Genomic DNA, 72,089 nt, shown 5'->3' on the forward strand with positions numbered 1-72,089 from the left:
AGCATTGATTGTGCCAATGTTTTGTCCTCTTCCAAGTTCAGTCTAGTTCTTCCCTCCCACATAGCCCTCTATTTTTCTTTCATTCTTGCCCATCAAAGAGTCTCTTAAATATCTGTAATGTATCTGCCTCCACCACAACCCCTCATAATTTTAAACACCTTAGTCAGATGTCCTCTCAGTCTCTGATGTTCTAAGAACTACCCAAGCATGTTCAAAATTTCCTTGTAACTCTTATCCTCAAATCCGGGCAGAGCCCTGGTATACATCTTCTGCACCCTCTCCACAGTCTCCACATCCTTCCTATAACAGGGGTGACCAGAAACGCACACAAAAAGTGCAGTCTGACTAAAACCTTATATAGCTACAGGATGACTTCCTCACACTTATATGCAACACGCTTAGCAACAATGAAGACGGGAATGCCACATGCCTTCTTTACCACCTGATCCACTTATGTGGCCAGTTTCTGTGAACTATAGACCGGCACCCCAAGATCCCTCTGTACCTCAATGCAATTACAGGACCATACACTCAAAAAACTTTGCAGATGGTGGAAATCTAGAGTAACATGTACAAAATGCAGGAGGAATTCAGCAGTTCAGGCAGCATATATGGAAAGGAATAAACAGTCGATGATTAAGACTGAGACCTTTCATTAGGTCTGTCAGACCCTTTGTCATATTTTGGCCCAAAATATCGACTGTTTGTTCCTTTCCATTGACCTACGAAGTTCCTCCAGCATTTTGTATATGTTATTATGGTACCATTAACTGTATACATGGAGTTCTATGGGGAAACAAAGTTATTCCCTTTCTCATTGCCCATATTAGCCTTTCCCATCTCACAGTTGCCCTGGAAACAAGCATGGAGTAACAGAGGAATGAGCATTACATGGGCTGTTCTTTGCATGATCATCCAGCATGTGGTGAAGCATCCAGTTCCACAAGGTATAGATGTTGATCATGCCAAAAAATGCACTATTCTTCTAAAAACTAATCACAATAAAACAAATCAATTGCTGGAGAATCTTCGTCCATTGGGATTATGGCCCCGACTCCCTCACTGTCTCCCCCAGTTGTTCCACCACTGACTGCTTTGATGAGTCTTTTCCTGCTTTAGTTTGTTCTCTGCTGTTAAATGGCAGGCAGTAATGGTGATCCAGAGCCCAGACGTCACACTCAGTTCTGTCAAGTTCCTGGATGAAGCAAGGTGAGATCTATCCTATGCCTGCCAAACTCACAGCCTGGGTGCTGCCAAATTCAGGGATCTGTTTGCAGGTTTTTCAATGTTTAGCAGCTCACAACTCTCCCTACTGTCAACAGAGCCCAGAGTTAGTAACCCCCAGAGCCTACCCAACACAACAGGTTAACACAGGACAATGAACAGCAGTAAACCCCATCCTTGCAACAACACGAAGTATCTGGATACAACATTTTGTAAACCATCTCATCTTAGGATGCATACTATCACACGCAAATAGACAGACACGCGGGCAGTCATGAGCTGGGGCAAATATGTGCGAAAGCTTAGGTTACATACACACACTCAGTGGCCACTTTATTGCATATACCTGTACATTATTATTTAACCAATATTTAACCAATTTCCCCCAGGATCAATAAAGTATGACTATGACTATTAATGCAAATGTTGAATCAGCTAATCATGTGGCAGGAACTCAATGCATAAAAGCATATAGATACGGTTAAAAGATTCAGTTGTTGTTCAAACCAAACATCGGAATGGGGAAGAAATGTGATCTAAGTGACTTTGACCGTGGAATGATTGTTGGTGCCAGATGGGGTGGTTTGAGTATCTCAGAAGCTGTTGATCCCCTAGGGTTTTCACACACAACAGTCTCTAGAGTTTACAGCAAATGGTGCAAGGAGCAGAAAAGAAATAATTATCCACTGAGCAGCAGTTCAGTGGGTGCAAACACCTTATTAATGAGAGAGGTCAGACGAGCATGGCCAGACTAGTTCAAGCTGACAGACAGTAGGCAGCCCTCGATCCCAGGGGATCATTGGTTTGTGCCGCTGGTGGACTGTGCCCTCTCCAGAGCCCAAGCCTGGGCGGGAAGGTTTGAAGAACCAGCTGTTGCCCATCAGCAGGTTCCCCCTCTCCACGTCACCGATGTAGTCCAAGGGAAGGGCAAGCACCGATAGAGCTTGACACCAGTGTCGTCGCAGAGGCTGCCAGAGTGAAGTTGTAAACAACATCAAACTGCCTCAGGGAATCCGGCTCCGGATTTCTTCCTCGGGGTTTACTCCTGAAGCCTTTCTCATGGGTGGGTATGGCCGCCGTGGAGCGAAGGTTTAAAATCAGAGTTTTCCTTCTCCTAGGCGGGCTGCCGTCCAAGGCTGACGAGCCCCACCTGCCCGAAGCGACTGGTTTTGAGGCTCCAGTGGTCCGCCTTTGCCCCTTCTCTTGTCAGTAGAAACAGCTCCACCGGGTCTGACAGAAGCCAACAGAAAGGCGACAGTAATTCAAATAACCACACATTACAACAGTGGTGTGCAGAAGAGCATCTCCTAATGCTCAAAACAGCAAACCTTGAAGTCTTATGCTGTAATTGGATGGGTTACAGTAGCAGAAGACCATGAACATACACTCAGTGGCCACTTTATCAGGTACATGAGGTACCTAATAAAGTGGCCACCGGCTGTATCTGCACATATGGACAGACATAGACACACATACTCAGGCAGAGTCACAGTCACATTCACAAATGTGCACACTCACAGGAACTCTCACAGACACGTATTCACACGTGCTTATCCCAGCTAAGACACGATTGAATATACTCAAATATTCAAACACTTGCACACTTACACACACACACACACTCGCATGTGCACCCACACATACACATAAATAAATATGAAAAGCAAAGGCATAGTAATAATGTTTGTGTTCATAATATCCCCAGCAGCAGAAAAACTCCCAGATTACCATCCAATAAAAACAGACTTTATTTTGCTCTGCCTTTGATTGATGGTCTTAATTTTTTTTTTATGAAACACTTACTGTTATAAATAGTAAATCCTCTTTACTCATCACACACACTACCTTAGATCATTTGCTGTTGAGCAACATATAGGAGAAATTTTGCCTTTGGTCACTAAAAATAACCCCAGACCAGGGCTTTGTTCCTCATTTGTGCTCATATCCTACCAAGGAAATAAATGGAGCTGAACGCCCAAAGGTGAGTTCAACAGTGACTGATTCCTCACTCAGGCTCAGCACAGACAAGTTCCACTCCTACTTTTATGTTTTATGAACAATGGGATGCAGTTGATTAGCACTTTCTACCTTGTGACTGGAATGAAGCAGCGTGACTCATTCCACCAGCATTAGCAAATGCCTTAGTCCCTGCAACCTCTTTGATAACCACATCAGAGCAAACCCTGTCTTCAGAAAAGACACTTAAAAACACAAACATGAGGAAATCTGCAGATGCTGGAATTTCAAGCAACACACGTAAAAGTTGCTGGTGAACGCAGCAGGCCAGGCAGCATCCCTAGGACGTTTTGGGCCGAGACCCTTCGTCAGGACTAACTGAAAGAAGAGCTAGTAAGAGATTTGAAAGTAGGAGGGGGAGGGGGAGATCCAAAATGATACGAGAAGACAGGAGGGGGAGGGATGGGCTTCTTCTATCATTTCGGATCTTTCCCTCCCCCTCCCACTTACAAATCTCTTATTAGCTCTTCTTTCAGTTAGTCCTGACGAAGGGTCTCGGCCAGAAACGTCGACTGTACCTCTTCCTAGAGATGCTGCCTGGCCTGCTGCGTTCACCAGCAACTTCAGAAAAGACATTCCAGTTTGTCAGAGTAATCTGCCTTCCACATACATCAAACAATCTTGTTGAGGAATTCAGTAGATGAGCAGCATCTTTTGGTGGGGGGGGGGCACTACATCAACAATTCATTTCTCCAGCACCTCCTCCCCTAGATACAGGGTGGCACGATAGAGTAGTGGTTAGCACAACGCTTTACAGTACAGGTGAACCGGGTTCAATTCCCGCTGCTGCCTGTAAGGTGTCCTCAAGACTGCATGGGTTTCCTCCGGGTGCTCCGGTTTCCTCCCACTTTCCGACAGCACATCGGTTAGTAAGTTACTAGGTCATTGTAAAATGTCCTGTGATTAGGCTTGGATTAAAACTGGGGGATTGCTGGGTAACGTGGCTCGAAGGGCTGGTATGGCCTATTCCACACTGGATCTCAATAAATAGATAGATAATAATTAAATACATAAAATACCTCCAGCAGATTGCCTCTTGCTCCAGATTTCAACAGCTGCGGTCTTTTGTGCACCTACACTATAGAGAGTTCAAATCTGCCCATTGCACAAACAGGATTGAAAAATATTTCTTAGAGTTTTGTCTCCACTTTTATTTATTCTTTATCTGGTGCCTGAAATCCATTTAAAAGCTTCATCTTCGTCCACAGCTCTCTGCTTTTCAATACAAAATTAATTGGGCATGTTCGTCTGCCTAAAAACCTTTGCTAATTACCCTGTAGCTCATCATCATTAGTTCTCAGCTGGTTTCTAGTCAGTAACACAAGAGGAGTGGACAAAAAACAAACTTCTCAGTCAATTCAATTCTGCCTCCTCACAAAATCTGGAATGGTGGCAGTCCGTACAAGCAGATTTTATAAGTCAAAGAAAAAGATACAAAGGATTAGACAGTGAAATATTAAGAGCAAAAAGTTATTGTCAAAGGACTGGATGCCTGGAGCTAGAAGGATTTCTAGAGCTGATCAAACAGACATTTTTGTTTCAAACTGAGCTAGAACGATTTCTAGGGCTGATCAAACAGACATTTTGGTTACAAGCTGCTCATCAAAGCTGCATAATTCACATTCCAACCTAAATTCCATTAAGCTAAACAAAATATTTTCAAGCCGGTGATATGAGGTACTTTACCACAAAGGTCCGCTGCTCCCAAACAGTGAGCAGTTCCCCTTCCACCTTTTGCATTAGTGACCAACCTACTTACTGAGTGAACAACACTCACACACACAATAGGTGGTGTTTCAGTCTGAGACCTTTCATCAAGAACTTTCATAAGTCTTGATGAAGTATCTCAGCCTGAAAATGTTCCTCCATCAATGCTGCCTGACCTGCTGATTTCCTCCAGATCCTCCAGCACTTTGTGGCTGTGTTGCTAAAGATTTCTGGCATTTGCAGAATATCTTGTGTCTCTGAATTAATGGATGAAGTTGCCACCAAGGCCACAGCGTGAACGATATTGGTTCCTATTCATGGTGAGCTGACAATCAGCATCAATTTATAGTTTCTACTTGTTTTTTTTTCTTTCTTTATTGTTCATTTCTACTCATTGCAACGTTGGAAACCGGAAATGGGAGAAGAACATTTGGCCCCTTGTGTATGTGCTGCCATTCAACACAGGAGGCTCAACAGTCTCATATCCATCTGCCTGCTTTGACATGAAAAACCTAATCTCCATTTGACATTTTTGCTTGACGCCTTCATCACCCCAGCTCGGTCGCAACAGTCTTTTGAAGGAACTGTTATGGATCTCTGTGAACCTTTGTGTGAAGGGGTGCTTCCCAACATCACCCTTCAAGTGGCTTCTTATTGATAAACTTCTATTTGATCAATCAACCCAAGGAAATATCTAGAAATCCATCTGTAAAGCTACTGTTCAGTATGCCATGTAGTAGCTTTTATAAATTGTACACTGTTCCCAGAAGCTCATTTTATTAAAGTTAATTAGCCAATATTTGGAGGCAGAAAATGAGGCCCCTGGCACTATAGATTGCATCAATCACACTTTATACTCATAACGGCAAGGCCAAGTTGATTATGGACTACAGGTGGAAGAAACTGGAGGTCCATGAGCCAGTCTACTTAGGGAATCAGAGCTGGAGAGAGACAATATCTTTAAATTCCTGCGCTGTATCATGTCAGAGGATCTATCCAGGAGCCCAAGCGTAAGTGTTGTCTCTACTTTTTTTTTAAAGAGGTTTGCACAGATTTGGCATGTCATCTAAAAATCTGATAAACTTCTATAGAAGCACAGTGGAGAGCATCCTGACTGGTTATATCATGGCCTGGTCTGGAAATGCCAATGCCCAGGAAAGGAAAAGTCTATAAAAAGTGATACATATTGCACAGTCCATCACTGGAAAAGCCCTTCCCAACATTGAACATGTTTATAAGGACCTCTGCCACAAGAAAGCAGCATCCATGTTCAAGGAACCTCATCATTCAGGCTCTCTCCTTTCTGCTACCACCAGGAAGGAGATATAGGAGCCTGACGACCCGCATAACTAGGTTCAGGGACAGTTATTACCCTTCAACCATCAGGCTCTTGACCCTACATGGATAACTTCACTCACCGCCATGCAGAACTGATTCCACAACCCATGGACTCATTTTCAAGGATTCTACCAACTGTGTTCTCGCATGATTTATTTATTTATTGTATTTGGGCAGTTTGTCTTCTTTTGCACATTGGTTACTTGTCAGTCTTTGTTTGTGTATAGTTTTTCATTGATTCAATGGTGTTTCTTTGTTCTACTGTGAAAGCCTACAAGAAAATGAATCATAGAGAAGTATATATGGTAATGTTAACATACGTTGTTAATAAATTTACTTCAAACTTTGAACTTCAAGTGATCCTCAGCCGTCTATAACTGAGGAAAATTTACACAACTCCCATTGTAATTTAACTCTTGTCCTATATCCTTTTTGAGGTCAAATCCATCTTTCTGTGGGCATGGTGCCCAGAATGGAATACAGTGTTCCAATTGGACTCCAATCAAAGCTGTACAGAGTTGGAGCACCCCCTTGAACTCAGCTCCCTCTTGAGAGTGCTCAGCAGTCTGTTAGTCTTTACATTTTTTTCTCCATCTCGAAGTACTTTAGTAGTCTTCTTATCTTCTGTGATAGTCATACTTATGCTCAGGCCATCTGGTTTATACTTTATATGGAGAAGGGTTATAGGACACGACTTGGCCAAATGAGAGCATGAGATGGATATCCTAGAAGATGATAGAACAAATTCAATGGGCTGAATGGCCTAATCCTGCTCCTGCGTCTCATAATCTTTAGACTGGAGCATTCTATACCTTCTATGGTCACTTTATATCCATTGTTCACTCAGTCTAAACAGCAGGCTACCTGCAATCCAATTCTCTTTCCTTAATGTTGCTGTCAGTGGTCTAAAGACAATCTATTACCTTTGGTTATTTGATTATTTAATTTGATTTCCATTCCCACCTCCAGCTGCTCCCAGGTTCAGATTTCAGATTAATTTATTTATCAGATAGTGAAAGGCATTATTTTTGTTGATAACCAATACAACCTATGCATGTGCTGGGGGCAGCCCAGAAGTGTCATCACACATTTCGGTGCCAACGTAGCATACCCACAATGTCAGTAGAACAACACAAGCAACCACAACAACAACAGCAGAATAACAGCAACAAATTAACAACAGCAAAACAAGCCTCTTCCCTCTATCCCACCCACTTACCCACTCATACACACAGACAGGCCAAACTCTGGGCCTCCAGCCTGAAGTGGACTTATGGTCTCGCAGACATTAGGACTCTGACTTCCCTAGAGGGCTTGCAGACTCACAGCCCCAGGGATTCAGCCATCGATCCCTGACTTCTGGATTCGCCGACGTTGGTCTTTAACCTTCGGACTTTGATCTTCATTATCGATCCCAGGACACACCAGTGATCAGATTCCAAACTCCAGGCTTTGAACGCCAGACAACAACTTGATGATATAGGAGGTGGGGTGGTGTCACTGGCCCCAGTACTTCCTGCTCACATGGACCCGCTGACCTGGAGAGGGTCACCAGCTCTCACCCTCACTGTTCTTTAACTACAGTGTTTGCTAGAGTGACATCCTCCCATGGGGATCATTAACCTTTGACCCAAGGAGTGCTCCGACTTGGACTCTCACCCGACCTCTAAACTGCCCCCCTACACCCCGTCCATAAATTGACCATTGAATTTCCCTGTTACTTATCCCTACGGTAATTCCAGTTTTATCTTAGCAATGATGCTCCCCTCCCTGCAGTCTTCGTTTGTCTCCTTTTCAGTTCTGACAGTGTTTCTGACTAGAAGCATTCACTCTGCTTCTCATCCCACCAATGTGGCCTGACCTGCTAAGTATTTCTAGCACTTTCTTTGCGGCTACTAGTTCTGTTCCCATGAGTCTTTCTTACCAGTGGGTGGGGGGGGGGGGTCAGTAACCATGACAACTGGTTGAGAGTTGGTCTAGCGAAAGGTGAATGAGTGATACCTGAGTCCAGTAACGCTGGAGACAGGCAGCCAAGGTTAGGCTTAAAGTGAGAGGGAAAGATTTAAAAGGGATCTGAGCAGCAATTTTTCACAAAGGTGGTGGTGATATATGGACTGTCCTACCAGGGGAAATGGCTGAGGTAGGTACAATAACAGCACTTAAAGGCTTTTGGGTAAGTACACATGGATAGGAAAAGTTCAAAATGATATGGGCCAAACACTGGCAAATGGAACTAAGTTGGTGGGCAACCATGATCAGCATGGACCAGTTGGATTGAAGGCATTGTTTCCATGTTTATTACTCAATGATTCTAGGACTAAGTAACTCCCATGGTTTGGGGAAGGACCAGGAACTTCTCAGGATTTCACCAAGGCTTAATATTGTACAGTCAATGGGAAGGTTGATAACTTTGGTACTCTGGGGCCTCCGTCGGTCAGTGTCGACCATGGATGTTGCGGCAGAGATGTCTAGATATGCAAGCCTGGGCAGTATGATATGGAGGGCAAGCCGTTGTACATGTAGCAAGCTCCCCCTCACCCGGCACCTGATGTACGCAAAGGAAAGGAAAAGACTGATATAGTTTGGCACCAATAGTGCCACAAGAATCAATGTTGAACTCACTAAGGACTGTCTTAGGGACTTCTACGGCATATATATTTTGGTATGTAGACATGAAAAGAAGACTTTCATAGTATCATGATGTATAGAAAGAAACAATTGGTCCATTGAACCTATAATGACTAAAAAATCATTCTGATTAGCTTAATGGCAGCTCTTCCCAGATTCCTGTTCAAATCTTCATCCAATTCATTACTGCAGAATTCCTATTCTTTTCCCAAGACTATGTAATTTCATTCACGAAAAATCCACAAAGTAAAAGCATCAAGAATTTACAAGACGGTGAACAAATTCAAATTAAGGTATGATTATTTCTGTCTGTAAAACAGTCAATTCCCTGGCGGGGGTGGGGGGGCATCGTTCCTGAAAATTCCCCCATTTTACCCATGGTGACTGCACCCCTTCTCACCAAGGACACCGGGAACAAATGTATACCCAGAAGCGGGAAGAGGGGCAGGCAGTCGGCCTGGGCAGAGCCTTCAGCTGCCTGCTGCCTGGACCAAGCCCACCAGTAAATCCCCTAAGTGATCTTCCCTCCCCCTCCCAAATACTGGGTGCCCACATGTGATGAGTGCGGGATGGAAGTGCAACCAAAACAGGCTCTGAGGAGCAGCCCCTTCAGATATTCAGATAGGGGCAGCAACCTCCATCACTCCACATAAACCTGGTACACTGACTCCTCACGTCCGCAGGATGGGCAGGTGGACGGCGAGTCAGTGAACCAACTTAAAAACCTGTTGCATGGTGTTGCCCTGTGCAACACCTTCCACCCCCAGGGGTCCAATGTTAAGGGGAAGGACCCCTGCATAAAGAGATTTCCACCGGGCAACTCCTTCACCGCTGGATGGTAAAAGAGACCGCCACAGCGGGTCTGGTCGGCAGCCAAAGGCCAGGAAGTGAAAGGTGTGCGGTAACAGCCCATTCCAGGACCGCCTCAGTGCGTCAGGGAACGGTGAGCTGAGCAACACCACAAGGACGGCTCAGGTTATGTGGGACCCTCTTCCGAGAGGAATCTTAGGCTTTGAGCCCGATGAGCAATTCCAGCTGACTGGGTGTTAGCACTGCTGGGACCCCTCCACACTTCGGAGCCTCCCCAACACCCACCTTGATAGGATGGGGACCAGTCCCCTCACAGCCAGAGCACCATCCCCTGCTGGCGTTGGAGTAGGAGCACCCTGACGGCATGTGACTAAACTTGCAAGAGCTGTTGATAAAACCGGGCAGCTCCTGGAGAGCAGTACAGCTGAAGTCTTCTGCTGGAAGCCATGTGCCTCCCTACAGGAGTGCCCCAGCGGAGAACGTGCGTCACTAGCGCATGTCATCTGGAAGGGTGCTCAGTGTTCAGGTATCCTGCAGGGTCCTGAGGTGGACAGCCACCAGCTGGGTATGTACGCACACCAGTGACTGACCTCCCTCTGCAATCGGAAGACTCGGGACTGTGGCAGAGACTCTATGCCTCCTATTGCCCCAGAAGAAATCCACCAGCCTCTGGGTATTGGAGACAAAAGCGGTGGGCAGGACCAAAGTGACCAGATCCTGAAGGCAATTAGTCGATTTATTACCAGTACCCTTCCCTGATCTGAAATTGCTTGAAATAGGCCTGACCAGCATCCCAGCCGGGCGGAGACTTCTGTCTCTAAGTTCTGCCAGTTTGCTGGCCAGGCATCCTAAGAGGAGCTCAGGTAGACCCCCAGGTAGTGGAGTGTGTGGAGCTCCACACAAAGGATCTTAACCCCTCTGGGTGGGAGTCCACCTGCCACTGGCCCACCAAGAGGCCGGCACACTTTTCCCAGTTGACCCTTGCTGAGGATGCGGCCGAGAAGATCTACTACACAGTTTCTATTGACCCAGCATTCATCCATCACCGGCAGGCAATTCCCGGGTCATTGCACAAAACAGACTCTTTCTCATCTCCCCGCTGGTTCATCTGCCAGCAATGTTGAACCTTTAGCCTTTGCTTACCCTCACTCCGACCTGTGGGGATGTTTCTCCCTATTGAGCCACTCATCATGCATTTCACAGTGAGGCCTGTGGATAATCTCCAGGCCCAATAAGGAAATGTGAAGCTTATTTTGGAACGGAAGCAAATGAAAACAAAAAGCTGAGGGCTATTTTAGAATACAGCATCATTCCAGCCCCTCTTGGCGCAAGAATCTCTCCTCAGGAATTCCTTTCAGAGCATTGATAAACTCTTTCCCACACTGCCAAATTTATACCCTAATAGAGAAATTCCTGTAAACTGACTCAAGCCTCCTGCGAGCAAATGATCATGGCTATAAAAAAAGAATTCCCTGTCAGTATGCTGAGAAATATTCCAGGGGCATCGGAGGCTGATTCACCCGGTCCTTATGTGACCCCCCCCCCACCCCCAACACTCTTCTAGTTTAATAGTAGAATGGCTGACATGAACATTGAGTTCAGGACACCCCAATGTGCTTTACCACAGAGGTTCTACTTGAATGGAAGTCACAGTTGTGGGAAGCATTGCCGCCAATCTGTGTACATGGAGATGAGGGGAAGTTCTTCCGTTGGCCCTGAATCACTGGCTGGTTTGCCGTTGGCTCCAGCCTAGTCACCATGATCTGCAGGGAGGATGGCTCTCAGCTTTTTTGTGTGGACAGAGTGTTATTGCGCCTACTTCACACTCACAAAAGCTTGAAGAACAGATAAGGCCCCACCCCTCCTGTCCACCAGTTGGCAAAGATGTCAATGTCAAGGCCGTTGAATGCTTGAGAACATCTTTAGCATCCACAATCATTCATCAGCAGTTAGGAATCTTAATAGTATTGATTCACTTTCTTCAGGTGCATGATCTTAAAGAGCACAACCACACACACTACATATAGATTAAACATCACTCGAGACAACTTCACTCCCCTCTCCCCATTTTGCTTCTTGATGTGGGAGATGATGCCCTTCCTTTTGGATTCTGACATATTGCCAGGTAAAAGCCTGGCACTGTGAAATTCCAGCTCACTCTGTCCCACCGAGCCAAGCACAACCCAACTAAAAAGCCATCCCTTCCCCGATTGTGGATATGTCCTGATCTTCTGTGGAGACCAGCTGAAGATACCTCTATCTGTGACTGCACAGGGATGCTGCTTTCGGAGTTCATGGGTCTGGGATGTCTGGACTCTGACACATCCACATCCCTTGGAGCTGAGGATCCACCTCTCCAACCACCCCCAGATCCAATTTTGCTGGCATACAGAGATTACATTGCTCCCAAGTTTTATGGAGATGGGATCAAGGAGACTCCCAGGTTCTCTGGAATTGGAAGTGTGGAGATTCCAACACTTCCACTTCCAGACTCTCTTGAGCTGTGGGGGGGGGGGGAGTGGAGATTCTGAACATCCCAATCACAAATACATCTTAAACAGGCCAGTGATATGATCACCTCCAATGGTGCAAAAACCATGAATGAAGAATTTTGTGTGTGTCAAATTATTCTGTACTGAAACACCTTCATTTGAGGTAGAGAGTTTACAATAATCTTCATGTAACAGCTGAGATTGGAATGCTCTTCCTTTGACTCTGAAACCCTTTGGTTGTTGTACTAACTGTAGTAACTTTCTGCGACTGTAGTTGGGCTATGGCCGACTGTAGCCCTTTTCCTGAATGTAGTGACTCTGTCTGTAGTTAGCCTGTGATCGGCTATAGGCTGCTCCTGACTGCAGTAAATCTGTCTGACTGTAGTTGGCCTGTGGGCGACGTAGCCCTCTCCTGACTGTAGTCCTCTCCTGACTGTAGTGACTCTGTTCTAGCTGTAGACCCTGCATGACTGCAGGAGCTCTGACACTGAGAAGTCCCACTTTTGAAGTAAGATCGCTAAGATTTCATTGTCACAACTAGAAGCCACAGAATATTCCCTCTTATCCTGCTGCTGCGCGGAAAAAACTGTAATCTCTTTCTCCTCCCCATTGTCCATTTGTTCCAACTGCTGGATGCCATTTCAATGGCTACAGTGGGGGCACTCTTGTGAGGAAATATTTTTTTAAACCGAGCTGCACCTGCTTTCTGCTGTTGAAGCAAGACCAGTAGTTGCCATGCAGAAACAAAGGACTCCCCCACCATGCCAGAAGTTCTAAACACTTCTGCAGACTAAAAACACAAGAGATTCTGCAGATACTGGATATCCAGAGTAACACACTCAAAATGCCAGAGGAACTCAGCAGTTCAGGCAGCATCCATGGAAAGGAAGAAACAATGTTTCAGGCTGAGACTCTTCATCAGGCCAAGGCTAGTCTGCAGATTAATCTCAGTCACGAAGAGCCTTTACTTCAGCTCAGTATGGGCCCTTGGCTAACTAAACAGACAAGCATACTAAACAGGTTACCTCCTTGCAGTCAGATCAGGTTTTGGTTCTGCCCCCATGTCATCTGTGTGGAGGAACAGGAGCAGTCTTCGTTCCTATCCTCCCACATTACTTCTCAATCTTCCAGTGGGACAGCTAAATGTTCCGTGATCCATTTAATCAGCTCTTCAGTCAAGGCCTTATTATACACTTCACCAGGGCCATGGTCCTCCTTTACCTTTTACTGGTTGTCTCTGTTCTTATTTTAAATGACCCAGTTAAAAACATCAGTTGCGATATTTTATCGGTGCACCACTGGAAGCATTCTGACTGGATGTATAACAGCTTGGTATAGCAACTGCTCAGCATCCAGAAAGAGGATGTGCTGGAGCTTTTGGAAAGCATCTATTTGGATAAGTCACCGGGACTGGATGAGATGTACCCAGGGCTACTGTGGGAGTCGAGGGAGGAGATTGCTGAGCCTCTGGCGATGAACTTTGCATCATCAACGGGGACGGGTGAGTTTCCGGAGGATTGGAGGGTTGGAAATGTTGTTCCTTTATTCAAGAAAGGGAGTAGAGATAGCCCAGGAAATTATAGACCAGTGAGTCTTACCTCAGTGGTTGGTAAGTTGATGGAGAAGATCCTGAGAAGCAGGATTTATGAACATTTGGAGATGTATAATATGATTAGGTATAGTCAGCATGGCTTTTTGTCAAGGGCAGGTCATGCCTTATGAGCCTGATTGAATTTTTTGAGGATGTAACTAAACACATTGATGAAGGAAGAGCAGTAGGTGTAGTGTATATGGATTTCAGCAAGGCATTTGATAAAGTACCCCTTACAAAGCTTATTGAGAAAGTAAGGAGGCATGGGATCCAAAAGCACCTTGCTTTCTGGATCCAGAATTGGCTTGCCACAGAAGGCAAAGAGTGGTTGTAGACGGGTCATGTTCTACATGGAGGTCGGTGACCAGTGGCGTGCCTCAGGGATCTGTTCTGGGACCCTTACTCTTTGTGATATTTATAAATGACCTGGATGAGGAAGTGGAGGGGTGGGTTAGTAAATTTGCTGATGACACAAAGGTTGGAGGTGTTGTGAATAGTGTGGAGGGCTGTCAGAGGTTACAGCAGGACATTGATAGGATGCAAAACTGGGCTGAGAAGTGGCAGATGGAGTTCAACCCAGGTAAGTGTGAAGTGGTTCATTTGGTAGGTCATATACGATGGCAGAATATAATATTAATGGTAAGACTCTTGGCCGTGTGGAGGATCAGAGGGATCTTGTTGTCCGAGTCCATAGGATGCTCAAAGCAGCTGCAAAGGTTGACGCTGTGGTTAAGAAGGCGTATGGTGTATTGGCCTTCATCAATTGCGGAATTGAATTTAGGAGCCGAGAGGTAATGTTGCAGCTATATAGGACCTTGGTCAGACCCCACTTGGAGTACTGTGCTCAGTTCTGGTCATCTCACTACAGGAAGGATGTGGAAGCCATAGAAAGGGTGCAGAGGAGATTTACAAGGATGTTGCCTGGATTGGGGAGCATGCCTTATGAAAACAGGTTGAGTGAACTCAGTCTTTTCTCCTTGGAGTGACAGAGGATGAGAGGTGACCTGATAGAAGTATATAAGATGATGAGAGGCATTGATCGTGTGGATAGTCAGAGGCTTTTTCCCAGGGCTAAAATGTTTGCCACAAGAGGACACAGGTTTAAGGTGCTGGGGAGTAGGTACAGAGGAGATGTCAGGGGTAAGTTTTTTACCCAGAGAGTGGTGAGTGCGTGGAATGGGCTGCCGGCAATGGTGGTGGAGGCGGATATGATAGGGTCTTTTAAGAGACTTTTGGATAGGTACCTGGAGCTTAGAAAAATACAGGGCTATGGGTAAGCCTAGTAATTTCTAAGGTAGGGACATGTTCAGCACAACTTTGTGGGCTGAAAGGCCTGTATTGTGCTTTAGGTTTTCTATGTTTCTATGAGTGCCTGGAATGCATTGGCAGGGCTGGTAGTAGAGGCTGGTAGAACAGGGATATTTAAGAAACTCTTGTATAGATACATAGATGTAAGAAAAATGGGGTTATGTGCTGTGAGGAAGGAAGATTGTGGAGTGGGGTTATACAGGTTGGCACAACATTGTGGGTCAAATGGCCTATACTGTATGTTCCCAATATGTGGCAACCAGCACCTAAGGGCACTCTACAGTTCTAGCAGACCCTGATTCGTCCTACATTTTATGCTTCAGTTAATAAGGGAATTATTCCCTGTGCTGTTAAACCATCTTAGCTATCAGTTGTTCTGTACTCTGTTTAGTTCTGTCCGCCTCAGGGTATTTATTGACCCTGTCATTTATTGGCTTTGGCTTGGTCTTGTTGCATTTCCCAAATATATTGATTCTCACTTCTCTTGATTAGCTCCCTTTTTTTTAGTCAATCGTTTTTCTGTATTTCAAGTTTGAAAAACTGAATGAGAAAGGCACTCAATCCCACACAGTTGTCCAGGGTACCAAAGAAACCCTTCCAGGCAGCCAGAGACATCCTTGTTCTTCACCCTGTCCATTCAGTGGGAGCTCAGCGGATTTGGCAATAGGTACAAGGGGCTGTGAAGCAGCACAACCTATTGGTGAAACCTGTGAACGCTAGCTTCTCCGGTTTAATTACAGAGGAAGAACTCTCTTCACATATATATATATATATATATACACATACACACACACACATATATATATATATATATATACACACACACATACACATATGCATACATACATATACACATATACATATATACACACACACACACACACACATATATATATATATATATATTTCAGAATGAATTTGTGAATACATCTCAAGCCTGGTGATCCATGGAGCAACTTAATGTTCATTTTCCTCTTAGTAATTTTATTTATTTATTTTTTTTTTAAATTTAAGTACTGAGTTTTTTATGTTTGAGTGAACGTGCCAAACAGTTCTGTTGAGAATTCATTATGTCCATTTATAACACCTGCTTTGTGAAGAACTTGTGTTCAATTCTTCTGTAGCTACATGGATACACTAAAGGTGTTCTTCAGCATCAGTCAGCTGCCCACATCATCCTGCACTACACTGCCCTTGCTTTTGATATGAGGATCTTGCGTATGATGAGGAAAGAGAAGACACATTGTCATTTTTAGTACAGGCCCTAGGAGTGTGCCAGCTCCTCTCAGGACAGGTTAAGTGTCTTTCTTTAGGCTGAATACTCTGTCATGTTAAACTTAGGAATGTCGGTAGCAATCTAGTACTATTACTTTCAGTAAGATGGTAGCACGTTCAGCCACTTCAGGCTCAATCAGATGTGTAACTGTTTGTCCCTTACATCTTTTTTATGGTCGCAAGTCACTGCTGGATAGTAAGATCATCAAGTGCTGCAAGATGATCCCATCAGCAAGTTGCTCCATAGCGATGGAGCTGGATTTCCTGTGTATCGTTGTTGTGTTGTTCCCTAGACTTGTGTACTATTGTTGTGCCGAGATGGCGTGTGATGTGAGTGATTGTCTTGGATGTCTATATTGTTTTCGCAAGGTGTTGGTAACATAGAATACTGCTAGTCCCGTTCGCTGGTTGGTTGGTGAGATTGACACCAGGGGAGGGGGGGGCACTATGTTGCCACGGCTATGGCCCTCACCGCAGGGTCGCCTGTTGCAGTTGTCCAGAGGAGGAGACAGTGTGGAGAGAGCAGAGGCTTCTCTGGGTGCACTGGAATCCATATTGGGTTGGTGACTGGCCCCTCCCTTCGGTGCTGCTCTCCAGTGATTGCTCGGTGCTGCTCTCTACTGTTCGCTCAGTGGAAGAGCAAGCTGGACCAGGATAACGCTCCATCCATCAACAGTCATGCCACTCAGAAACTTGGACTATATTTCTTTTTCTTTGTGACTGCATGCTTTTCTGCAATTGTAACCACATGTGATATTTGAGCTTTGTGCAGTGTACTGTTGGCAATGTGTTTTGAACCTTGGCCCTGGAAGAACTCTGTTTCATTTGGCTATATTCATATACAGTTGAATGATAATTAAACTTCAATTTGTACTTAGTGCCTATAAAGAGAACCAATATCTGAAGCAATGGTGTCTTGCACTGCTAACACACAAACACACCTGTAGTGAGGTAAAATAAACTAATGAGATTTCTATGGCAATGTTATCCTGTAATATTTGGCACCAATTACATATGGAATAGTTTCAGTGATGGTGGCATAATGCTATCAGATTGGTAACAACCAATCTGGTTCGTTAATCCCTTTCAGAAATGGAAGTTTACCATCTATATCTCAGTTGGCCTGTAGGTAACTACAGATCACACAGCAAAGTGGTTGTTTCTTAACTGTCCTCTGACATGGTCTAATAAATGTCTCAACTTATCAAACTGGTCTATTGGTCCACAGCCAATAGTGCTGTGGGGATACAATACCTTCACTACAACCGGAGATGTTCAGGATGGGACTCATCATCTTCCCACTTTCTCAAGGCCACTTGTAGAACTCATATCCCAGAACTGAATGAAAACCAAACACCTAATCAAGTGAAGAATAATTGACTGAAGAGTAATTAACATCTTCATCAAAGGAATAGCTTTAAGGAGCATCCTGAAAGAGGAAAGAGCTATGCTTGTCATGTTTGCAATTGCTAACTGTTAGCAAAGTGTGTAATGTGCTGTGCTGCTGCAAAAGGGCTAACTCTCATGGCGTTAATACCCTGTATATGTCTACCTATGACAACGGACTTGAACTTGAGAATCATCAAGGTTTCGGAAAGGAAACCTAAAGGTGGCAGCTAGGACAAGTGAAGGCAGAGGGTGGCTGGTTTGCACCCTAGATGTGGTAAGCTATTCAGAGGGGAGATTGAAGCTTGATCACTTGAAGGTTAGTTTCTGTTTTGGCTTTACATTTGGGTTGGGAACAAAGTTTTTTTTAAGAGATCATTGCGGACACCACTTCTGCACCTCCAGAAGGCATTGGACTGCAGGAGCACTTCAGTTTGCATAGAATTACAATTCACACTGCGGCTGGGCTGTTTGAGAATTGCCTTGTCCATTGAAGACAGAGGGGAGTGGTCGAGATGACTCATTCTGGCCCGTGGTCCCTGATGAGTGGTGTTCTATCCTGGGACCACAGCCGTTTGTGATATATATAAATGACTTAGATATAAATCAGCAAGGGTAAGTTTGCAGATGACACAAAGTTCAGTGGTGTTATGAATAGTGTAAAAGATTGTAAAGAGTGCAGTGGGATACACTGCAGATCAGTTGCAGGCATGTGCAGAAAAATGGCAGATGGATTTTAATGCATGCAAATAGTGTTATGTCTAGATAGATCAAAATCATTTATTTATTCAGATATAGTGAATAGGCCCTTCTGGCCCCTCAGGCTGTGTTGCCTATCAATCACCTGTTATAATCCCAGCCTAATCATGGGACAATTTACAATGACCAATTAATCTACCAAACGGTACGTTTGGACTGTGGGAGGAAACTGGAGCAAATGGAGGAAACCCACGTGGTGACGGGGAGAACATGCAAACTCCTTATAGGCAGCAGTGGGAATTGAACCCGGGTTGCCTATACTGTAAAGTACTACCGTGCCACTCTAAAAGGGAAAGAGAAAGTACACAGTTAACGCCAAGACCCTTAAAAGCATTGATGAACAGAGTAATCTTGAGGTCAAAGTCTGCAGCTCCCTGAGAGTGGCTGCACAAGTTGATCGGGTGGTGAATAGGACGTATGGCATGTTTGCCTTTATTAGTTGAGGCTCTGAGTTCAGGGAAATGTGTTCCAGCTTTATAAACCCCTGGTTAAGCTGTATCTGAAGTCTTTCATTGCAATCTGGTTGCCCCATTATGGGAAGAACGGGGAGGTTTTGCAGGAGATGCCAGTCAGTAGGCAGCCGTCGATCCCAGGATCATGGGTTTCTGCCCCTGGTGGACTGTGTCCTCTCCAGGGCGCAAGCCTGGGCAGAAAGATTTGAAGAACCAGCTGTTGCCCATTCAGTGGGTTCCCCCTCTCCACGTCACTGATGTAGGCCAAGGGAGGGGCAAGTGCCGATATAGCTTGGCACCAGTGTCGTCGCAGAGGTTGCCAGAGTGAAGTTGTAAACGACATCAAACTGCCTCAGGGACCCTGGCTCCGGATTTCTTCCTCGGGGTTTACTCCCGAAGCCTTTCCCATGGGTGGGTATGGCTGTAACGCAGCGGAGGTTTAAAATCAGAGTTTTCCTTCTCCTAGGCGGGCTGCCGTCCAAGACCGACGAGCCCCACCTGCCCGAGGGGAAGATGCAGAAGACGTTCAGCAGGATGCTGCTTGGATTAAAAGCCATGCACTATAAGGAAACGGTGGACAAACTTGAGATGCCTTTCTCTGAGGTTGTGGGGCTGATAGAAGTTTATGATTATGAGAAGAATAGATATTGTGGCAGGTGGTACCTTTTTCTGTCTAATACTAGAGGCCACACATGAAGGTAAGAGAGAGAACGTGCGAAGGAGATGTGTGGGGATAGTTTTTGTTACACGATATGGTGAGTGACTCGAATACACTGCCAGTGTGGTAGTGAAGGCCGATACAACAGCAGCATTTAGGAGGCTTTTGGATGGGCACATGAATATGCAAAGAATGAAAGTATATGGATCATGCAGGCAGAAGGGATTTTAATTTAATTAGGCATCATTAGTTTAATTAGTTCAACAAAACATAGTGGGCTTAAGACCTGATCCTGTTCTCTGTTGTATGTTCAATGATCTATGCATCTCATTGACAGGCCACTCAGTCCAACGTCAACTATATTATCCCCCCAAACAACAGGAATTCTGCAGATGCTGGAAATTCAAGCAACACACATAAAAGTTGCTGGTGAATGCAGCAGGCCAGGTAGCATCTCTAGGAAGAGGTGCAGTCGACGTTTCAGGCCGAGACCCTTCGTCCTGACAAATGTATTATGTTATATATATAATATATTATCCCCCCAACATTTTTCACATAATGTTACCAGCATAAGTTTATCCACTCATGCAATGTGAGAATCATCAGCAGTATGGCATTTACTGTCCATCTCTAACTGCTCCTGATGCAGTTAAATGCAGTGGTGGCTCTGGGATCAAACTGATTAAGGATGGCAGATTTCCTTCCCCGAAGGATATGACTGAAAGAGGTGGATTTGTACCACAATTGTCACTGTTACTGAGACTAACTTCTTTTTTTTTCAAAATTCTGACTGCATTTTTATCTGAACTTAAACTCCAGGTTATCAAGGTTAAACTCCCAGTTATCATGGTTAAGCTCCCTGCTACCATTCCAACTCTCACTCTGGATCAGCAAACAAGAACTTTGGCTGCTGTTCCAGAAATTTCAACAAAACACCATTGCTCCCTTACCTAGCTTCAGCTTAAAGCCATCTATACTGTTAAAGCTTCTTGCTTTCAGAGTCTGAGGTCTTGAACTATCTACTGGGCTTTCTATATGAATAGACAAAGACACAGAATTCACTTAAAAATCATCATAGATTGAATGAAGATTCTAATTTCACTGCCAGGCTTTATACTCAAGTCATATTGCTTCACGCTTCTGCTTTCCCCTCTCTATAAACCCATTATAAAGTCACCTGGTTGAAATCAGCCACAAAATGAATGATCCAATTGAATGAGACAGTCGTTTAGATTATACCCGGGGTCACATGTTGGTCATGGAAGAAACAGATGAATGAGTGGCTGAGGAACTGGTGCAGGGGGAAGGGTTTAAGTTTCTTGGATCATTGGAGCCTTTTCTGGGGCAAGGGTAACATGTGCAAGAGGGGTGGTTTTTACCAACACCAAAGTGGATCCAATATCCCGGTAGGGAAGGTCACCAGTGCTACTCTGGAAGGTTTAAAATAGTTTACATAGAAACAGAGAAAACCTACAGCACAGTACAGGCCCTTTGGCCCACAATGCTGTTCTGAACATGTACTTACTTTAGAAATTACCTAGGGTTACCCATAGCCCTCTATTTTTCTGAACTCCATGTACATATCCAGGAGTCTCTTAAAAGACCCTATCGTATCCACCTCCACCATCATCGCCGGCAGCCCATTCCATGCACTCACCACTCTCTGCGTAAAAATCTTCTCCTTGATGTCTCCTCTATACCCATTTCCAAGCACCTCAAAACTGTGCCCTCTCATGTTAGCCATTTCAGCCCTGGGAAAAAGCCTCTGACTATCCACATGATCAATGCCTCTCATCATCTTATACATCTCTTTCCTCTATCAGGTCATCTCTCACCCTTCACCACTCCAATGAGAAAAGGTCGAGTTCCCTCAACCTATTCTCTTAAGGCACGCTCCCCAATCCAGACAACGTCCTTGTAAATCTCCTCTGCACCCTTTCTATAGTTTCCACATCCTTCCTGTAGTGAGGTGACCAGAACTGAGCACAGTATTCCAAGTGGGGCCTGACCAGCATCCTATATAGTTGTAACATTACCTCTTGGCTCTTAAACTCAATCCCACGGTTGATAAAGGCCAATGTTCTGTATACCTTCTTAACCACGGAGTCAACCTGCACAGCAGCTTTGAGTGTCCTATGGACTCGGACCCCAAAATCCCTCTGATCCTCCACACTGCCAAGAGTCTACCATTAATACTATATTCTGCCATCATATTTGACCTACCAAAATGAACCACCTCACTGTCACACTTGATTGTTCCTATTCTCTCATGTCTTATCCTCTTGCTCTTCACATACTTGTAGAATGCCTGGGTGTTTTCCTTAATCCTGCCTGCCAAGGCCTTCTCATGGCCCCTTCTGGCTCTCCTAATTTCATTCTTAAGCTCCTTCCTGCTAGCCTTATAATCTTCTAGATCTCTATCATTACCTAGTTTTTTGAACCTTTCATAAGCTTTTCTTTTCTTCTTGCTAGATTTTCAACAGCTTTTGTAAACCATGGTTCCTGTACCCTACCATCCTTTCCCTATCTCATTGGAACGTACCTACGCAGAAAGCCACGCAAATATCCCCTGAACATTTGCCACATTTCTGCTGTACATTTTCCTGAGAACATCTACCCAATTTATGCTTCCAAGTTCCTGCCTGATAGCTTCATATTTCACCTTACTCCAAATAAACATTTTCCAAACTTGTCTGTTCCTATCCCTCTCCAGTGCTATTGTAAAGGAGATAGAATTGTGATCACTATCTCCAAAGTGCTCCCCCACTGAGAGATCTGACACCTGAACAGGTTCATTTCCCAATACCAGATCAAGTACAACCTCTCCTCTTGTAGGCTTATCTACATATTGTGTCAGGAAACCTTCCTGAACACACCTAACAAACTCCACCCCATCTAAATCCCTTGCTCTAGGGAGATGCTAATCAATATTTGAAAAATTAAAATCTCCCACCACGACAAACCTATTATTATTACACCTTTCCAGAATCTGTCTCCCTACCTGCTCCTCGATGTCCCTGTTACTATTGGGAGGTCTATAAAAAAACACCCAGTAAAGTTATTGACCCCTTGCTGTTCCTAACTTCCACCCACAGAGACTCCGTAGACTATCCCTCCATGTCTTCCTCTTTTTCCGCAGCCGCGACACTATCTCTGATCAACAGTGCCACATCCCCACCTCTTTTGCCTCCCTCCCTATCCTTTCTGAAACATTTAAAGCCTGGCACTGGAAGTAACCATTCCTGCCCCTGAGCTATCTAAGTCTCTTTAATGGCCACAACATCATAGCTCCAAGTACTGATCCATGCTCTAAGCTCATCCGCTTTGTTCATAATACTCCTTGCATTAAAATAGAGACATCTCAAACAATCGGTCTGAGCGCATCCCTTCTCTATCACCTGCCTATCCTTCCTCTCGCACTGTCTCCAGTCTTTCCCTGTTTGTGAGCCAACCACCTCTTCCTCCATCTCTTCAGTTTGCCTGTCTGACCCCCTAACTATCGAGTCTCCTATCACTGCTGCCATCCTCTTCCTTTCCCTACCCTTCTGAGCCACAGGGCCAGACTCTGTGCCAGAGGCATGGTCACTGTTGTTTCCCCCAGGTAGGCTGTCCTCCCCCTACAGTACAAAATTTAGAATACAAAATATAATAAATAGGAACCGGAGTAAGCTACCTGGCCTGCTGACTCTGCTCTGTCATTCAATAAGATCATGGCTGATCTGATCCTCTTTTGCCTCCCTCCCTGTCCTTTCTGAAACATCTAAAGCCTGGCACTCTAAGTAACCGTTCCTGCCCCTGAGCCATCCAAGTCTCTGTAATGGCCACAATATCATGGCTCGAAGTACTGATCCTTTCTATAAGCTCATCCACTTTGTTCATGACACATAAAATAGACACATCTCAAACCATCAGTCTAAGCACATTCCACCTCTATCACCTGCCTGTCCTCCCTCTTGCACTATCTACAAGCTTTCTCTGTTTGTGAGCCAACCACCCCTTCCTCCGTCTCTTCAGTTCGGTCCCAAACCACCCCCCCCCCCCCATCCACAAGCAATTCTAGTTTAAACTCTTCCCACTAGCCTTAACAAACCTCCCTGCCAGGATACTGGTCCCCCTCAGATTCAAGTGCAACCTGTCCTTTTTGTACAGGTTATGCCTACCCTAAAAAAGATCCCAATGATCCAGAAATCTGAATCCCTGCCCCAATCCCTCAGCCACGCATTTATCCTTCACCTCACTCTATTCCTATACTCACTGTTGAGTGGCACAGGCAGTAATCCTGAGATTACTACCTTTGAGGTTCTGCTTCTTAACTTCCTTCCTAACTCCCCGTAGTCTGTTTTCACGACCTCCTCCCTTTTCCTACCTATGTCGTTGGTACCAATATGTGCCACGACCTCCGGCTGTTCACCTTCCCACTGCAGGATATTGTGGGCACGATCAGAAACATCCTGGAGCCTGGCACCTGGGAGGCAAACCACCATCCGTGTTTCTTTCCTGCATCTACAGAATCGCCTGTCTGACCCCCTAACTATAGAGTCCCCTATCACTGCTGCCATCCTCTTCCTTTCCCTACCCTTCTGAGTGTCAGGGCCAGAGTCTGTGCCAGTTTGCACAGTACTATATACAAACTAACATTACGTATTCATATATATTGTTTTTTAATTATGTTCTTTATGTTTATTGTGTCTTTTTATGTGGAGTTGGATCTAGAATAACAATCATGTTGTTCTCCTCTACAGTTCTATACTAAAGAATGACAATAAACAATCTTGAATCTTGAATCCTGAACTTTGACTACATTCCATTCATCTATTACCCAAAAGAATGGGATACATCAAACTGGACTCTTGATTTTGTTTATTTCTCTATGGAAACCATAAATTAATTATTTTGGTCAAGAGCTTGGTAAGAGTTTGAAACCAACACTTCAATCTCCTGCTACATTGACAACAGATTGTTAAAGGGATCAGCATTGTGATTTTATATGCAACTTCACAAAAAAACTGGAAATCTGCATGAAATCAAATTCTCAAAGTAGAACAAATAAATTTCAAAATAAAGAGACCATGATAATTTATCTGTGTAATAGGCATTCATGGTATTTAAATTACAGGGGAAAGTCAATTTTCTAATAAATCCAATTTAAATGTAAATTACTCTAATTATCATTAATTATTAATATTCTGTTAAAAGAAACAAAACATTGCCTCTAACTTATAGAAGCTGAAATTTTCAAAACTATTTGAGTTGTAAAGAAAGTCTATTTTTAATTAGTAATTTGTATATGTAAAGACTATCTAATTAGCATAATATACTATTAAGCCATGCCTTGGGGCATAATGAGCAAGGCCTCTAAGCATTCAAAAGACAGCTGTTTTGGATTTGGAGTTATAGGAGAAAATCTATTTGTAATGAAGTCCCTGTTGATTATGTAAATTGCATTTATTAGCATAACTTGTCAATATGTTTTTGTTATCACTTTCTATTATTCTATGAGTTTTAAACTGGGAAATTTTGTATCATTATTGTTGCCTTCCTCCCACTATTTAACTTTAACTAATCCAAAGGGACAAGCTTAGTGGTCTAGAATTTCATCTCCTTCATCTCAATGTTCCAGTGTTAAAGGTGTAAGAACAAAACATAGAGGAACTGTTTCTGGTGAAATGGCTCCAATCCTAAAGTTATACAGTATTGAAGCACACCCTTCACTCCACTTCACTGTGTTTGGCCCAGTTGCCTCTAAACCTTTCCCTATCATCCAGATTTTTTCTAACTGATCGCTAGCTTTAGTCCCAATGAAGGGTCTCAGCCTGAAACAGGCCTTTTCCATAGATGCTGCCTAGCCTGTTGAATTCCTCCAGCATTCCGTGTGTGTTGCTCCGGCCTCAGCCCGTTTCCTGCCTGGTTCTCAACAATTATCGATTCCCTTGTGACCCAATAATTTATCTACCTCTGACTCAATGACTGACTCTAGTTTTGTTGAGTGGAGATTCACAATGATTCATGACCCTCTATGGTAAATTCCTCTCGATCTCTGTCCGTGTCCCAGAGAGACACCTTATTCTGAAACTGTGGTCCCTCATGATAAATTCTTCCACCAAGATAAACACCATCACGTGTTTAAATGAACTTAAATGAAAATTTAAAAAAGAACAACAGTGGATACTGGAAATCTAATATAAAAGCAGAAGATGCTGTTATTTTGGGGGGTTTGCGATAGGAGCGAAGTGAAACAGAGTTAAGATTTCAGGTCAAAGACACTTTGAGTTAATTGGTCTCATGCACTCCCTGGCCAGATTACTTATCTCCAGAGTTATCTCAGGGACGGTTAGCATGGCTTTGTATGTGGAAAAGCATACCACACCTTTTTTGATGATGTAACCAAGAGAGCTGATGAGGTCAGGGTGTGTAGATGGGTAGATGTCCATATGAACTTGAGCAAGGACTTTGACAAGGTCGTGCATGGAGGACTCATCTGGAAAGTCAGATCACATGAGATCTAGGGAAAGTTAGCTGTGGATATCAAGATAAAATAAAGATTAGCTTTATTTGTCACATGAACATCGGAACATCAAAGCATACAGTGAAGTGCATCATTTGTTTCAAATCAAATCAGCAAGGATCATACTGGAGGCAGCCTGTAAATGTCACCACACTTCTGTGCCAAAATAGCGTGTCCACGTCTCACTAACACTCACCCTAACAATTTACCTTTGGAACATAAGACAAAACCAGAGCACCTGGAGAAAACCTACGCTGTCTCGAGGAGAATGTACAAACTCTTTATGGACAGTGGCAGGAATTGGAACCCAATCAGCAGGTCTCAGCCTGAAACAGGCTGTAGTCTTTTCTGTATATGCTGCCTGGCCTGTTGAATTCCTCCAGCACTTTGTCTGTGTTATAAGCCAATTGCGCTAACCAGTACGCTTTGCTGTCATAATTTTTTGATGGTATGAAGCACTGGGTGATGGTGGAAGGACGTTTATCATTCTGGAGGGATCAGTGCTGGACCTGTGTTCATTATTTATATAAATAATGTTGAAAGGCATAGACAGAGTGGATGTGGCAAAGTTGTTTCCCATGATGAGGGAGTCTAGTACGAGAGGGCATGACTTAAGGATTGAAGGGCGCCCATTCAGAACAGAGATGCGAAGAAAATTTTTTAGCCAGAAGGTGGTGAATCTATGGAATTTGTTGCCACAGGCGGCAGTGGAGGCCAAATCATTGGGTGTATTTAAGGCAGAAATTGATAGGTATCTGAGTAGCCAGGGCATCAACGGTTATGGTGAGAAGGCGGGGGAGTGGGACTAAATGGGAGAATGGATCAGCTCATGATAAAATGGCGGAGCAGACTCGATGGGTCAAATGGCCAACTTCTGCTCCTTTGTCTTATGGTTTTATGGTCTAAATGAGTTGGATGAAAATTTACAAGGCTTAATTATGGGGAGAAGTAGAGGAAGAAATTAGGCAGTTTTGGACTTTGGTTAGTAAGCCTGTAGATGACACTAAACTGAACAGGATCACAGACAATGAAGGAGGTTATCAAAAATCACAATGGGATCTTGATCAGCTAGGATTCAATTTGGTAAGTGTGAACTATTGCATTCTGGGAAGTGAAGCCAGGGATGGGGTTGGGAAGTGAAGCCAGAGATGGGGTTGGGAAGTGAAGCCAGGGATAGGGTTGGGAAGTGAAGCCAGGGATAGGGTTGGGAAGTGAAGCCAGGGATGGGTTTGGGAGGTGAAGCCAGGGATGGGTTTGGGAGGTGAATGGCATGGCCTTGGAGAGTATGGTAGAACAGAGGGACAGTGGAGCACAAGCACATGGTTCACTACAAGTGGAGCCGTAGGTAGACAGAGTGGTGAAGAAGGCTGTTGTCACATTGTCCTTCATCAGTCAGGAGTTGGGACATTATGTTGCAGTGGTACAAGACACTGGTGAGAGCACACGTAGAGTTTTGGTTACCCTTTTATAGAAAAAACATCATGAAGCTGGAACGAGTGCCAAACAGTTTGAGAGAACATTGCTAGCACTCAACTAGAGAGAAGTAGGCAGGTAAAGACTTTATTTCTTGGGATGTAGGGGATAGGGGGATGCCCTTAGAGGAGTATAAAATCATGAGGGGCATAAAAGGATTTTTGATGGTCAGGGCATGAAGGGATACGGGGAGATAGCAGGAGACTGGGGTTGGGAGGAAAATTTGCTCAGCCGTGATGAAATGGCCTCACTCTACTCCTATGTCTTATGGTCTAAATGGGATGAATGCACACAATCCTTTCTCTCCAGAGGAAGAAAATCAAAAACTTGAGGACATAGTTTGAAGGTGAGAGGTGAAATGTTTAATAGAAAATTGAAGGATAACTTCTTCACACAGAGGGTGATGTGGGTATGGAGCAAGCTGCATAAAGTATTAGCAAAGCCAAATTCAGAGTATTGTGTGAATTCCTGGTGTGCATTGATAAGATGCTGTTCATCAAGGTTGTGTTTGGCTTCACTTTAACAATGCAGGTGTGCATGGACCAAAGTGGATAAATAGATCAAAGTGGAAATGGGGTGGAAAATTAAAGTGATGGGTAACTGGAAGCAGAGGGTCATCTATCTTTTAATAACACTACTCAGATGTTTTCTCATCAAAAACTGTTTTATCAACACTTCCCACTGCATACTCTTCCTTTGAATAAAATAGTTTACTTCTTAACTACTTGTTTTATCTGTCTCCTCTTTGTGTTTCCTAAATACACTTAGTAAGGATCACAGTTATACAAAAATATGAATATAATTGATAGAATGGACATTGGAAACCTGTTCCCCACTGCAGAGGCATCTCTAACCAGAGGGAATAGGTTTAAGGTCAGGGTAAGAAGATTAGAAAGAATGTAAGAATTTTAATCCCACCCAGAGAGTGGATGGAATCTGATGTGTACCACCTTTGAGGGTGGTAAAAGGAGAGGCTTTCACAAGACTAACAAAATATCTGGTTGAGCAGATGAATCACCAAGCTGCAGAAGGCTGAGGACCAAATGGTGGTAAGTGGAACTAAAGTATAGGTAGATGGATACTTGGTGGCTGGTGCAGATAGGGAGGGCTGAAGGACCCGTGTAATGTTGAATTAGTTTCCTGAGTCTGGCAAGTGAGACAGAAAATACTGACTGTGAATAAACATACTGATCATTTATCAGCAAACAGTAAAAATTCAACCATTCATGTTCCCCAACTTACAGACACTACAAAGTTGAATATTCAACAAACATACTTAGCTAAGAGTGAATGCAGAGCATACCTTCCCGATGGTTATGTGCACTGCTTGCCTTAAACAAAGAAAGAGAGCAAGCCTCTTCCACATGTTGTTTTATACCTGGGATATTTGAAATAGGACACCAGGCAGGTGGCCAATGGGAAAGCAGCTGCAGTTTCTAAACTAACCAATCAGGATGGAAGCAGCTTTTGGCAAACAGAGTAAGCCGCACCCCACATCTGTGCTGAATGATTCTATTGCTCTATGGCAGTACAGAACGTATACCAGTAGTTGTATGAAGTGGGTATTCAAGAACAGAAATGACCCATGTAACCAGAAGGGTATGGCTTCCTCCAAGGCCTATCAGCTCAGGTGTAATTGAACTATAACTGGATGTAAGAATGGAATGGTGAGATCCCTCTGAAGGATGGGACTAATTGAAAGACTTCTTAACCAAGGAGAATTAAAGCTTTGAAGGAGAATTAGAGTGGGTGAATCTGAAGCAAATCAGGCTAAGAAAGAGGGAACAAAAATAAAACAGGATTGAACAGATTGACAAAAGAGACGGAAAGGAAATGCCAGAGAAAGCCAGAGAGTTGTGGCTGAGCATTCCAAACACAGCCAGAAATGTCTTGTCACTAACAGATAAGTACATTTCAGAGTCACCGGCTCTCCAGAAGTCATGTTTGCCAACATCTATTCTATTGCTGGTCTCCAGTGGTGAAGTCTATTATTTCTGAGACTCCCAGCTTTCAGCCTGGTCCTACAACAGCCGGACCCAAAACAGGATCAGAACCGCTGTCAAGGATTCCAGACTCAGACATTATGAAGACATTATTTAGGTTTATTAAAAATTTTTCTGATTTTATTTGTAATGTTTTAAAATATATGTATGCTTATTATAATGTTTTAAAATTATTATGTCCTTTTGGAATCAACACCTATTTTTTTTTTAATTCAATGCAATTTCACCCTTGGTTAAATGTTTCCACAAATCAAGGACATTACATGACTTCCCTGACACAGAGCCAGGTGTTCTGGGGCAGAGCTCAGCCAGAAGAGAATGGGAGTCACCACTTGCCAAAGAGCTGAGCATCTGGAGGTCAATAACATTTGGGTTTGAGCAGTGCTGGGGAAAGCATGGCTCTGGATTCAACCTGTTTAAATATGAATTGCTTTAGGTCTCTAAGAAAAAATCCACTGATTTTGCGAAGAAGCTCAGAAGTCAAAGAATGTTCATTGCTGACCTTGAGAAAATTAGAGCCAATTTACATCAGAAATTATAACAGTTTTGAACAGAATTCTTGCACTGTTTATTATGAAGCCTGACTATTAAAACAAACATAGAGGTGAAAAGGTAGTAAGTTAAGGGTGTGCTGTTGATAGTATGCGGAAGCAGACTAGCAACAGCTGTAATAGCATCGTGCTAACTGTTACGATACCTTGTTACATGATGCTTCCCCTCTTTCCCACTTTATTTTTTATCCAAGCCAAATGGTGGTCCTCACAGACTAATCAGCTTACAGAAGACAACAGCACAAGTCCAGTAAACTCTTTCCAGGTTCAGCCAGTGATCCTTTCAGAGCGATATAGGACAACAAAAAGCCTCTGGAAATGAACTGATACTCTGAAATAATGAACTAGTACCTTAGTAACAGAGAAAGAAATGCTGAATAAACTCCACCAGTCAAACAGTATTTGTGTAAAGAGAAATCATTCAATGTTTCAAATCGTAGATCCTTCAACAAAACTGATAAACTAGTACCCAGCCCTTCACATTAAATAACTTCAAGGGATGCCATGTTCTGTAAGAGCCAGCTCCTGAGGAAAGTGCTGGGAGGCTGAATTAAATACAAACCTAAATAAATTATTCAGAGTTTAAGCATCTCTCTCATGATTGCAATGCCTGTGATTCTCAGGCAAAACGTGTAATTTGGACACATGACATAGGCAAACAATTCAAGATTCAAGATTGTTTAATGTCATTTCCAGTATATAAGAACAAAATAATTATTACTCTGCAACACAAGAACCACAATAAATATACAATACTGTGCAAAAGTCAGGCACACAGATATAACTAGGGTGCCAAAGCCTTTTGTACAGTACTTTAGTAATTTTATGTATTGCATTGTACTGCTGTCGCAAAATGAAAAATTCATGACATATGAGTGATGATAAACCTAATTCTGATACGGGTCCCTATTGTGGTCTGAGAGTGGGAAGGAGGCAGGGAGAGGGAAATCATGGTTACGAAGATGGGAGGAGGGAATCACCAGAAAGACATTCTGTAATGATCAGTAAAGCAATTGTTTTGAATCCAATGACCTTGCCAGATGCCTTAGGATTGGGTGTGTCTGTCCCCGCCTACCCCCTCACCCCGGTACTCCTTCTCTGCTACCTGTCCCATGACTCTCCCAGAGAGCTCCACCCTCACCATTCCCAACATCCTTTGCTTCCACCAGATTTACAAACTCGCTCTCCACTTCATGCTGACAAATACAGTACTGTGCAAAATTCTTAAGCACTCTAGATATATACACACAGCTAGAGTGCTTAAGAACATATATAGTGAGTCTGGTGGTCCTGGTGTAGATGCTACGTAACCTCTCTCTGATGGGAGTGGGACAAACAGTCCATGAGCAGGGTGGGTGGGATCCTTTGTAATCTTGTTGACATTTTCCCAGCATCTGTTTGTATTTATGCCTTGATGGTGGATATGCTGTTGCTGTTGATGCATTGGGCAGTTATGCCTATTTGTTTCGGAGCCTTTCCGTCGCCACAGTGCAGCTTCCATTTCATGCAGTGGTGCAGCACATTAGGAATTACAGAAACAAGAGGAAGCAGCAATTAAGGTGGAAGAGTGGGATCAATGAAGCCTCCGTTCTGCCAGGATGTAGCTACTGGTCGGCATCTTGGATGAAACTTGGTTGGCAGGAGCAAGTTGGGCTGAAGGGCCTGTTTCCAAGCTATGTATCTCTAAGACTATAGCCACTACTGGCTTGACTATTGGATTAGGTAGTCTAGCTCATCACTTTTTGCAAAATATTGATGCCTGGCACTTCACTATTCATCATTGAGTTCAATCTCACACCACAGCTATAGCTCGCTTTTCTTCAGCCATTTTTTGCCTCTCTTTCCCTCGTTGAATTTGCAGTTTTGATGGTTTTGAAATGACGTTGTTCTAATAGGGCATTTCTAGACTTTGAATCTGTTTCATCTACCTTGTTGGTAATTTTAGTTCTACGTCTCTGGATTGTCACTGAAATTACAAGGCCAAAAGATGTAGATGCAGAATTAGGCCATTTGGCCCAAGGAGTCTACTCTGCCATTTCATCATGGCTGATCTATTTCCCTCTCAGCCCCAATCCCCTGCCTTCTCCCCATATCCCTTCAGGCCCTGACCAATCAAGAATCTATCAACCTCTGCCTTAAATAAATCCAATTATCTGGCCTCCACACAGCCTATAGAAATGAATTCCACAGATTCACTATTCTCTGGCTAAAGAAATTCCTCCACATCTCCATTCTAAATGGATGTCCCTCTACTCTGAGGCTGTGTCCTCTGGTCTAAGACTACTCCACCACAGGAAACATCCTCTCCACATCCACTCTATTGGAACCTTTCAACATCTGATAGGTTTCAATGACATCCCCCCCTTGGTCTTCTGAATTCCAGTGAGTAAAGGCCCAGAACCATCAATTGCTTCTCGAGATAAGTCTTTCAATTCGAGAATCATTTTCATGAACCTCCTTTGAACCCTCTCCAATGCCAGCACATCCTTTCTTCAGACAAGGGGCCTGAAACCGCTCACAAAATGCCATATGAGGCCTCACCAATGCCTTATCAAGCCTTAACAAGCCGTAACACTACTTTGAGCAACACACACAAAATGCTGGAGGAATTCAGGCCAGGCAGCATCTATGGAAAAAAAGTACAGTTGACTTTTCAGGACAAAACCTTTCGGCAGGACTGGAGAAAAAAAATGCTGAGGAATAAATTTAAAAGATGGGGGTAGGGGAGAGAGAAACACCAGGTGATAGGTGAAACCTGGGGGGGGGGAAGGTGAAGTATAGAGCTGGGAAGTTGATTGGTGAGGTGAGGTGAGATAGGGAAAAGGGGTTGAGAAATGGACAAGAGGGGTATTACCTTGCTATTGTATTCTAGCATTCTCAAAATGTATACTAACATCACTTTTACCTTCTTCAACCTCCAAATTATCCTTTAGCGAACCCTGCACAAGGACTCCCAAAATTATCCCATAATCTCAACTCAGGAAACAACAAGCTTACCCACTCAGCATCTAGTAACCCACCTGATTAAACAGACAACTGCAGTAATATTGCAAATGCAATAAGGTGATGGGCTTGAGTGAGCGGATAGGTTTTAGTTCATCAACTGCAGAACCTAAACAAACCTTTCCATTCCACAGTGCTTCCACAGACTTTCTGTTAACAATGCACTTTTCTTGTAAGAATAAAAAAATCACCAATATAAGTATCTGACAGTTTCAACTAGGATATGCATGTGGTGAAGTAAAGCCTAATTATTTGGAGGGAAAATATTCAGAGGAATTCGAGATGCAAGTTATTTTACTCAGAGGGTTGTCTGCATGTAGTACAAGCTGCCAAACGAAGTGATTGAGACGGGTGCAATAACGACATTTAAAAGACAGTTGGATAGGTACAAGGATAGGGAAGGCTTAGAAATGAGACTAGCTTGGATGGGCATCTTGGACAGAATGGAGCAATGGGGCTGAATGGCCAGGTTCCATACTTTAAAACTCTGTGTGCGCTGGCGATGTCGGAACCCAAATGCAGAGGAAAAACTGACTTCAATGTAGAGACGGTGACTAGAGATCCTTCATAAGAATTCTAACAGAACTTTGGTGGTTTGGCTGAGCAACACTATGAGACGTAATATTCTCAAAACTAGGGTTCTGTGATTGGCGCTAATTGGGCATCCGCTTAAATAATGCAAGTAACACAGAATCCCTGAGTCTATCAAAATTTAACTTAGCAAGTTTAAACAGAGAGCACCAGGAGAATGCATTACAAAGATAAAAACACAAGGAGTTATCAACTCTCATTAAACAACAATTAGCCCATTCAGGTGTTCTATAAAGCTCAGAGACCAACACACTTCAGGTCCCTGCACAGGACCGTAGGGCTCATTACAATGACTCTGTTTCCGTTATGTCGCAATTGTGACCTGGGTCACTTGTGTTCAAAATCATACTTGTTTCCTGGATGAGGTTTCTTACTCGAGCTTCCTCTCACTTGAATATCGCCAACTTTCAACCAGCACAGCTCTTAAGAACATTTATAAAAGGATTTGCATTTAAAAATATTCCTTGAGCGATAGCCTGGTGCAGTTTTATTAAAATGTCTGAAAATGGGTTTATCACAGAAACCAGCCATTTTTAATCAAAACGACTAGTCCACCAGCTGTGAGTAATTCAATTTATGTCATTGAATATAACTTAAAAAGCAATACAGAACCAGTTAATAGTTTCATCCGTGTGCAGTGGTTAATCCAAAGTAACTTAAATATATTTTTAAAATATTTATCAGCTTTTAAAAGGTGTTTGCTGTTTCATTGCTCCAACTTTAATTCAAACAGCCTCTTTGAATGTGCATAATTCAAGGAAGATTGTATGCCCTGTTTCCTGGCAAGAGTAGATTCTGAGTAATGTCTCTTAAAACATGAACTTAATTTTCATCTGAAACTTTTGCAATCTTTTGCGAAGTTTTGCAGATTTTGAGTGAACAATATGAACTCTCAGCACCTGGTATTTGATACAAATATCAATTACAATTGAAAGGCAAAGGAAAAGACGATGTTGGATGCCTAAATCAAAATAAAAGGCCGCAGTCTTTTGTATCTCTCTGCTTGCAATTCTCAGCAGGTCCGGAAGAGAAAAGCAAAATTTAACTTTACAAGTTAAAGTTTTATCAGAAATATACATGTTGTATTGATTAAAAAAGAAAAAAAAATGTATATTTCAGTATCTGGGCAAAGCCAGTATTTTCTGCCCATCAACTTCCCGTTTAAGATGATGCTACCAAACATGTGCAACAGCTCACAGGTTGTTCAAGAAACAAGAAATTTGACGAAAAACATTACTAATAACACCTTTCCTGATGTAAATTATAGTAAATTATCATTGCAAACAATTTGAAGAGGCGAGCAAAGGTGAAGTGAATTCGAGGGATGAACCATGCTGGTACGTTACACAGTCGACACAGGTAGAGCGAGACATTTGGAGAGCGAAGTTGAGGCAAAGGAGTTCCGATGACCATACAACTGGGCCGGGTGCCCGGTTGGATTGTTCTGAGTGCTGAGCTGATTTGGAGAAATCAAGAGTGTCTTCAGGCTGGTGGCGAGATCTGGGCCCGGAGTGAGTCACTGGGCGGTGTGTTCTAGACCTAGAGCCATTCGCTGCAGCAGTGTCTGGGTCCCAGCGCAAGGTGAGATGTGCTTTTTGTGCAATTTAAACAATATACTGGAAAGAAAGGGTGCCGGGATTAGAGGTGAGAGTCAATTTTCCTCGCTTCCCGTGATGGTGGCTCTTCTCTCCATGGTGCTGAGGCTATGAATACTGCTCCCGGCTGCTGTATTCCGTGCTGGATTGATACTGGGGCTTGGGCCTGCTCCAGGATTCGGATCTAAGGACTCATTTTGGTTTGGAATGTTGTTGCTCACCTCTATTGTTTGCATGATTTGTGTTTTCTTCCTTTTCTCTGCGCACCAGGTGTTGATGTCTATTTTTTTAGTTGGGTTCTTTCAGGTTTCTTGCTTTGTGGCTGCCTGTAAGCATACAAATCTCAAGGCTGTATAATTTATACATTTATAATTTGAATCCTTTGAAATCCATCTCTATCTGCCCTGAAAAGATGCTGTTGACCCATGTACTTGAACTGCTGCAATTCATCTGGAGAAGGTACTCCAGCAGTACTATTGGGCAGGGCATTCGAGGATTTAGGCTCCTTGCCCCTTTTCCTCTCTCCTTTTCCACTCTCTCCTCCCTTCCCCTTCCTCAATTCCTCTTCCCCTCCTCTCCCTTTCACTCTTTTCCTCTGTTCCTTTCCCCTGTACCTCTCTCCCTCTTTTCCTTCTGCTCTCTTCCCCTCTCTCCACTTTCCCTTTTTCTCCTCCAATTTTCCTTAGCCATATACCTTCCCCAAGAAGGAACAAACAGAGGCAAAAGCTCTGTGCCATGGAAGATCCGTTCCAGCTGCAGTTGCACAAGACGTTGGACAGGTTTGGTCTTTAGTTCTTAAAGAGTAATAGACCAAGAAGTGACCTTGTAGAACGTTAGAAAAGAATGAGGCCCATAGATAAAATGAGCAGTGGAAGATTAAAAAGGGAACTAAGGGGTAACTTCTTCACATTTAGGGGGGTGGGTACATTGAATGAGATGCTTCAGGAATTGGTTGAGGCAGATACAGTGGAAACATTTGGAGAGGTACAGGGATAGGACAGGTTTAGAGAGATATGGGCCAAATGGGACTAGTTTAGACAGCATCCTGTAGCCATGAATGATTTGGGCCAAAAGAGTCTTTTTCCAAGCTATATTACAATATGACCTTATATTGTTTAAATTGAGTTTGTTTCCGTGATGCCTCCGGCCCAAGACTGCATGAAATTGCAGAGAGTTGTAGACATGGTTCTGTCTATCATGAAAACCAACATCCCCTCCATAGACTCTGTCTGCACATCACACCACCTTGGAAAAGCAGGAAACAAAATCAAAGACATAGAAACATAGAAAACCTACAGCACAATATAGGCCCTTCAGCCCACAAAGTTGTGCCGAAGATGTTCCTACCTTAGAAATTTCTAGCCCTCTATTTTTCTAAGCTCCATGTACCTATCCAAAAGTCTCTTAAAAGACCCTATCGTTTCCGCCTCCACCACCGCTACTGGCAGCCATTCCACGCTCTCACCACTCTCTGCGTAAAAAACTTACCCCTGACATCTCCTCTGTACCTACTCTCAAGTACCTTAAACCTGTGCCCTCTTGTGGCAGCCATTTCAGCCCTGGGAAAAAGCCTCTGACTATTCACATGATCAATGCCTCTTATTATACACCTCTATCACCTCTCATCCTCTGTCACTCCAAGGAAAAAAGGCCGAGTTCACTCAACCTGTTTTCATAAGGCATGCTCCCCAATCCAGGAAATATCCTTGTAAATCTCCTCTGCAGCCTTTCTATGGTTTCCACATCCTTCCTGTAGTGAGGCAACCAGAACTGAGCACAGTTCTCCAAGTGGGTCTGACCAGGGTCCTATATAGCTGCAACATTACCTCTCAGCTCCAAATTCAATTCCACGATTGATGAAGGCCAATACACCGCATGCCTTCTTAACCACAGAGTCAACCTACGTAGCTGATTTGAGTGTCCTATGGACTCGGACCCCAAGATCCCTCTGATCCTCCACACTGCCAAGAGTCTTACCATTAATGCTATATTCTGCCATCATATTTGACTTACCAAAATGAACCACCTCACAATTACCTGGGTTGAACTCCATCTGCCACTTCTCAGCCCAGTTTTGCATCCTATTGATGTCCCGTTATAACCTCTGACAGCCCTTCACACTATCCACAACACCGTCAACCTCTGTGCTTTGTGTCATCAGCAAACTTACTAACCCATCCCTCCTCTTCCTCATCCAGGTCATTTATAAAAATCACGAAGAGTAAGGGTCCCAGAACAGATCCCTGAGGCACACCTCTGGTCACCGACCTCCATGCAGAATATGATCGGTCTATAACCACTCTTTGCCTTCTGTGAGCAAGCCAGTTCTGGATCTACAAAGCAATGTCCCCTTGGATCCCATGCCTCCTTACTTTCTCAATAAACCTTGTATGGGGTACCTTGTCAAATGCCTTGCTGAAATCCATATATACTACATCTACTGCTGTACCTTCATCAATGTGTTTAGTCACATCCTCAAAAGATTCAAACAGGCTCGTAAGGCAAGACCTGCCCTTGACAAAGACATGTTGACTATTTCTAATCATATTATACCTCTCCAAATGTTCATAAATCCTGCCTCTCAGGACCTTCTCCATCAACTCCTGCCCTTCAGGATCTTCTCCATCAACTCCATCAAGACATTTTCTCTTCACTCCTCTGCCCCTGACACCAATGAAATTGAGGAATATAAAATAGTTTTCATCTTGGCCTTGTAGATTATTGTCACCTAATGGATTGAAATTGGCAACATCTCCTACGGATAATGCCCCAGTCACTTGATGCCAACCTGTTGTCTGCTGCCTACAAATGGAGCCAGGATATTTCATTTGGCATGGGAAATGGGGAATGCAGCACCATGCAATTCTGACATAATTGCATGGTGCAGTAGAAGGAAAAGAGATTAAGAATTGCACAGTCCTGTGAGAATGTATGTTGCAAAAGTCCAGGAGGAATCTTATGAGAAAACGTTGAGTGAGGCTTTTCTCTTTGTAGTGATGGAGTTTGTCAGCTGTCTTAATAGAGGTGTATAAGATGATAACAGTCTCACGGTCAGTCTCTCACCGCCAGGATCTTTTTCTCCCCAGATTAGAAATGGCTAATACGAGACGGCATAATTTTAAGGTGATTGGAGGAAACCATAGGGGAGATGTCAAAAATAGTTTTTTTACACTGAGTGTAGTGGGTACATGGAATGCCCTGCCAGGGGTGGTGGTTGAGGCAGATATATTAGGGAAACTATTAAGAGACTTTTAAACAGGTAAATGGATGAAGGAAAAATGGAGGACTATGTGGGAAGGAAGGGTTAGATTGATCTTGGGATAGTTGAAAGGTTGGCACAACATTATGGGTCGAAGGGCCTGTACTGTGCAGGCCTGTACTATGTTCTACGTCCTATGTTCTACGGATATAATTTACTTAAAGGGCAAGAGCAAATGAATAAACTGTTCCACAGAGTGATCGCATGCATTGATAAACCGAATGATCTCCTGTGGTGGCCCAGCGGTTTAATGGTATTATGATGCTGCCTACCCCGGAGGGTTTGACCAGCATTAAGCACAGTGGGAATGTTTGCTGTACAGTTGAAGGAATGAACTCAGCAAGATCCGAGGGGGAATGAACTCTGCTTTTCACTAAATATTTTAAATAGCCTTCACAGTTCCTGCAAAACCTATTAGTCAGAAATATTTTCTACTGGCTAATTTTTTTTTGGATGAGTTCCTCTGCACAACATAGAAATGAACATCAGCTCTAGCCAGGGGAGCTGTCTTCCCTTTATAGGATTTCTAGGCTAAGTGTAACATAGCCACAGAGTTTGCTGTGGTCCGTCCCACCTTTTATGTGGAGCAGAAGTTCTCCCAAGTCTTACATCAGTCCTTTGCGCTCTCTGAGTTAGGTCGTTAAGTCATTGTCATCAGTGCGCTGTGGTCTCGATTGCACAAGGAGCTGTTAAAGATGAGTGAAATTGTGAAGTCCAGACAGAATCCAAAGAACAGAGGTTTTGTCAGGTTTCAGAAACAGAGTATCATAGAGTCTCAGCATGGAAACAGGTTTTGGACTAAATTGTCCATACCAACTCTGTTTCTCAGTGAGCTAATCCCATTTGCCCACATTTTGTCCATAGCCCTCTGTCAGAATGTTTCCTGAGAGAGAGAAAGACACTGAAGTGGGTCAACAGTTCACTGACTTTAATGAGAACTGTTGCAGAATTTTAAGGGAAAGGAAAATAATAAATGCTCGGTCAACAGGGCCATTAACTAAAGCTCTCAAACTGAAAGTCAAATGCCAATACTTCAGCTGAAAGTAATACCTAAGTACTAAATAAATACCAGTCCTTTCTAAGTCAGACAAAGCAGTAGTCCTCTTCATCAGACAAGGACGAAGGTTAGCGGGCAGTATCATGATGCTGTGCTTTGCTGAAGTCTCAACAAGACTACAGCAAAAAGAGGGGAGTTAAATACTGCCATAATGAAACAGTAATTAATTAGAATGTGCATATACCCCAGTGCAATTGCCGAACACACTGTGTAGATCTCACAGCAGAGTCCGTCCTTTGAGATTTCCAACCTGTGTATTTATTTAGACAACTTTTAAATGTTGCTGATTTGCCTACCTCAACCATTATTTCTGCTAGCTCATTCCAAATATGCACCACCCTTTGATGTAGTTGCCCCTGATGTTCCTCTTAAATTGCTCATCTATGATCTTAAACCTCAGCCTCTTGTTTTTACCATCAATAGATCGGGGTCTATATAGTTCTAACTTTACACACATGAGGAGAATGAATAAAAAGACCATTGCTGAATATTGCATTGTGGTTTACAGACTGTGCTTTGCTTTATAATTATGAGGCTATGTTTCTCGTGTAATTAATTGAAATTGCAAGGATTGCCAGACACGTAGAGAATGCAGAGTGGTCCCAATCAAAGCAGCATTCAAGCCTGGTAATAGCTGCAGAAACATCACTCAAATACCATAACTTGTTGCTCTTCTTCCATTTGTTTTTTTTTCATTAATCCACTGATCCCATTGGATCCTCATTGGATGTACAGCTACCAGACATTCTTGCTAAATGAGCCCCCGATGCTTCACCTATTGTCTGCTAGCTTGTGCTCCTTCCCCTTCCCCCACCTTCTTATTCTTGTCTCTTCGCCCTCTTTATTTCTAGTCCCGTTGAAGGGACTCAACCCGAAATGTCAACTCTTTATTCATTTCCATAAATGCTGCCTGATCTGCAGAGGTCCCCCAGCATTTTGTGTGTTGCCCTTGTGTTGTAGTTTTGAGAGTTGGCTATTCAGTTAAGGTATTCCCAGTTTTTTTTCTCAAAGGTTCTCCATCCATGTACAGTTTCAGCAGCGATTAGCAATGAGAGCTTTTAGCTTCTTCCTACTCTCTAACCCATTGGCACTGAGGCTAATAATGAAAGCTCAGTGCTATATTCCATGTTGAGAACCAAGTCTGGGGATACAGTCATGTCCCTACTGAGGTGCATGGCTCTGATATCCACTCATAATTCTCCATCCTCTCCATCTATCAGTACATACTTACAGATGTCCTTCCCCATATCTTCCCCAGTCTATCTCCTGCCAAATTCTTCATCTACATAACTGTCCCCTTCAGATTGATAATTCCTCTCTTGGCTGGATTCCTGTCCTTCACCCTTTGAGCTTTACAAATGTATGTTTTAGGGGCTACAGGAACACCTGGAAAGATTTTGCCTCATTTGTCTCTAAAATATCAGGAAAGACTTTGAAATGAGAGTCAGTCTTTTGATCTGAGGAAGGCAGCATAAGGATGCAAAGTCACACCTATCAGCTTCCACATCTTTGTTATTCCTTGCCAGTGGGTACCTGGGAATTCTGAAGGCATAAGGTCATAGAGTTGTGGAGCATAGAACTGGGACGTTCAGTTTACTAAACGTTCTAACCTTTCTCTGCATCTATGGTCATCCCATTTGCTTGGAGTAGGTCTATCTCCTTCAATGCCTTGCGTATTCAAGTGCCAGTCTAAATGTTCCTTAAATGTAGTGATGCCCCGACTTCCTCTGGCAGTGAGTTTTAGTTATCAATTAGCCTGTGTAAAAAGAAAATAATAATAATTCTCTCTCAGGCAGTGGAGGCCAAGTCTCTGGATGCTTTCAAGAAAGAGATGGATAGAGCTCTTAAAGATAGTGGAATCAAAGGTTATGGGGCTAAGGCAGGAACTGGATACTGATTGTGGATGATCAGCCAAGATCACAGTGAATGGCGGTGCTGGCTCGAAGGGCCTAATGGCCTACTCCTGCACCTATTGTCTATTGTCTCAGGTCCCTTTAAAATTCCTTCTTCTCACCCAAAAAGTAACACAGGGGAGCCCAGAATGGGGAATTTGAGACGGGGGAAGGGGGAGAATTAGCAGAAGTTAGAAGAATCGATGTTTATGCTGTCATGTTGGAGATGACCCTAACAGAATATGAGGCATTGCTCCTCCAGAATGACCTCATGGTTGCAAATCGAGAAGACCATGGATGAGCACGTTGGATTGGGATTGGGAAGTAAAATTCAAGTGGGTGGCCACAGGGGAATCCCACCTGTACAGGGTGCTAAACAAAGTGGTCTCCCAGTTTACACTGAGTCTCACTGATGCAGAGGTGGCCGCACCGGGAGCACCGAATACGGTAGATGACCCCAACAGATCTGCATGTGAAGTGTTGCCTTATCTGGAAGGACTGTTGGACCCTGAACGGTAGTAAGGGAGGAGGTAAAGGGGCAGGTGTGGCACTTGTCTCACATGTAGTTATATGTGTGAAGTGGAAGATCAAAGAAGAGGAACAAATGGACAAGGGAATCACAGAGAGAGTGATCCCTGCAGAAAATGGAGAGTTGGGGGGGGGGGCATTCCTTCCTTCCTTCCCACCGATCTCCCTCCTGGCACTTATCCCCCCAAGTGGGACAAGTCATGATTCCCTTCACCCCTCCCCCTCGTATTCTGGCTTCTTCCCCCTTCCTTTCCAGTCCTAATGAAGATCCTCAACCCAATCCATCAACTGTTCATTCCTCTCCACTGATATAGCCCGACCTCCTGAGTTTCTCCAGCATTTTGTGTTTGTTACTCTGGATTTACGGCATCTGTGGAATCTCTCGTGTTTATACCTAAATTTCCTTAGCTCTAGTCTAAGCTCACTTATATCTGGTAAGAAACAGCAGCAAATAATAAAACCTAACTATGCTAATGCTGTAATTGTAGTTTGTATTCTACCTGTGCAATTTTATTCTGGTACATTAGTGCTGCTTACAGGTATTACTGAATATGTTTCTCCTTAGCTGTAGTAAGTCTAACATTAAATAATGATGTTTGAGAATGAACTGCATTAATCTCAAAATGGAGTCTGCCTTGTAAGTGGGTGAGTGGTGCAGTCATCCAGACCCTAAGCCCCACTCAAGCATTTGTCACCCATTTGCTAACCTTCAGCAATTTGCAGAAGAGACACCCCAGTTAATTGTGTTTTACTTCACTTGCTATAAAAGGGAGCTTGTGCCGCAACAATTGAAATTGGCCTCTGCCCAATGCACAATAATGGAGCGAAACAAGCAATGTTCAGTGCTGCAACATTTCAATTTGCTTCTTTAATTGTTCACCAAATAAGCAGTTGCAAACAGGGGGCTACATCAGGAATAATTTCAGTGAAGAAGAATTTACATTTAAATTTGTGATTTGAGGATGAGCCAAGCAGCCAACGAAATACTTCGGTCTAGAGATGTGCATCATTTTTTGGATTGTAAACAATGTGTTAGCCAAGGGCACATGGCAAGACATCACGAACAACAACAAGCTAATGACCAGGATCATTTCTTATTTCAGTATATCTTGTTACAAAACAGGAATAGAGACCATTCTGCCCATTAATTCTACATCCCCATCAGTCCCAATCCCCAAATTAAGACTGTAAGATATAGAAGCTGAATTAGGCCACTTGACCCACCAAGTCTGCTTCACCATTTCATCATAGCTGATCCTTTTACCCCCTCAGCCCCAGTCTCCTGCTTTCTCCCCATATCCCTGACCAGTCAAGAATCGATCAACCTCTGCTTAATTATATGTGAAGATTCGACCTGCACAGCCCCCTGTGGCAATGAATTCCACAGACTCACCTCTCTGGCTGAAGAACCTCTTTCCCTGTAGATTCTTGCCCTCCTCTGTGGCTTTTCCTGCTGTGCGATCCCACGCTCCCCACCTTTGCTCCACAAATACTCTCATATACACCAATGGTGGTCAAGGGTTTGCCTAGTGATCCAGCTCCAGGCAGAGTTCCCAAATTCAGACAATAGGAAGGGAACAGGTTAATGGTGACTGTGAATTATCATTCTTTCAGGATGCTTTGACACCATTTCATCATCCTTTCTTACTGTTGTTATCCATTTTTTCCTAGAGCTCTGCTACGTGCATTATGACCAAAGAAATAAATGGCTGGAGTTGCTTAGTACTTTAGTGCAAGAGTGTTTATTAGGTGCGTCAAAAATGAAGCTTACAAAAATTATCAAAAATAGTGAAAGGAAAACTGCAAATATTTGCAAAAAGCTATCTACCAAAAACCACAATAGTAGTTCCATACTTGTACTTAGACAGAATCAGAACCCGATTTATTATCACCTGCATGTGTCATGAAATTCGTTGACTTTGCAGCAGTTCAATGCATAACGATAATATTGAATTAAGTTAATCAATCAATCAGTTACGATAAGTATATATGCATAGCGAATAGATTAAGAATCATGCCAAAAAAGAAATAACGTATATGAAAAAAGTGCGGTAGTGTTCATGGGTTCAAAGTCCATTTAGGAATGTGGATGGCAGAGGGGAAGAAGCTGTTCCTGAATCGCTGAGTGTGCGCCTTCAGGCTTCTGTACCTCCTACCTGATGGTAACAGTGAGAAAAGGGCATGTCCTGGGTGATGGAGATCCTTAATAATGGACGTTACCTTTCTCAGGCATCATGCCTTGGAGATATCTTGGGTACTACAGAGGCAGCCCCGAACTCAAACCTACTGACAGCAATGAGCCCCATTTTGTTTAGGCACGAGGATATACAGTACTATCTTTAATTACTAACCAAACTACACATGAAGGGTCTCGGCCTGAAACGTCGACTGTACCTCTTCCTAGAGATGCTGCCTGGCCTGCTGCGTTCACCAGCAACTTTGATGTGTGTTGCTTGAATTTCCAGCATCTGCATAATTCCTGTTGTCATGAATTAGAATATGATGCACCCCACAATGCAATTACAATCATATTGCAAAGTAAACAGAAGCATCTACCTTAACTACAGTATACAAACAATAGATACTCATTTACACATCCCCATTACTAAAGAAATGGAATATTCTATCAGCTGTGGTGGGAAAAGCACCATAAACTAACTATTTAGGAACCATTATGAAAATATACCGGGGAAGATAATGAAGTGCATGCACGCAGCACAACGACAAGGCAAAGTTTGAATGTGAGTATGTGTGAATGCACATGTGGAAGAAGTGTGTTAATCAAGGGTTCCTGTCACAACCTCTAGTTTTGATCGTTCCTCCCATCACTGCACTTGCTCTTTCAAATTAAAACTTGTACGTCTTTAATAATATCCAGTTCTGACATGAGATCATCAGCCTGAAAGATGAACTCTCTGCAGATTTTGTCTGACTTGCTGAGTTTTTAGAATATTTTCCATTTTTAGTTCAGATATCCACACCTCTAGAGTATTTTTGTTTTGTTAATAAAAAACCATGTCACTGACATCTCTCAAGGACAGATGAAAAACTAAATGAGTAAAGACATGGGACTGTGGATCCTGCTGTCAGGAGCAACGAGCTTCCTGCTGATCTCAGGAGCAGTGAGCTTCCCCTGGGGTCAAGAGCAATGAGCTTCCCCTGGGGTCAGGAATAATGAGCTTCCCGCTGGGGTCAGGAATAATGAGCTACCCGCTGGGGTCAGGAATAATGAGCTTCCCGCTGGGGTCAGGAGCAATGAGCTTCCCCTGGGGTCAGGAATAATGAGCTTCCCGCTGGGGTCAGGAATAATGAGCTTCCCCTGGGGTCAGGAGCAACGAGCTTCCCCTGGGGTCAGGAACAACGAGCTTCTCACTGGGGTCAGGAATAATGAGCTATCCGCTGGGGTCAGGAATAATGAGCTTCCCCTGGGGTCAGGAGCAGTGAGCTTCCCCTGGGGTCAGGAATAATGAGCTTCCCCTGGGGTCAGGAGCAACGAGCTTCCCCTGGGGTCAGGAACAACGAGCTTCTCACTGGGGTCAGGAATAATGAGCTTCCCGCTGGGGTCAGGAACAACAAGCTTCCCCTGGGGTCAGGAACAGGGAGCTTCCCCTGGGGTCAGGAATAATGAGCTTCCCGCTGGGGTCAGGAATAACGAGCTTCCCCTGGGGTCAGGAGCAACGAGCTTCCCCTGGGGTCAGGAATAATGAGCTTCCCCTGGGGTCAGGAACAACGAGCTTCCCCTGGGGTCAGGAATAATGAGCTTCCCGCTGGGGTCAGGAGCAACGAGCTTCTCACTGGGGTCAGGAATAATGAGCTATCCGCTGGGGTCAGGAATAATGAGCTTCCCGCTGGGGTCAGGAACAACAAGCTTCCCCTGGGGTCAGGAACAGGGAGCTTCCCGCTGGGGTCAGGAATAATGAGCTTCCCCTGGGGTCAGGAATAATGAGCTTCCCCTGGGGTCAGGAGCAGTGAGCTTCCCCTGGGGTCAGGAATAATGAGCTTCCCGCTGGGGTCAGGAATAACGAGCTTCCCCTGGGGTCAGGAGCAACGAGCTTCCCCTGGGGTCAGGAATAATGAGCTTCCCCTGCGGTCAGGAACAGGGAGCTTCCCGCTGGTGTCAGGAACAATAATCTGCCTGCTGGAGGGACTCAGGAGGTCAAGCAGCCTCTGTGGGGGAGAAATGAATGATTGACATTTTGGATCAAAACCCTGCATCAGGACTAAATAAAAGTCCCTGTCTATTGATGGGTATATCCATCAAATAAGTTTTTCTGAATGAAAGCAGGGTGTAAATTACTCTTGAGGTCCTCTGGTGGTCATGGTCGACCACGAATGTTGTGTCCCAGCTTTCCAGGTGTTATTCAAGCCAGTGAAGTATGATATGGAGAACAAGCGGTTTCCCAGGCAGTCTGCACCCCCCCCCCCTCACCCCCCACTCCGTGCAGCTGATGAATCCAAAGGGACGGCAGAGTCCCAATACTGTTTGGCTTTAGCAGCATTGCAGGAGTTGACAGTCAGAGTTGAACTCAACGTAGGACTATCAATGCAGGGATACCAGCTCCTGATTTTTCTTCCCCATGACCATGAATAGTTGTAAAGCAGTGGAAGTTTGAGATCTGAGTTTTCCTCCTTCTGGGGTGAGCTTTCAAGTCTCCTGTGCCTGAATTAACAGGTCTTAAGGTGCCAGTAACCCACCTTTGCCCCTTTTTCTGTCAGTAGAAATGGTTCCACAAGGATTAGTAGCAATGACACACTTGAAGCCTAGGAGCTGGACTTGGTTGTCAGAGGCTATTTGAAGCGCACACCATTGAGAGCATTTAATAGGTAGTGGGAGCTCTTCCCCATTACCACTCCCGGCTATAACAACCTTAAGGAATCAGGCTAATCTGTGCTGTTGTTAAACAGAAATTAATAAATTTGTTCATGTATGCCTCAAAACTGAGCAGGATGGAAAAAATTACATTTAAACCGTGCCTCAGATGTTCAAAACATCTTCAGATGTGACTCTTTCTGCATCTTTCCTGAGTGCCACTTGGTTAGTTATTCCAAAATTACTTTAAGCAAGCTGTCAGCATTTCAGTTAGTCATGGTGAAGAATTAAAGCAGTATGCATATTTATTTGTGGCAGATGGGGCTTGTCAGCCGTGGTTGGCAGCTCATCTAGGAGAAGGAAAATTCTGATCTCAAACCTCTGCTGCCTTGCAGCTCTACCCTCTCATGGGGAAGGCTTCGGGAGTAAACCCTGAGGGAAAAATCCGGAGCTGGAGTCCCTAAGGCTGTTCTACATTGAGTTCTGTATTGCTGCTGGCACCAAACTGCGTCAGTCTCTGCCATTCCTTTGGGTTCATCTGCTGCATGGAGAGGAGGAATTTACTACAGGGGCAACAGCTTGCTCTCCGTATTGTACAGCCCAGGCTTGCATATCTAAACAACTAGGACGCAATACCCTTGGTCGACTCTGGCCAACGGAGGCCTTAGCATTTTTAGTGACTCTTACTGCCCAGAAGGAAACTACTTCCCTCATTTCACCCATGTCCAAAACAACCCATACTCTCACAAAAGGAAGCATCCATGGAAGGGAATCAATGGTTGATGTTCTGGGCTGAGACCCTTCATCAGCTTGTAAAAGAAGCTAGGTGGGTGGGGAAAGAGTACAAGCTGGAAGATGGAGCCAGATGAGGGGAAGGGATGAGGGGACGAAGTGAGAAGCTAGGAGTTGATTGATGGCAATGTAAAGGACAGAAGTGGAGGGACTCTGACAGGAGAGTTGACCCTGGGAGAAAGGAAAGGAAGAGTGACTACAAAGAGAGGGGATAGGCAGGTGTGGACAAACAAATAGCTGTTGTCTTATCTTCTAAGTTCCTCCAGCATTTTGTGCTTCTTGCTCTGAATTTCCAGCATCTGCAGAATATTTTGTATTTACAATCCACACTGGTGATCTCAATTCCAGTATATGGCATCGTGCCATTGAAAATTCCTCTGGAATCTGATTCCACAATACATTCATTGTGAGGAGATCACATACCATTCCTGAAGACCAAAAGTAAAAAAAATAGTAGATGCTGGAAGTCTGAAATAAAAACAAAATATTGGAAAAGCACCATCTGTGGAAAGAGAAACTGTAGTAATGTTTAACGTTACAGAACTTTCATCGGTACCCTTCTGGGCAATGTTGTGTAGTGAGTCCAGATTAATTTGTCCTCTAGATGTTGAATATAAGGCCCATCTTCTCATCTGCTTCTGTGTATGAGTCCGTGACAGCTCGGAGTGGGCACTGAATGTATATTGATATCAGAATTATTTATTAACTACATGTACACCGAAACATACAATACATTAATAACCAACACAATATGAGGACGTGCTGGGTGCCGCCCACAAGTATCAGCACCCGGTCTGGCACCAACATATCATGCTGGCCATGTGCAGCAGAATAACTCACGGCCAACATACAACAAGCAACAAAAGCAAAGCAAATCCCTCTCCCACCCACACACCAGCTGGGCCTCCAACCACAGGAGAGGCCGCCCCCAGGCCTCTGGCCTCCAGACTGGCCGCAGACTCACAGACCTTCGGGTTTTGACCTCCAGGTTTGTCAAACTTGGGTTCAGCCTCTGGGTTTGCTGTCCTTGAGGCTTCGACCTCCAGCTTTGCACCTTTGGAATCACCGACCTCTAGGCTTTGACCCCTGAACACTGCTAATCACAGATCTCTCACCTCAGGACCTGACAACCGAGGTAAGGCCTCCAATCCTGGGACTCACTGACTTAGGGAATCACCAGCCTTGGGACCTGCAGGCCTTGGACCTCAGTCCTCCATCACTGGCCCTTGAACTTGGAACACTCCAACTTAAACTCCTAGTCCTTCCCTGAACTCCTCAATTACTACTTTGTGTGGAACGAGCTGCCAGCACACGTGGCGCATACGAGCTTGATTTCAGCGTTTAAGAGAAGTTTGGATAGGTGCATAGATGGTAGGGATATAGAGGGCTATGGTCCTTCAATGGGAGTACGCAGTTTAAATGTTTTGGCACAGACTAGATAGGCTGAAGGGCCTGCATCTGTGCTGTCCCTTTCTATGACTCTACTGTCCCTGACCTCTCACACTCTCATCCCTGTTCCTAGCCCTAACCTAACTTCCCAAGCTGTCCCCAAAAACCCATCCCTACGAGCCTAAAACTAAGTTTGAGCCAGGAATCCGATGGATATCAATATGTTAAACAGTTCTGTTCTTCTGGAAAGGGTGTTGGAGTTGAGATAAAACACTGCAGCAAGGAAGGCTGAATGAGGAGGTAGGCAGCAGTCTTCTTTGAAACTGATGCTCACAGCTAATTGGTTTATTGTTGTTACAGTGAAAAGCTTTGTTTTCATGCCATCAGAATGATCATTTCATATTTAAGCGTATCCAGGTAAAGCTACAGGAAAGTAAAGCATTGCAGAATATGTTATCGTTACAGGGAAAGTGCAGAGCAGACAGAAAAAATGAAGAGCAAGAGTGATGACAATGTCGACTGGAAAATCATGAGTTCCTCTTTGTTGTATAAGAATAAAGTAAAGGCATCCGTTAGTCTTGCGAGACCATGGATCTGCACCTGGAAAGTCTTCACTCTCCAGGGCGCAGGCCTGCGCAAGGTTGTATGGAAGACCGAGAGTTGCCCATGCTGCAAGTCTCCCCTCTCCATGACACTGATGTCATCCAAGGGAAGGGCATTAGGACCCATACAGCTTGGCACCGGTGTCGGCACAGAGCAATGTGTGATTAAGTGCCTTGCTCAAGGACACAACACGTTGCCTCAGCTGGGGCTCGAACTCACAACCTTCAGGTCGCTAGTCCAATGCCTTAACCACTTGGCCACGTGCCCACACTGTATAAGAATATAAAATATAGAACATTACAGCACAGTACTGGTCCTTTGGCCCATAACATTTTGCCGACATTTTAACCAACTCTAAGATCAATCTCCCCCTTCCCTCCCACACAGCCCTCCATTTACTTTTTTATCCATGTGCCCATCTAAAAGTTTCTTAAATGTCGCTAGTGTATCTGCCTCTACCACTACTCCTGAGAGTGTGTTCCAAACCCACCACTCTGTGTAAAAAATAAATCTCTGACATCCCCCCTGCACTTTCCTCCAAGCTCCCTGAAACGACACCTTCTCGTACTTTGTATTAGCCATTTCTGGCCTAGGAAACAGTCTCTGGCTCTCCATGCGATCTATGCCTCTTGTCCTCTATACACCTCTATTACATCACCGCTCAGCCTCCTTCGCTCCAAAGATAAAAGTCCTAGCTCGCTGAACCTATTCTTTTAAGATGAAGATTCCCCTCCGTTGTGAACCCACTGGTCAGCATGTTGGGATTGCAAGCCACAGCCTAATACCATTCACAATGCAGCTCGGCCTGAGAATGAGCCAGCGTGAGGGAAATCTGCCCCTCTGATGGTGCTGTCACAGCAGTCAGGGCAGAGCAGAGCAGCTGTGCTCACAATGTACATAATTTTAGCAGTGCAGCACAGGGGGAATGGAGTAGCTGTTTAGTCAATTATCTACAGACTGCATTTAAAATCCTGGAACAGGGTTTGTCAGCTGCACTGCCAGGCCCTTGTGTGTATATCTTTGCACTGTCTTATGATGTTAGGCCATTTATATCTAAGATGAACTGTGCACACACCCACTTACAACCAATATAGGGGAATAGTATGTTGGACTAGTCAGCAAGGTGATTTGATTTGCAACAAGGTTTTCTGCGCCTCATTACATTACCGAGTGCAAACAGGAAGAAAAATCTCCTCTGATTGATATGTTCGCCTTTTCCTGAAGTCTGCATGCTTGGAAGTATAGTGACAGACGGCAGCTGTAGCTCCCCAGCTGAATGAACAGAGCCTCGGCAGAGTCAAATGAATCTCAGCATTTACGAAAGTATATTTCCAGTTGCAATGTTATGTTGATGGAAATTATTGCAAGCAATTTCAAATATTAGTGGCAAAGGATCAGCATACGGTGACTGAAGCAGCAATTAGACTAAATATTAGGGGGCCATTTTGGGTTTATGTTTTATTCATTTTTCAGGGATGCAGTCAAGGCTCGTATTTAATTGCCTTCGAAAAGATGGTGGTGAGCTGCCATCCTGAAGCACAGCAGTCATTCTGGTGCTCTTAGGAAGGTTCAGACCTGGATCTATTGCCAGACCAGCATAAAAAGTCAAAATCAAAATAAGTGTTACGTATACGTTCAGTGGCCGCTTTATTAGGTACACCCGTACACCTCGTTAATACAAATATCTCATCAATCAATCACACGGCACCAACTCAATGCATAAAAGGATGCAGATATGATCAAACAACAGGAATTCTGCAGATGCTGGAAATTCAAGCAACACACATCAAAGTTGCTGGTGAACGCAGCAGGCCAAGCAGCATCTCTAGGAAGAGGTGCAGTCGACGTTTCAGGCCGAGACCCTTCATTAGTCCTGACGAAGGGTCTCGGCCTGAAACGTCGACTGCACCTCTTCCTATACATGCTGCTTGGCCTGCTGCGTACACCAGCAACTTTGATGTGTGTTGCCAGATATGATCAAGATGTTCAGTTGTTGTTCAGAACAAACATGATTTTTTTGTACCAGGAGGGGTAGTTTGAATATCTCAGAAACTGCTGATTCCTGGGACGTGCACAACTGTCTCAAGTTTGCAAAGAATGGCGTGAAAAACAAAAAACATCCAGACTGTGGTGGTTCTGTGGGCAAAATCGCTTCGTTAGTGAGAGAGTTCAGAGGAGAATGGCCAGACTGGTTCAAGCTAGCAGGAAGGTGACAGTAACTCAAATAACCATGCTTTACAACAGTGATGTGCAGATTAGCATCTCGGAACGTGTCAAACCTTGAAGTGGCTGGGCTACAGCAGCAGAAGACCACAAACCGCAGCAGTTTCCACTTCTGTACCTAATAAAGTGGCTACGGAGTGTAAGTCCCACATACAACCTTGAGGTTCATTTTCCTGCAGGCATTTACGGGGAAAGAAATACAATAGAATTTAGTAAAAACAAGACTATACATAAGCAAAGACTGAGAACCAACCAATGTACAAAAGAAGTCTAATATTGCCAGTGAATTTAGATGGTTCATAGGTGTGTTTCTTAAAGGGAAAGGAAAGTGACTTGGAGGGAAATCCACAGTTAATGCCTATTGGTGTGTGACTAGTAGCTGTAGCATGGTGTTCATCGACAACATCGCCTTCTGTAAACACAAGAAATTCTGCAGATGCTGGAGATCTTGAGGAACAGATAGGAAATGCTGGAAGAACTCAGCAAGTGAGGCTGCGTCTATGGAGGGGAATAAACCGTTGACATTTTGGGACAAAACACAACATTCATGAAAATGTCATCACTTCTAGATTACCCCACTCTCTCTGCCACCATCAAACATCACACAGTGATGACTTTCCACAAGCATTATCGCTGGGGGACGTCTGTGTGGAGTCTGCATGGTCCCCTTGTGACCACACAAGTAATCTCTTAATGTACCGCATAGAGGGCTATGTGTCGGGTATTTCTAGGCAGATTCTGGAGTACATAGAAGCATAGAAAACCTACAGCACAATAGAGGCCATTCGGCCCAGAATGCTGTGCCGAACATGTACTTACTTTAGAAATTACCCAGGGTTACCCATAGCCCTCTATTTTTCTAAGCTCCATGTACCTATCCAGGAGTCTCTTAAAAGACCCTATCGTATCCACCTCCACCATCATTGCCGGCAGCCCATTCCATGCACTCAACACTGTGCGTAAAAATCTTATCCCTGACATCTCCTCTGCACCTAGTTCCAAGCACCTTAAAACTGTACCTTCTTGTGCTAGCCATTTCAGCCCTGGGAAACGCCTCTGACTGTCCACATGATCAATACGTCTCATCATCTTATACACCTCAGTCAGGTCACCTCTCATCCTCCGTGCTCCAAGGAGAAAAGGCCGAGTTCACTCAACCTATTCTCATAAGGCATGCTCCCCAATCCTGGCAGCATCTTTGTAAATCTCCTCTGCATCGTTTCTATAGTTTCCACATCCTTGCTGTAGTGAGGTGACCAGAACTGAGCACAGTACTCCAAGTGGGGTCTAAGCAGGGTCCTATATAGCTGTAACGTTACCTCTTTGTTCAATCCCACGGTTGATGAAGGCCAATGCACCATATGCCTTCTTAACCACAGAGTTAACCTGTGCAGCAGCTTTGAGTGTCCTATCGACTCGGACCCCAAGATCCCTCTGATCCTCCACACTGCCAAGAGTCTTACCATTAATACTATATTCTGCTATCATATTTGACCTACCAAAGAGAACCACCTCACACTTATCTGGGTTGACCTCCACCTGGCACTTCTCAGCCCTGTTTTGCATCCTATCAATGCACCACTGTAACCTCTGACAGCCCTCCACACTATCCACAACAGCCCCAATCTTTGTGTCATCAGCAAATTTACTAACCTATCCCTCCACTTCCTCATCCAGGTCATTTATAAAAATCATGAAGAAAAGTAGTCCCAGAACGGATCCCCGAGGCATGCAACTTGTCACCAACCTCCATGCAGAACATGACCTGTCTACAAACACTCTTTGCCTTCTGTTGGCATGCTTGTTCTGGATCCATAAAGCAAGGTCCCCTTAGATCCCATGCCTCCTTACTTTCTCAAGAAACCTTGCATGAGGTACCTTGTCAAATGCCTTGCTGAAGTGCATACACACTACATCTACTGCTCTACCTTCATCACTGTGTTTAGACACATCCTCAAAAAATTCAATCAGGCTCGTCAGGCAAGACCTGCCTTTGACAAAGCCATGCTGACAATTCCTAATCATATTATGCCTCTCCAAATGTTCATAAATCTTGCCTCTCAGGATCATTTCAATCAGCTTACCAACCACTGAAGTAAGACTCATTGGTCTATAATTTCCTAGGCTATCTCTACTCCCTTTCTTGAATAAAGGAACATTATCTGCAACCCTCCAATCCTCCGGAACCTCTCCCGTCCCCATTGATGATGCAACAATCATCACCAGAGGCTCAGCCATCTCCTCCCTCATCTCCCACAGTAGCTGGGGTGCATCTCATTCTGTCCCAGAGAATTACCGAACTTGATGCTTTCCAAAAGATGCAGCACATCCTCTTTCTTAATGTCTATATGCTCAAGCTTTTCAGTCTGCTGTAAGTCATCCCTATAATCGCCAAGATCCTTTTCCGTCGTGAATACTGAAGCAAAGTATTCATTAAGTACCTCTGCTATCTCCTCCAGTTCCATATACACTTTTCCACTGTCACACTTGACTGGTCCTATTCTTTCACGTCTTATCCTCGTGCTCTTCATATACTCGTAGAATGCCTTGGAGTTTTCCTTAATCCTGTCCGCCAAGGCCTTCTCATCGCCCCTTCTGGCTCTCCTAATTTCATTCTTAAGCTCCTTCCTATTCGCCTTATAATCTTCTAGATCTCTATCATTCCCTAGTTTTTTGAACCTTTCATAAGCTTTTCTTTTCTTCTTGACTAGATTTTCAACAACTTTTGTACACCACGGTTCCCTACCATCCCTGTCTCATTAGAACGTATCTATGCAGAACGCCACACAGATATCGCCTGAACGTTTGCCACATTTCTGCCACATTTCCCTGAGAACATCTGTTCCCAATTAATGCTTCCAAGTTCCTGCCTGATAGCTTCAAATTTCCTCTTACTCCAATTAAATGCTTTCTTTTCCTAACTTGTCTGTTCCTATCTCTCCAATGCTATGGTAAAAGAGATAGATTTGTGATCACTATCTCCAAAATGCTCTCCCACTGACAGATCTGACACCTGACCAGGTTCATTTCCCAATATCAGATCAAGTACAGCTTCTCCTTTTGTAGGTTATATCTACATATTGTGTCAGGAAACCTTCCTAAACACACCTAACAAACTCCACCCCATCTAAACCCCTTGCTTTAAGGAGATGCCAATCAATATTTTGGAAATTAAAATCTCCCAACATGACAACCCTGTTATTATCACACCTTTCCTGAATTTGTCTCCCTATCTGCTGCTCGATGTCCCTGTTACTATTGCGTGGTCTATAAAAACACCCAGTAGAGTTATTGACACCTTCCTGTTTCTAACTTCCACCCACAGAGACTCAGTAAACAGTCCCTCTATGACTTCCTCCTTTTCTGCAGCCGTGACACTATCTCTGATCAACTGTGCCACTCCCCCACCTCTTTTCCCTCCCTCCCTGTCTTTTCTGAGCCATCTAAAGCCTGGCGCTCGAAGTAACCATTCCTGCCCCTGAGCCATCCAAGTCTCTGTAATGGCCACAACATCATAGCTCCAAGTACTGATCCATGCTCTAAGCTCGGCCGCTTTGTTCATGAGTACGTTACATGGTCGGCACAACATAGTGGGCTGAAGGGCCTGTAATGTGCTGTAGATTTCTATGTTCTATGTTTTCATCCTGTTGGGGGTAGGCTGATCCTTACAGCTGATAGCACAACTGGCACTATTGGAATGCCTGAGATAGTCCGCAACATGAAATTATTCTGATTTTGCACACATCAATTCTGTCTCGACTTCCATGAAGACAACTCATGATGGGGGTGGGGGGAGTGAGAAATTGTTTCTAGAATACAGTTTATATAGCAGGAGAGATTTTCCCTGCAGTGCATAGCTGATGTGCTAATTGGTAATTAGATTGGGGGTGTACTGGATGCTCAGGGAGGGGTAGCTCCTCTAGTGAAGGAGCTTGTGTATCCATTCTGGGGCAACTCGCTCTCCTTTGGGCCCCCCCCACATACTCAGCTCTCACCTATGGCTCCAAGCAGCTGTTCGCATGTGACAGTGTTGGTACACTCCTTCGACAGGCGGGCTAAACCAGTTGAGGGTAGTTAGAGGGCCTCATACCTCAGTGAAATAAGGACATGCCTATCCTAGCATGTGTAGTCAGCTCCGGTGGACTGGGTGGATGAGATCAACAGTGAGATCCAACAGCCAGGAAGGCAGTTCTGCAACCACACCATGGAGACGGAAGGGCATGACAAGGCACAGAAGACGTCATGGTCATCCACTGCAACCAAGAAAGACCCCAGTTTGCGACACTTGCTTATGGACATCAAGGTTGAGAGAGTGGAAGTGCCCCAGTGTAACAGCTTTGACACTTTAAAAATTCTCCCGCACAGGTATCCTGCCATTGTCAGACTCAATGGATAATCACCGCTCAGCTTAACAAAACACAAGCCTGTTGGGATTACTTTATTTTCTTCCCTTACCAGGCAACTTCATTCAGTTTTATTTTATGTGCAAGTGATTTAACCTCCAGCAGAGGAAATTATGTTTTTTCTGTAGCCCTCACATTCTTCCATGTGTAGCTGCTGTCTTCCTCCTGCCAGCACTCCCAACGTAATAGAAAGCTATTCTGATGAGCCTATTAATATTTGCCGAGCTATGCAAAGCTTGCTCAGGGTGGTCCAAAACAAAACGCTACGTGCCCAGGTATGCACGCATTCAAAAGAAGAGACGATATTCACATACAACACTGCGACAGAATTAGGCCAGTTGGCCCATCACGTCTGTTCCATATGAAATAATTGTCGATTTATTATGCCTTTCCCTGCCTTCTCGCAGTAACCTTTGATGCTCTTACGCTAATCAAGAACCTATCAACCTTCCCTTTAAATGTACCCAATAACTTGGCTTCCACAGTCAGTTGTGACAGTAAGTTCTACCGATTCAGAGAGGGGAAAGAAATAGGTTTTCACTTTGCTGTGCAGGTCACTGGTGAACGCATACAGGTCCGGGTCCATGTCTGACAGTCTCTCTCTTTAGCTCAGTGTTAATAGATGTGGGGCTTGAGGATAGCAGTCACTCTCAGGCTAAATTAGTGTCCTGCTGATTTCAGGTCACATCTATGGTAAAATAAGCACAGACAAAATCCTTGGGCACCGAGGGACGTAGGGTGTCAGGTGGGACGATGGATTTGAAGTGCACAAAGCAGCCTTGATCCAATTGAATGGAAGAACAAGGTCAAGGGGTTGAATTTCATGTCTTAAATGAAGTGGGATTAATAGCAGAGACGGTATTTTGCCTGTGGCAGAAAGAACTATCTGGCCGTTGTATAAAACATCCTTCACAATCTTGTCATGTCCCAGTGGGTATCACAGCCAGTGAGGCCCTGTCTAAAGTGTAATCACTTCTGTAATGGAGGAGATGTGCCTGCCACTTAGTGGAGAACAAGGTCCCACCAGTCGTCATCCAGTAGGAAAATCTGTGGGATGAAACAAAGCAGGATCCTTCTTTTCACCTTCTTGAACAGTTACCACTGATTCATTATTAGGAACTGTTGTATACTCTGAACAAGATTTGGGTGGCAGGGTGGAGATGCATCTCGACCAAAGGAGGTGAAAGGCGCCCCTTTCCTCCGCTAGCCTCCACAGGCCACCCTTGGGCAAGGTCTAGGATAATATAGACAATAGACAATAGGTGCAGGAGTAGGCCATTCAGCCCTTTGAGCCAGCACCACCATCCACTGTGATCATGGCCGATCATCCACAATCAGTACCCCTTTCCTGCCTTCTCCCCATATCCCTTGACTCCACTATCTTTAAGAACTCTATCTCACTCTTTCTTGAAAGCATCCAGAGAATTGGCCTCCACTGTCTTCTGAGGCAGAGCATTCCACAGATTAGCCCCCAGATTAGGGTCAAATGAAGCCATGGGAGCAGGTGGTGGATGGTCGTATAAGCAGCTAGTGCAAATCACAAGTCCTGGTTATGTGACCACTGATGCCAGGCAGACTATATCTGAAAAGTACTATGGCTGAGATAATAAGTTAATATTATGGCTGGGGTCACCCATCTTGTAAAGACACTACCCAGAAAGAGTTAATGGAAAACCACTTCTGAAGAAAAATTTGCCAAGATCAATCAAGGTCATGGGACCATGATCACCTATGTCATAAGACAGGCACATAATGATAATGATTACAAGATTGTAAGACAGTGAGCAATTTTGCGCCTATATCTAAAGCAAGGCGTGCTAGCCCTGGAGAGGATCCAGAGGAGGTTCACAGGAGTGATCCCAGGAATGAAAAGCTTAACATATACGCTGGGCCTGTGCTCAACTAGAGTTCAGAAGGATGCTAAATACTGAAAGGTCTGGAGAGAGTGTATCCAGAAGTGGGAGAGTCTAGGATCTAAGGCCACAGCCTCAGAATAAAGGAATGTCCCTTTAGAACTGAGATGAGGATGAATTTCTTCTTCAGAGAGTGGTTAATCAGTGGACTGTAGAGGGTGACTAACCTGCGTGCATTTAAGGCAGAGATTGATAGGGTCTTGCATGGTAAGGGGTGTTCTGTTATGGGGAGAATGGGGTTGTAAAGAAAATTTATTCTGCGGGTGCTGGATATCTTGAGCAATGCGCACAAATGCTGGAGGCACTCAGCAGGAGAATAAACGGTCCATGTTTTGAGCTCAGTCCTGATGAAGGCTCTCAGCACGAAACATCGGCTATTCTGCACAGATTCGATAGGTCAAGTGCCCTAACTCTGCTCCGATATTTTGTGGTCTTACATTTGACTGATGGGTAACGCAAGTCCTTGTACAGGGTGACACCTTGGCACAGGTAGTAGACGCACTACCTTGCAGTGCAAGAGACCATGGTTCACTTCTGACCTCTGGTGTTGTATGTATGGGGTTTGCATGTTATAGGGTCATAGAAAAGTACAGCACAGAAACAGGCCTTTTAGTCCATCCAGTCTGTGCCAAACCATTTAAACTGGCTACTCCTATCGACCTGCACTGGGATCATAGCCCACCATACCCCTACCATCCATAGACCTATTCAAACTTCTCTTAAATGTTGAAATCAAGTTTGCACGCACCGCTTCTGCTGGCAACTTGTTCAGTACTCTTACGACTCTCTGAGTGAAGATCCCCCTTGTGCTCCCCTTAAACTTTTCACCATTCACCCTTAATCAATAACCTCCAGTTGTATTTCCACCCAACCTCGATGGAAAAAGCTTGTTTGCCTACACCACTCATAATTTTATCTGCCTCTATCAGATCTCCCCTCAATCTTCTACATTCCAAGAATAAAGTCCTAACCTATTCAATCTTTCCTTATAACTCAGGTCCCCCAGAACCGACACCATACGTAAATTTTCTCTGTACTCTTTCAACCTTAATGTAAATAGTAGTAGTAGTATAGGTAGGTGACTAAAACTGGACATAATACTCCAAATTAGGCCTCACCAAAACCTTATACAACTTCAACATAGCCTCCCATTTCCTGTACTCAGTACTCTGATTTATGAAGGCCAATGTGCCAAAAGCCTTTTTAATGACCCTATCTACCTGTGACACTACTTTCAATGAATTATGGACATGTTCTCCCCATTATCACAGGATTTTCCTCTGGGTGCTCCAGTTTCCTCCCGCTATGAGTCGCTAGGTTAATAGGCCCCTGTAAACTTCCCCTGATGTGCAGGTGACAGATCAAATCGGGGGGATGGTTGAGAATAAATAAAAATGAAAAATTCTGCAGATGCTGGAAATCAAAGCCACACACAAAATGCTGGAGGCAATGACCTGCTGAGTTCCTCCAGCATTTTGTGGGAGTAAAGGTGGGATAAAATGGGGTAACTATAAATGTGCTGGCATGGAGCGGGTTAGCTCCAGAGACTGTTTTATGCTCTATCTATCTATGACTATGATTGTGAGGATGGACATGTTAGGAGACAAACAGCAGTGTGGGAGCTGGGTGGTAGTGGGTCATGTGATACATCTTCCAGGAATACATGCAGTCAGACCGGGTCCTGTCGCCAGTCTCATCCAGTGACCGGATCCCGTCATGCTTCTGAAGCCTGTGAATGTTTGAACACCCTTGGGCTCTGCAAGATACTGGCTCCTGGCCCACAGCCTTTCTAGGCAGAACACTCAAAGAAAAGGAGAAGAACCCAAAGCAGCAGTAAACAGGAGGACAGGAAACGGGAGTAACCCATTCAGCCCCTTGTGCTTTTCCTCTTCTCTCTTTTTCCACTCCTCATTCTGGCTCTCTCTTGGTCTGTCTCTTCTCCTCATCTACCCAGCACCTCCCTATGGTGCCCTTTCTTCTTCCCTTTCTAACATGGTACTTCTTCTTGTGCTCCTGATATCTTCCACCTATTAGCTCCCAATTTCCTACTCCACCCATCTCCCCTATATGCCCACTTTCCACCCATCTTCCCTATATACCCACGTCTTCCCTCACCTGGTCTCACCTATCACCTCCAGCTTGTACTCCTTCCCCTCCCCCAACTTTCTTATTCTGGCTTCTTCCCCCATCCTTTCCAGTCCTGACAAAGGGTCTCAGCCTGAAACGTTGAATATTTAGAAGATGCCCGACCTGCTGAGTTCTTCCAGCGGTTTGAGTTTGTGTGTGTTGTTCATGGATAATTTGTTACTTCAGTGCTTCTGTCCTCTACTAATCCCTCATCCCTCAATTGCCTTAATATCTAGAATCCTTCTGATCTCTCTCTTCACTATATACTGTGACTGATGTCTGAAGTAGACAATTGTGAAGATTCAATATTCTTCTGTTCTGTTGAACAAAAGAGCTATACATTTCTACATGATCCTAAATGAGATGAAGATTTCTACAACCCAGAAAGAAGCCCTTCGGCCCACTATGTCTGTAGTAGCCCTGCTGCCAGTCTAGCTGATCCTACCTGCCTGCACATTCCACTATTCCATAACTGTGTCCATGTGTCTGTCTGAATGCTTCTTAGACATTGCTATTGCACAGTATGCGTTCTTCCACCTCCCTAGACAGGATGTTCCTGGCATCTATCACCCACTGTGTAAAAAAAACTTGCTTAGCAAATCCCTTTTAAACATCCACCCTCAAATTAAATTGACACTCCAATAGTGGATATTTCCACCCTGGGAAAATAACTCGCTCTATGATATCTATACTTATCGTAATTTTATGTACTTCTATCAGTCATCCCTCAGTCTCCGATGCTTTAGATAAAACAATCCTAGTTTGTCAGCTGAATCCAGGCAATGTCTTCTGTACTACCTTCATCCTGTCTGTATGCAGTGATCAGAAGTCAAAGTTCAAAGCAAATTTATTATCATATGTGTCACCATATACTACCTTGAGATTCATTTTCTTATGGCATGTATGCTAGAACAAAGAAATACAATGGGGGGGAACGTCGACTCAGACAATGAGAGGCCTGCATCGGGCATTTTCATGCCTTACAAGGCGCAGATTGGAAGTCTGTGTGGGGCGCCACTCCTCCCACAGACACTAGAGCAATGTGTGGTTAAGTGCCTTGCTCAAGGGCACAAACACACTGCCACAACTGAGGCTTGAACTAGCAACCTTGAGATTACTAAACGAATGTCTTAACCACTTGGCCACGTGCCAACACACAAATACAATAGAGTCAATGTAAAACTACACACAAAGACTTGACAAGCAACCTACGTTTGTGCAAAAGAAGACAAACCGCAAATAAAATAATAATAAAGTTCAAAGCAAATGTATTATTGAAGTATACATCTATCACCATATACAACCCTGGGATTCACTTTCCTGTGGGCATACTCAATAAATCTATCGATTAGTAACTATAACAGGATCCATGAAAGATCAACCAGAGTGCAGAAAACAACAATCTGTGCAAATGCAAATATAAATAAATAGCAATAAATAATGAGAACATGAGATAATGGGATAAAGTTTTCGGACGGACTCAGAGTCGACTGCGGTCGGGTGCTTCCAATGGTGCTGCATCAGCAAGTTGGTAGCGCTTGGAGATTCATGGCAGGGAGAGTTTCTCCCTTCTGCCGCCTGTGTGAAATGATGAGTCAATCGGGACTTTGAGACTTTTTTTTACCGTGCCCATGGTCTGCTCTTTATCAAATTATGGTATTGCTTTGCATTGTTGTAACTATATGTTATAATTATGTGGCTTTGTCTGTTTTAGTCTTGGTTTGTCCTGTGTTTTCTTGTGATATCATTCTGGAGGAACGTTGTATCGTTTTTTAATGCAAACATTTCTAAATGACAATAAACAAGGACTGAGTGTCCTCATAATCTAATCTAATCTAATCTAAGTGTTTTCAAAATGATATCATTGGTTAATAATTCAATAAATAAACAAATAATACTGAGAGCCTGACTTGTAGAGTACCTGACAATTAGTCCAGAGGTTGTAGAATCAGTTCAGAGTTGAGGAGAGAAGTTATTAATGCTGGTTCTAGAGCCTGACAGGGAAATAACCCAGTGATGTGGGACCTAAGACTCCTGTACTTTTTCCCTGATGGCAGTGGTGAGAAAAGAGTATGGCCTGAATGGTGGGGGTCCTTAATGATGGATGCTGCTTTCTTATGGCAGCACTCCTTTTAGATGTACTTAATAGTGTGTACTTTGCTTCACAGAAACATGGCTCAATCCTGTCATTTTGGATGCAGTCCTGCAGCCTGAAGGCTTCACCATCCACTGAAAAGACAAGACATTTGAGTCTCTTTAAGGCAGAAGAGGTGGGGCATGCTTTATGAGTAACTCATCATGGGGCACAGAAGTGGCAGTGGCAGTTCTATTTTAGTCCTGCTTACCCAGCCTGGAACATTTAGTGTCATCCATTTTATCTGCCAAGGGAGTTTTCCACTGCCATTCTGGTAGCAGTGTACTTTCCACCTCTGACCAATGTCAGGCAGGCACGGAGCTGATCACCATACCCTGTCGCCTTCCCAATCACTGTGAGGAATTTCAGCCAGGTCAGCTTGAAGACATCTTTGAACAACTACCAGCAGCATATCAACTGTGGAACCAGAGGTGCCAACACACTTGACCACTGTTACAGCACTATCAAGAACGCTTACCGCACCGTCCCACATCCACACTTTGGAAAGTCCGATCATTTGGCTGTGCTTCTACTCCTGGCACTCAGGCAGAGATTGAAGACTGTAGCACCAGTGGTGAGGACTAAGAATGGACAGTCAAGGAAGGCAAAGGAGCGTTTACAGGACTGCTTTGGATTGGTGGGCTAGACAATATTTAGGGATTCGTCCCTGAATCTGAGTTTATATACTGCAGTTGTAACCAATTTCTTCGAGCCCTGTAAGAATGAGTGTGTGTCTTTGAGAACATACCAGACATACCCAAACTAAAATCCATGAGTGAACCAGGAGATTAGTAGTCTGGTGAGGACTAGATCTGTGATCTGTGACATCGGGAGCACCAGTGATCCAGAACTATGTAAGAAGTCCAGTATGACATATGGAAGGCTATTTTAACAGCAAAAGACAATTCATACTGGTTAGAGGTCAAATTGGATGTACATCAGCTCTGGCAAGGTTTACAGAACATTACTTCCTACAGGGGAAAGCCTAACGTCATGAATAGTTGTGAGGTTTCTTTCTCGGATGAGCTCAACACCTCTCATGCACGCTTTGAAAGGGAGAATGTGTGAATCCCTGCCTCGTCTGGTGACCCAGTGATCTCTGTCTGGTAGGCCAACACCAGAACATCTTTCAGAAGGATGAATCCTCGCAAGGTGTAAGTCCCTGATGGTGTACCCAGCAGGGCACTGAAACCCTGTTTAAGGACATCTTCACTCTCTCACTACCGCAGAGCATGAGTTGCAAGGTCCTTGAATGTCAGTCCATAAGTTGTTGAATCAGTTCAAAGTTGAAGGGAATGTAGTTGTCAATGCTGGTTCAGGAGTCTGATGGTTGAAGGGTAATAAATGCTCCCGACTCACCGTAGTAACTGTTGATGAACCTGGTGGTGTTGAGACCTAGGGCTCCTGTACATCCTTTCCAAAAGCAGCAGTGAGAAGTGGACACGGCCTTAATGATGGATGGCAGGAAGGTTTGCTGGGGCTCACAGGGGACCGCGTACGCCTCTGGCCACTTTGTGATGTAATCATGGCCATGAGAATGTAACAGTTCCTGGCGTCAGTTCAGGGAAAGGGGCCCCAGGAGGTCCACCCTTATGTGCTAGGCTGCACCGTGGCGCTCGTGCGGGGCAGACCCAGGGCACATGGCCTGTGTCGCTACACCGGGAGCAGAGATTCTTCTGTCGTGCATGGCGGCGCTGGTCGGACCTGTCTCATGGACTCCTCCTTGTCAGTTTCCTCCTCTGCCTCGTGACACAAGCCCAGGCTCGCGACGTGCAAGGCGATACTGGAATGCCTATGGGGCTAAAATTGCTTCTGCCCTCTCTGCCTCTGCCAGTGACGATGGTGATGTCAGGTGAACAAGTTACCAAAGGCTCTCTGGTGTCAGCACCTTTGCAAAGGCATAGAAGGCAAGCTCGTCCTGGGCCGTGGCAGGGAACTGGAGGTAGCCATGCCAAGCACAGTGGTAGAGATCTGCTATGAATGCCCCCCAGGCTTTCTCCCATGGGGACCGCCTGCTGCCCATTTCTTCCCTCATTGCTTCCTCCAATGGCGTTTACCTGAAATGCCGCTATGAGGGCCCAGTAGTCAAGCTGCTCAGGGGGTATCAGGTCCAGGAGTGTCTGCAGGGCATCCCCCTCCAGTGCCAGGGCAAAGTTCACAGTTTTCGCACTGATGCTCCACCTGTTGTGACATGTGCTCCGGGTACCATTGTATCTGAGGAGCTTCTGGGTGGACCTTGTGGTATTAATTGCTGGCGCCCATTGGCCCTCCTCTTTCTCCAGCAACATTGCCGTGCCTGTCGCATTGCTCGTTCCCCCCAATGGCTACAGCATCTTGGTTTCCCCTGTGAAGAAGGTGGGTGAGGTGCTCTGCCATATACCCAGGTTTAGGGAGCCTGGGTACAGTCGACTCATCGGGGTTCCTTGGGAAAGCACAATGCTCGGTTCCCAGGTTTTCCCTCCAGGTTGGTGTCCTTTCCCTGGGAGCCTGGTCCCGTGGTGCGGGGGAGGCCACTCCTGATACCAATGTGGTGAGCATTCGGTCCATGATGTCAGACTAGAAGGGCAGAGATCGCCTGTTTCCGTGCTGTAATTGTTACATGGTTATATAGGTCACTAATAAGTCAATAGCATCATAACACTTTAAGTAACGTTTGGATATTCAACACACAGCACATATTTTCTCCGTATGAACATATAAAATCATTGCAACACACCAATATCGCTGAATCAGTGGGAGCCCTGGGCTTGCTTCCCCGCAACAAGACAGTCCCATCGAGGGGTGATGGGAGACAGCGATACTCAAACAGGGTTCCTTATGTCCAGTCTATTCTGCAATTTAGTTTTCGTTGCATTCATTGCAGAGATACGTTGGAAATGGAAGCAACGTAGAGGTAGATAGAGGTGTATAAGATGATGAGAGGCATTGATCGTGTGGATAGTCAGAGGCTTTTTCCCAGGGCTGAAATGGCTAGCATGAGAGGGCACAGTTTTAAGGTGCTGGGGAGGAGGTACACAGGAGATGTCAGGGGTAAGTATTTTACGCAGAGAGTGGTGAGTGCGTGGAATGGGCTGCCGGTGCTGGTGGTGGAGGTGGATATGATAGGGTCTTTTGAGAGACTCCTGGACAGGTACATGGAGCTCAGAAAAATAGAAGGCTATGGGTAACCCTAGGTAATTTCTAAGGTAAGGACATGTTCGGCACAGCTTTATGGGCTGAAGGGCCTTTATTGTGCTGTAGGTTTTCTATGTTTCTATGTTTCTAACCCCAAAGCTCCCCCAGCTCCCCCCTCCCATGCATAAGCAGCAGCAAAGTGACGACCCCACTCCCCCACCAGCAAAAAAGCATCTGAACCCTGCACTGAGCACTCAAGCATGCAGCAAAGCATCAGTAAAGACACAGACTTGCAGTACCCCAAAGACTACTCATTCACCCGGTAATTCAACATACCACAGACTCTCTCTCTCCCTAATAAGGGAAAAAGAGGTGTCCCCATTTCACAGTGAGATGGGAGACATAACAAAAACAACTCACCGATTTATGGTGTTAGAAGTCTGTTGCGTCACTTTTTCCGAGCTCTGAACCCAAACAACTCGGGTCTCTGGGCACACAGCCAGCTTGCTGCTTTCGAACTTCCGTGTACTCCCACAACACATCAGGTGGTGGCAGCAACCACCTCGAATCCGCCCGTCTCCAGAGCGACGAAAATCCGACACCCTGAAGGCGCACTAGTCTTCCAAGCCGCATCCTTGGTATATCAAATAGCCGGTCGTGAGACCCCAAGAGCGGGTCCCATTTCCGCAAAGAACTGAAGTCAGTGTGTAACTCCAAGTCAGGGTCTTCAAAAGTACCCTGAAAAGGAAAAAAAAGAGATATTAAAGATAGAAATAGAGCTGTTTCTCAAGATGGAAGCAAAGGTGTCGCCATTAGGTTGTTGCTTGTCACCTATCTCAATGATCTGGATGATCGCGTGGTTAGCGGGATCAGCAAATTTGTGGATGATGCCAAAATTAAGACCATAAGACCATATGATATAGGAGTAGAATTAGGCCATTTGGCCAATTGAGTCTGCTCTGCAATTTTATCATGACTTATCCATTTTCCCTCTCAGTCCCAATCTCCTGTCTTCTCTCATATCCTTTCATACCCTCATTAATCTGCCTTTAGTATACCCAATGATTTGGTCTCAACGGCCGCCTGAAGCAACAAATCCCACTGATTCACTGCTGTCTGGCTAAAGAAATTCTTCCTCACCTCCATTCTATTCTGAGGACGCGTCCTCTGGCCTTAGACTCCCCCACCAGAGAAAACATCCACTCTATCAAGGTCTTTCAAAATTCAACAGATTTCATTAAGGTCACATCTCATTTTTCAGAATTCCAGTGAGTAGAGGCCCAGAGCCATCAAATGCTCCTCATATGATAAACCTTTCAATCCCAGAATCACTTTCATGAACCTCCTTTGAACCGTCTCCAATGTCAGTACATCCCTTCTTAGATAAGGGCACTTATAAAGCCTCAACTTTGCACCCTCACTTCTATACTCTAGTCCTCTTGAAAAGAATGCTAACATCACATTTGCCTTCCTCACCACATACTCAATCAGTTAACCTGCACAAGTTCTCCCAAGTCTGTTTGCACCTCAGATTTTTGAATTTTCTTTCCATTTAGAGAATAGTCTACCCTCCTATTTCTTCTACTAAAATGCATGGTCATACATTTCCCAACACTGTATTCCATCTACCACTTCTCTTCCCATTCCGTAGCCTCTCTACTTCCTCAACACTATCTACCCCCTTCATATCATCCACAAACTTGACCAAAAAACCATCAATTCCATCATCCAAATCACTGGCACCTAATGTTAAATGAAGCAGTGTCATCACAGAAGCATGTGGAACACCACTAGTCACCAGCAGCCAACCAGAAAAGGTTCCCTTTGTTCTCATGCTTTGTCTGCTGACAATCTGCTAATGCTCTATCCATGCTAGTATCTTTCCTGTAATACCATGGGCTCTTAACTTATTAAGCAGCCTTATGTATGGAACCTTGTCAAAGGCCTTCTGAAAATCTGAATACACAACATCCACCGATTCTCCTTTGTCTATCCTGCTTGTTAAAATGGAGGACAATACAGAAGACTATCCGAGCTTGCAGTGGGATATGGACCAGCTGGTTAAATGGGCTGAAAAATGGCAGATAGAATTTAATGCAATCAAGTGTAAGTTGTTGCACTTTGGGATGGCCAACCATGATAGATTTTACATGGTGTGCAGTAGAGCATTGAGGAGTGCGGTAGAACAGAGGGAATACAATCCATAATTCACTGAAAGTAGCACCACAGGTAGATAGGGTTGTAAAAGAAGATCTTGGCATTTTGGCCTTCATAAATCAATGTACTGAGAAGAGTTGGGATGTTATGTTGAGATTGTATAAGATGATGGTGAGGCCAAATTTGAAGCATTGAGTACTGGGTCCAGTTTTAGTCACCGACCTATGTACAAGATGTGAATAAGATGTGAAAGAGACCTGAGTTATGGGGAAAGATTGAATAGTTTAAGACTTTATTCCCTGGAACATAGAAGATTGAGAAGAGACTTGATAGAAGCATACAGAATTATGAGGGATAGGGATAGGGTAAATCCAAGTAGGTCTTTCCACTGAGGTTGGGTGAGACACAATTAGAGGTCATGGGTTAAGGGTGAAAGGTGAAATGTTTAAGGGGAACATGAGGGGAAAGTTCTTCACTCAGAGGGTGGTGAGAATGTGGAACGAGCTGCTGTGCAAGTGATGGATGCAGGTCCAATTTCAACAATTAGGAGAAATTTGGATGGATACATGAATGAGATGGCTTCACCTAAAGGAAAAGCACATTTGAAGCAAGAGTCTTTCCATAGTTTATAAAAGCACAATAGCCAGCTTTCAACTTTACTGACGGAATCAGTCAACCGCAATACCCCAGGTTCATGTGGTCACACCCACCTATCCTAGTTGTCAGCTTCCCGATCTCTCGGCACAGTGAGTCAATGGAACATGCACCTGGCAACATGACTGGATCCTGAAGAGTTTGTTATAATATTATGAGACAGAGTGCTCGAAACATGGATCTGATGGTAATGTCAGAGCCATACACAGCAATCACTGGTGTATGACCAAAGAATGTTGCCTTTGACCTCCATCTGTAAACACATTCCACCCCTCTGAGAAATGAACACCCTTTACCACATAGCCAGCGCACCGTGGAAACATCCACACTTTTCAGGAGCCCCGCGCATGCTCTGATACTTGGCTGCCTCAAATGGAATCACACAGCCTGGCTTCCTACCTGTGCCAAACTGCCCATGGAACTCTACTCCGCTGATCACTTTGTCGTGGGGGAGAGGGGAGGGCAGATAGATCCCTGTGCATTGTACCTGCATTGGGATGTGGGGCCTGGAGAGTCTGAATTGTCACAGCACCTCATTCCAGTGTCGAGTTTAAAGAGAGCAGGAAATCTTTCCCACCCACCCACCAGGAGCTGGAGACATCACATGCCAAAAATCAGCAAGTCATTTCTTACACGCCTGTGTTAGACCCCTGCCATCAGTCTACAGTGGAGAAACATTCCTTTGACTTATTCAATGCTTACTATAACATGCGGTTAGTATTGGCAGATTGGTGTAGAAATTCACCGTGGCCTTCCACAGCCAGAAAAATAACACGTTAGCTCTGGACTTCTATCTCCCTCCCTGCATTATTGATTCCCAGAGAGCCATGCGCAAAGGGGCAGTATGGAAGAGTGACATATGTTTAAGCACCTGTGGCATAAACAACCCCCTTATGATCTGATAATGTCCTGTATCTGCCTTGTGTAATACTGCTGTGAAGGTAAGGAGGGTACTTATCTTGAGATCCATTCTTCATAGAAAGTTTCAACAGATGAACCGAAAAGATGACAGTCAGTGACAACCGCAGTATCAGTGCCCTTTTTGTTCCAAAGCTGATTGCATTCTTTGGTGGGAAAGTGGGCTAGAGGTCTGTGGTGAGAGGGCTTGCCTTAAAGTAATGACCTCTTCTATCAGATTCCATGTTCTTCAGCCCTTTGACACACCTATCTATCACCTATCAGTTCTTAATTCATTCCCTCTCTCCTTCCCCTCTCACTTGCTCTCACTTTCCCTCTCACCTGTGTAAGGGGTTTCGTCTTTTACTGCGTAGGCTAATTAAAATTGCTTCTTTGTTATGTTATACTTGGGAATGCTTCTTTGTTATGTTAAACACTGTGAAAGTTTTTGCACTAACAGCTTGTTTTGGTTTAGGGGGTGATAAGAAGATGTTACGAGGCAATTGGGATAGTTGTTATGATTTTGGTGTATCTGGAAGATTTGTATGCACGGAGTTTTGGAGGCAGAAGGCGGGGGAGAGAGAGACAGAGGATGGACCAGGTGCTGTGATGTCCGCTAACGGGGTCGAACCCCGAGGAGGGCGTTCGACGAGGAGACGGAGACGGACTCGTGTGAAGCCTCTGGTCGACCACAGTTGTTGGTCCCAGGCGGCCGGTCAAGGTGGTCCGAGGGGTTGCAGGGTGAAGAAGAAGGATCCTGAGCTCCAACTGTTTGTGCACGAAGAGATTAAACTTTGATAAGTGTGGCACCTTTTATTTTCCTTTTATATTTTATTCTCTATTAATTATATAGTTCCAGTAATATCTATAAACTGTAAATTATTTAATCATATCTGGTGTATTGTCTGTTATTTGGGCGGGGTGGGGTACATCACACAGCATCCACACAAACTAATTACCCAGTTTGCTGGGGCCAAGGGCTGTTTCCCTAGACGACAGCGAGCCGAGCGACCCCGAGGTTGGCCGGGGGGCTACAGCTCGATCCAGGTATCACTTGCCAGATGTTGCTCCAACCCTCCTTCTCACCCTTTTAGACTGGCTATCTCCCGTCTTTCCTTCCATTCCCAAATAAGGGCCTGGACTCGAAAGTATTCTGTTCATTTCCTGCCCTATTTGCTGCCTGACTCATTGAGTTCTTCCAGCACTTTGTGTGTTGCACTATAAAATAACAGTTTAGCGCCTTGCTAATCAGGGAAGCAAGAAATGACGATGAAAGTTTACTGTCTTGAACATTGTTACTCACCTACCTACAGGAAAGATATCAATAAGATTGAAAGAGTACAGGGAAAATTTACAAGGATATTGCTGGGTCTTGAGGACCTGAGTGAAAGGTTGAATAGGTCAGGACTTTACTCCCTGAAACTTGGGAATATGAGGGGAGATTTGATAGAGGTAAATAAAATTGAGGGGTAGATATAGGGTAAATGCAAGCAGGCTTTTTCCACTGAGGTTGGGTGAGACTAGAACTAGAGGTCAATGATAAGGATGAAAGATGAAATAATTAAGGGGAACCTGAGGGGGATCTTCTTCACTCAGAGGATGGTGCAAGAGTGGAATAAGCTGCTAGCAGAAGTAGTGGGTGCCAGTTCGATTGCAACACAAGAGAAATTTGGGTTGGCACAGGATGGGTTGGGTATGAAGAGCTACGGTCCTGCTGTGCATTGATGGGACTGGGCAGAATAACAATTTGGCACAGGCCAGATGGACCAAAGGCCTCTTTCTGTGTTGTAGTGCTCTCTGACTCTGTGATTCTATGACCAGGTCATCACAGTGAAAAATGTGGGAGCTCAGTTTCTTAATATGTATAACACTGACATCTCGTGGAGAAGGCTACTGTAGGAAGGCAGCACAGTACAGATTGTTAAACCTGCCAGGACAGTGTGCCTTTGTGCGTGTTTGTGCATGCGTGTTCTTGTGTGTAACATATCCCCGTCTGTGTTTTTATGTACAGTATATGTGCTTGTATGTGTCGGTGTTTGTGTCTGTGTGTGTGTATATCTGTATCTGTGAGGATATTTGTGACTTTCTCTGTGTTTGCATATGTGTAAGTACATGCTTATGTGCACTGTCTATGTGTGTGTGTGCTTGTATGTGCGTGCATACAGGTGTGTTCCTAAGGTTCTCATAGCCGGGCGTGGTAGCGGGGATAAGCTCCCATTACCTACAAAGTGATCCAAATAGCGTGCGACTCTAATGGCCTCTGACAACAAAGTCCAACTCTTGGCCTTCACGTGTGGCTTAGCTACTAGGCCCGGCGGAACTGTTTCTACTGACAAGACAAGGGGAAAAGGCAGACCACTGGCACCTCAAAACCAACTGCTTTGGGCAGGTGGGACTCAATCAGCCTTGGATGGCAGCCTGCCTAAGAGAAAGAAAACTGATTTTAAACCGCTGCTGCCTTGCGGCCATACCCACCCATGGGAAGGGCTTCGGGAGTAAACCCCAAGGAAGAGATCCGAGCCGGGGTCCTTAAGGCGGTCTGATATTGTTTACAACTTCACTCTGGCAACCTCTGTGACGACACTGCTGCAAGCTGTATCGGTGCTTTCCCTTCGACATGGAGAGGGGGAACCCGCTACACGGGCAACAGCCGGTTCTTAAAATCTTCCCACCCAGGCTTTCGCCCTGGAGAGGACACAGTCCACCAGAGGCGCAAACCCATGATCCCCTGGGATTGATGGCTGCCTACTACTACTGATGTGTGCAAGTGTG

Source organism: Mobula hypostoma, chromosome 8, assembly GCF_963921235.1.
Source record: "Mobula hypostoma chromosome 8, sMobHyp1.1, whole genome shotgun sequence".
Classification (NCBI taxonomy): Eukaryota; Metazoa; Chordata; class Chondrichthyes; order Myliobatiformes; family Myliobatidae; genus Mobula; species Mobula hypostoma.